Source organism: Melopsittacus undulatus, chromosome 5, assembly GCF_012275295.1.
Source record: "Melopsittacus undulatus isolate bMelUnd1 chromosome 5, bMelUnd1.mat.Z, whole genome shotgun sequence".
NCBI lineage: Eukaryota > Metazoa > Chordata > Aves > Psittaciformes > Psittaculidae > Melopsittacus > Melopsittacus undulatus.
The window spans coordinates 44151825-44219274 of NC_047531.1; the positions used below are offsets into that span (position 1 = coordinate 44151825).

The following is a 67450-nucleotide window of genomic DNA, read 5'->3' on the forward strand; positions in this document are numbered from 1 at the left end:
AACAGATTTAATCACCTCATTGTTTTCAAGGGTGTCCCAGTGATCTCACATTTCAGGAAAGCAGGATGAGTTTTCCCATATGGATTTAAATGCATCTCTTATGGGAAAAAACCACAATGCTAACAGGATTTGTCCAAAATTCCCCAGGATGCTCTCGTTTCAGCACAGGAAAGCCCTGTGGTATCAGTTCTAACCCAAAATCGAACAGAAAAGCGACACATTCACAGCTCTTGAGGAGCTGAAGGAACAAGAAACCAAACCCAGCAGCTGAGACAAATCAACAGCCCATGGTACTGGGAGCATAAGCCATACTTTTCTGACAGTTTCACAGGAGAGTGTGAGTCAAGGCAACTGCTGCCAGTCATCCTCTGGGAGAGCACGCCGCTCCCTGGGGCTTGGCCACATCACAGAGGTTGAATGGTATCTTCAGGAGGCATTTTAGACCAGTTCTGGTACTGCGACCTGCACAGAACAGGGCTCTGGTTTGTTGTCTCTCTGTGCTGGGGTTAGGATTTGTGTGTGCTGAGCTGTTTGGCTAACTCAGGTTAAAGTAACGGTGGGAACATTTTAGCCTGAGGAATTCAGGCCTGTAGGAGAATCTGAACTTGAATCCAGCAACTAAAACCAAGCCACTCAGTGGCTGCTTTGTTCATCCAGATGCTGACGCCTGCAGCAATAGCCCAGCTCGCACTGCCAAGCTGTCCACTAAGGTCGCTAGGGCCATGTTATCGCACCAGCCCAAAGTTGTCTCTCTGGGGTGAACGATCATAGAATCATAGAATAGTTTAGGTTGGAAGGGACCTTCAAAGCTCATCTGGTCCAACCCCCTGCAATGAGCAGGGACAACTTCAACTAGATCAGGTTGCCCAGAGCCATGTCCAGCCTGGCCTTGAATGTCTGCAGCGATGGCTCTGGATGGCCAGATGGAGCCCTGCTTCGTTTTTGGTACCAAGTTCAGAGTCATTGTGCATTAAGAGCAAGGGACGTGTATGGGGATGAGGAGGAGTGGGATGGAATGGGATGGGATGGGATGGGTGAAAGAAGCGAAGTCCAACCAACACTAACTTTGGTGATAGTTGAGCTGCTATTATTGATATAGGAAAAAGGGTAGGAAGCCATGGGGAATTTAAAGAAGAAAAGACTGAAGAACAGATTTCTTTGCAATGTGGGAAGGCTGGCAGTAAGTCATAGTAACAGTAACTATGAAAGACTTGGCTATTTCAGTTCTGCTGACTGCTTTATTACAAACAAGCTGTTAACACAGTCCATCTTAAGGCTGTAGAAATACTTCCAACGTATAAAACCCCATCTGAAGGCCAAGAAAGTCGCAATGAAATGGCTGAGACAAAAATTTCATGAGTTGGGGTTGTGTCTCAGGCTAAATTTGTTTGGGAACACTCAGCCAAAACTGGTTTAATCCCTTTCTAATGGCTAACGTCGTTCTTAGAAACCCATTGTTTATCTGACCTCCTCCTAACCCATTAGGAAAATTTCTGGCGATATTTCCCTTTCTCAGTTTCATGCTTTGAAGCATTGCACCCGGAGTTTGGCAGGAGGCAGCTTTCTGTTAGGAAGACACATTGCACCAGCTCTCAAACTGTGCTCAAACTTGGCCGCGTTACAAGCACTTGAGAACCCACTTTGCCTGCGCTTGATGGAGTTCTCGGTTTTTCAGCTCAGATTCCCCAGAGACGTCTGAAGGGAGCAGGTGGTGGTTACTGGCGGCTGCTGGAGGCTGGCAAGGTGAATGACAAGTGTGAAGCTGCGCTCCTCCGCACTCCCCTTGCCCCTTTCCAGCACTGGAGTGGTTCGGATGGGGGGGGGCATCCAAGTGAAGGCAAAACAGGCGAAAGGTAATGGGTGGGATGAAGTAAGGAGGTGAACTAAGGAGCAAAAATGCCTGAGACTGGGTGGGAGACCAGGGAACAAGAGCAGTGGGCTGCACACTGACTATTTTTGTTGTTCCAAGAGGTTTTGCTGCTCCAGAATGAAACATTGCTGAGTTTTGGATCCATCTAATGGTGCTAAGAGGAAAGCAGTCACCTTGCTGGGATTTGGATTAAAGGTTTCTAAAAGCTCAAGGAAATATTCATGTTACGGGACCAGAGCCTCCTGACCGGCTCCAGCATTGAAGAGGGAGAGAAGGAAGAGTGTTTCTTTGGCCACTGAAGGATTTCCACCACATTTCTGCAAAGGAATGAGTATGTGATGCTGAGAGAACAACAGTTTTCATGACAGGCACTAATCTGTGACCTTCATGTCTGGGGTCCCTACAACCCCAGCCAACCAGGAGTTGGGCACAGGTCCTGGACAGCTCTTTGTACAGTTTCTAGGCTTTTCCTATCAGGTACCACCACTTAGGAGGTGATTTGCTCTTACATTTCCATTTTCTCCATCGGAGACACCTCAGAGGGATGCTGTGAGTACAACAGACTGCCTGCTCTGAAGCCATGCAGCCACTAATGATCCCTGTAGGAAAGCCCAAGGAAAACACCCTTATGGGGAGGGTGTGAACAGCAGGTGGCAAAATAGGCTTGAAACCAAATACTATAATTAAAACAGAATTAGTAAATGATTATCATCAATCCTATGCACTGAATAAAGGGAGGGCCCTTCAGAGAGAAAAAAAAATAGCATGAGATCACAATTAAAAGTGACCTTATGGAACATAGAGACAAAAAGGCTCAATTAAAATTGTGCAGGAACCTTGTGCATTACCTTACTTCTGGATGCTTCATTTTGCAGTATTACTAAAGGTCTTCTTTCTTAAAGCTGCCCTTCTGTTTGTATTGCAGGTTCTCCAGTCAAGGAATGGCGATGTCAGCATACAATTGCTGTAACCTCACTTAGCTCATCTCTAACTGACTGTGCACAGTCAAAGAGGCGCACAGTGGGGCTGCAGGCAGCTAAAATCAGTATGGATGGATTTGGAGGGGCTTTTCCCTGCCTTGAAAATCACTCAAAGTATTGCTTTATTGAAAAGAAATGCAAATGAACATCTCTCACTCTTCAGAAGAAGGAGAATTACCCTTTTCTCTCTCTCAGACAATTTGGTGTCTGTTCTTTCTTTGCTTGCTTTGAAAACTGTTCTTTTGAAATTACTTAAGCTGCAGCACTTTCTCCAGCCCTCTGCAGGAATGGCAGTCCATTGGCACTCCATCGGCAGTCCCTTGGCAGTCCATGCTACTAGAAAAAAGTGGAGGAGCTGTCTAGTCTGCAGCCTGAAGGGGGTAGAGGAAAAGATCATTTACCCAGAGACCTTTGGAAAGGTTTAAACTGTGTGTGTGCATTTCTCAGGTTGCAACTTCGTCACCTTGTCAAGGCTGAGCCACAGGATGAAAAGCAGCTTCAGAGTTACTCTTCTGGTGGCCTTCCATTAAAAGCAAATCCACTTCCCAAATTCCAGTCAACCATCCTCTTACAGCCTGGAGGTGAGTGATTGGAGTCAGACAGCCTTTGGCTCTAGCCAAGATAAGCAAAATGGGAAGAACCCAGGTGGATATTTTTCAGCTGAAGTTCATAAAGGTGGAGCTCAGAATAAATTGAAATGGGCAGGGTAACATCCTTTTACCAGTGGGGTGGCCAGGAAATGTCCACTGACACTCTTGGGACTACATTTCCCACCTTTTCACTTCTCATCTGAGTGCATGGGTCATGAAAAACAGTGTGGGAGGAATCCCTTAATCACCTTCTAGCATTCAGGCATCTCCAGCTCCAGACTCAGTCCCCTGAGCACAGGATTGCTGCAGCTCTGCCTCCTAAGAGCTCACAGCAGAGGTGTTCAAAATGTGGTGGGTACTCAAAAGCCAACAGAATCCCAGACTGAGCAGCTGACATACTTTGGCTCTTGTTAGCTTTCCCAGGCTGTGCTTCCTAAGAGCTCACTCTGTTCCATCACTCAGGCCATTAACAAGTATGTTAAACTTTATCAGCCCCAGTATGGACACGTAAGAGATGTCACTAGTGACTAGCCACCAACAGGACTTTGTACCCCTGATCCCACTTCTTTGAGCTCCACAGTTTGAATAATTATCCACCCACTTTATGGTGCACCTTGCCAGTCTGTATCCCACTGATTTAGCTACCAGGATGCTGTGGGAGATGGTGCTAAAGGCTTTGCCAAAGTCAAGTTAATAAATCACATGCATGGCTTTCATGTTTTGTGAAGAACAACCAGCTGTCCTGGGCCCCTTTGCTCTCCATGGCAGCTCTCTCTGGGATCCTGCTAAGCAGAACCCTGAACAAGGTGAAATCTCCTCTTCTGAAGGCAAGAGCAGTAATGCTCTTTGTCCTGCTGACATCTTGCAGGATTTAATATTTCAGGTTTCATGGTTGGTGCTGGCAAATTTACCCTTGGCCACCATGTCCCAGACCGATTCTTCCTTTTTTGTGAACAGCAAACCCTGCAGAGTACCTCCCCTCGCTGTTTTGATTGCCTGTGTCAAGAAATTGTCTTCAGCACACTCCAGAAACCACCTGGATTGTTCCTGACCATACAGCTGTTCCAGTTAGAGTACACCTCTGAGTCAGTCCTAAGGCCTGTGACTGTATGAGATGACTCTACTGACTTCCTCTCCTTGATCAAGTAGCCTGCAGTGACTCACACAACATTGCCTATGTTACTTTGCCTCCTTCTCCTTGTACCCAGCTGGCTCACCACCTGTCCCCTGGTGAAGCTGTAGGCACTCCTCTGCATAAAGCACAAATGCTCCTTGCCCTTTCCAGCCTGTCTTTCCTGAAGAGACTGTGTCCATCTATGGCAACTCTTCACTCATGTGAACTATCCCACCATGTCTCTCTAATACAAATGAAATCACTATCCTGCTGTTGGGGGTTGAAGGGAAAGGCTGGTAATTCCCCCGGTTGTTTCCCACGCTGCATATGTTTGTTTTCAGGTAGCTGAGATGAACCCTTAGCCATGATGTTTTCACAAGGGACAGGAAGGATCATGCTGTAGAGACTCCGGTGAGCGGACCTGAGGGGAGCCCTGCAGAGATCATGAGCATTCAGGTGCCTCTTCGGGCAAGGGGTGTTTGGAGGCCCTGGCTGCATACCAGAGCTGGCTGCACAGGCTTCGCAGGTGCATCACTTTGCAGTCAGAGCTCTCCATCACTGCTGCAGCAATTGCTCCATTAGGAGCTTTTCTCTGATCACACTGAGATCACAGATCAAACTGTGATGGGTTTACTGCTTCTTTTTAGCTAGAACTAACTGTTATAAGAGTGAGCTTTATTGATCTCAGATGGCAGAGATGCCAGCAGCACACAGCTGTGCTGTTTTAGGAAATACTTTGGCTGTCTCCGTAACTGTGTTTGCATTACTGCTGCCCCAAAGGCTGGAAACATGAGGCTTCTTGCAATACGTGTGCTTTCTGCCTCGTAGCTGAGCTGTATACTACAAAATTCAAGGTCATTGTGCTGACTGACATTTGGAGTTGGATAAAGGTTGTTATTGCCAGAAACATAAAGGACCTTTAAAGTCTCAGGTCATCATTTTAGGCTAATTTCTGTGACAACTGCTTTCTGTAACAGAAAGCTTGACCTAACCTGAGCTTTCTCAGGTTCCAATGGAACAAATCCTCAGCCCTGCAAACAGAAATCTGGGTGATCTGTGCTTTGGAACTGCTTCTGCCACGACCCGTCTGTACAAACAAGGCAGCAACACAGATTTAAACAATCAAAATCACCCAGGAGAATGCAGCAAGACTGGGCTGCTTGTTGGGATCCCACCTCGGCTGTGGGAGAGGGTACCCAAGCACACAGACCTCACCCAGCCCTGCCCCACACAGGGCAACACTGCAGGAACTGCCACCGGCAGGGAGCAAGAGGCCTCTGAGCTCTGGCTTTGGAGGAGGAAGAGGGGCATGGCCCTCCCCAGAGGCTGAGCTGAGCAGAGGAGGAGCTGTGGGTTTGAGCCAAGTCCCACATTCAGAGTCCAGCAACTGCAGGGAGAGAGAACAGAGGAGAGGAGAGGAGAAGAGAGGAGAGGGCAGAAACAGTCTTGGGTCAAAGGAGGAAGACCGAGGAGCAGACAGGCTAAGAAATGGCATTATTCCTGTGGCTGGGGTCCCAGCTGTCATCCTGCTGGAGCAGCTTCTCTATCCTGGGAGTTTTTCTAACAGTCTTTACCTTACTTTTTGACTTCATGAAGCGCAGGAGGAAGTGGAGCCGTTACCCGCCGGGCCCAGTGTCACTGCCATTCATTGGGACCATGCTGTGCATTGACTTCCACAACCCCCACCACTCCTTCAAGCAGGTCAGTGCTGACCCCCATGATGAAGCACCCCTCACACAACCACGGGTCCGGGTGGGGTGGGGATGCCCTGGTGCAATCTACCTTTGCACAAAGCTGAAGAACAACGCCTTCTCCAAAGCCCAAGGCAAAGCACATCACTGCCTAAGGACTGACCTGGCTCACACAGATAAATAGGTAATCACACACCAACACCAGCCAGCGTCCATCTCCTCATCTCTGCATGAGCTCAGTGGAAGATGCTGTCATGCCCCCAGTGACAGACAGTGCTTGCTCTGCTGTAAAGCTGGCCACCAACTTAAAACATGGGCAGATGTGGGGGCAAGGGAATGGGGAGATGTACAAACAAGGGAAGACAATCTGTGGGCTGGGGATGTGGCTGCAGGAATGTCAGACATCCCTGTGAGTTACTTAAGCACACCTACAGGCATATGACAGTTTCAGTTGAAGGGATCGGCTTGCAGGATTTGCCCCAGCAGCGATGCCCAAACTCTCGGTAGTGTTCCTATTGAAAGCCAGGGCTTAGCTTTCCTCAAAGGAAAAGCAGAGCACAGCTTGCAGCTGATAAACCACAGGGGTTTTGTGCTTCAGTCTGCAAACTCTAAAGACGTTTCTTCTAGGAAGGCATCGTTCAACTGTCTGCCCAAAATCTGCCAAATAGAGAGACTAAATATAGCATTTGTATTATTTCGTTGCACATAGTCCAAAAGATTACTGCTTTCAAATCACATCACGTCAGGGTCATGCTCACCACAATCTCTTGACTACTAATCACTTTTAATGCTGTATTTCTAAGAGCCAATAAAGTGCTAATTCCCTTTCTAGCCCCACTGCAAATACGGTCTGAAGTACTTCAGCTCCTTGCACTGCTACAGTGCAGAAATACAGACATTCAGCTTTTTAAGTAAAAAAAAAAAAGAAATAAGACAGGAAAAGAAGAGAAAGCAACAGAGCACACTCTGTGGGGCATTGCTACTACTGCACTGTCTTCCAACAGCAGGCTCCCAAGTGCTTTGTTCAGTGTTGCTGACTAGCAGGGGAGCTTCGACCTGCCTTCCCAGGAGTCTATGACCAGTCAAAGGGCTTGTCTACCTGGAGGGGATTTAGCTCCATGGCAAGCTCCCACAGTGGGTATATGGCTGAGGCACGTACTGTGCAGCCATCCTGCTGTTGGCATTATGTCGCTTACAGATCACAACAGGTACAGGCTGTGTGCTGGTTACCACTCCCACTACGTGCACATGCTCCTTTTAGGAAGAAAGTTGACCTGAATTCCAGTGTGGAATTGCCTCTTCCAACCATGTTTCTGGGAGCCATGTTCTGGGTTGATCTTTTAGGAACAAATGCATATTAAAAAAAAGAATATGATACCTATCAGCTTATCATCAATATTTCCTTTCAGCAGAAGCAGACCAACTCAAAACTTGTCTTTCACATCAAAATAAATACAAGTATTAGGAAATAACTCCTTGCTGAGCATGCAGCCTTTGAAAATCCTCATAAAGGTCCTTGACCTTGTGTTGTCAGACAAAATCCAAAAGACTTGCTTCATGGTCAGGATAGGTGTATTCTAAAACTTGGTGCTCACAGAGCATTGATCCCTGCTTCAGCTGCTGTTTGGCACTGCTCTGAGCTGTTGCACTACAAAGACAAAGGTTAAAGATCAGCTGAAGGTCTCCTAATAAAAGCATATAAAAAATCACTAGAAAGTAAAGGCTCTAAGGAAGGAGATGGTGACACTTTTGATGTTACATTCAGCTCTTTTTCAGGGACGTACTTTTTTTATCTTGGCAGCTTCGCAAGACGTTTGGGAACATCTTCAGTCTCCAGAACTGCTGGACCAACGTGGTAGTACTAAACGGGTACAAAACAGTGAAGGAAGCCTTGGTCCACAGATCAGAGGACTTTGCTGACCGGCCATACTTGCCGATGTATGAACATGTGGGCTACGGAGATAAATCTGAAGGCAAGTCCCTTGGAAATGGACATCTCTGCTGGCACTAGCACAAGGAGGAGTGGGTAGATAGAAGGTTTCCTCAGTATGAAGCCACCTTCTCTTGTCCCTCTGGTCAACCTCCTTGTATGTCTGCCACGCTTTGGTGGTGACAAAATGAGATTTGATAAGAAGGGGCTCCCCTTAGTGGCTGTAGTACAGCTCCAGGTGCTAGCACACACCTCTGTAGCAGTGTTAGGACACTATCAGTACTACAACTTTCCTGCCACCATTGGAGCTGGTAGCTCCCAACAGGCAGTGGTTAGTGCCTATGCTCACACCATGTGTGCCATCATCACAAGAAAAGAAGGTAACTTTTTCCCAAGACAGAGCATTACTCAGCATTCATTCTTGGCTGCTGTGCAGTGTCATAAACTCACACAAGATAAGGGTGTAATGCCGAATGGTTTTGGGAAAATGATTCCTTTATCCTTAGTGGCACTTGCTCTCATTGAATGCCCTCTTCACCTTCACCAGCCATCCACAACGCACCTGGAGGTGCAGTAACCTGATTTAAAACTGCTGTATGAACAAGCTGTACAAGATCAGACCCTTTAATTTATCCACACAGACCTGTACCTCCAAACTCACATTCACTCTAGTGAACTTTGCTTCATGTGCAGGTCAGAACTCCTGACATTTCTTCCTCATCCATAATTCCAGGGATTATTGCAGCAAAATACGGGCATGTCTGGAAGGAGCTAAGGAGATTTGCACTCTCTACCTTGAGGAACTTTGGGATGGGAAAGAGATCCTTGGAGGAGCGAGTGACGGAGGAAGCTCGATTTCTGTGTGCTGCAGTTAATGCTGAAGAAGGTTTGTCACATCCGGAAGGATGGAGAAATCATAGAAAAAGGCAACACAGTGATGCAGAGAGAGAAGTAATACTACAGCCACTCTTGTTTGCAAGCAGTGATCTCATACAATCACAGAATAGTTAGGGTTGGAAAGGACCTTAAGATCATCTAGTTCCAACCCCCTGTCAAGGGTAGGGACACCTCCCACTAAACCATGTCACCCAAGGCTCAATCCAACCTAGATCAATCTCTTTCTAAGCACATGCAGTGTTTCTAGTCTATAAGCATTAGGGACCTGCTTTACCTGGAAGCCACTGCTAATTTACACAGTAGGGGTACTGTAACACTAGTCCATTTGAAACAGGAAACAAATAGGAAATAAATAGATATAAAGAGGTAAAATACATAATTGTTCCTAGAGCTATGTAAATATTACCTTTATGAAGTTCAGTGGAACATACTGATATTATCACATGCAATAGAAGTGCAGCAGAAAGTTTTCACAGCGCATCGCCTGTTACCTAAACACAAAGCAAAGGTAATCTGTCAAGTCACAGAACTATCCTGCAACTCAGCTTTTCGAGGAGTTTGCTCCTCTAAACAAGGATCAACCAAATAGTAGAAGGAGATAAGATTTTCACTTCCTAATATGATGCATTTGTACTTGCAGTGGCTTGGGGGCTTTTTCTCTAGATGGCTTGAAGAAGGCATTTGTGTATTCTGGTGGCTCACAGCTAAGGTCTATCAGCTTGGTGTTGCTTAGCTTCATTGCTCGGTCTCCATTTCCATTGTTAGGCCATCCTTTTGATTTACGTTTTCTTGTCAATAATGCTGTCTGCAACGTGATCTACACCACCATCTATGGAGAGCGTTTTGACTATGGTGATGAGACATTCAAGAAGCTGTTACATTTGTTTGAAAACTCCCTGAGAGAAGAAACTGGATTCCTGCCTCAGGTAAACCAAGACCACAGTATGTTCTGTAAGAAGCTGCCCTTTGTTGCTTGTGCTTTCATTATTATTCTTTCTGTATCCCATAATATCTTCTCTCTCTTTGCCTCTGACACCTCAGCTTCTTAACGTGGTGCCCATTTTGTTGCGTATCCCTGGAGTGCCACAGAACGTCTTTCGAAAGCAAAAAGCATTCATGGACTTCATAGACGTGCTCATAGATAAGCACATGAAGACCTGGAACCCTGATGACATTCGAGATTTCACTGATGCGTTTTTAAAGGAAATGGAGAAGGTAGGGTGATGCCAGCAGACCCTCAGGTTCTAGGGCAATTCTTCTGCCTATTTAAGCTCATTGATAGAAGCTGACTTTCCTCATAAAGCTGTATAAACCCTCTTACTATTTCCTATCTTTTAATTCTATGTTTTATCTTGAGAAGGTGTTCACTTCTTCATGCTGTAACCTGCTTTATTAACAGGCCATATTATCTGCTGATGCTTGTTCCCATTTTCTGCCTTCACATTTCCCTCAGAGTCTAGCAACTCCCTTTTTTTTTCAGCCCACAGCAATTTGAAGGCATTTAAAAGGCAATGATTGAGAATTTACTGGTACTTCCAAGTTTGCACCTGGGAACAGGTGAACATGAAAGGTTCTGGGTACGTCAGTGCTTTGACGATTGACTGACCCAAAACTGGTTACAAAACTGCAGCAACAGACTGGCTCTTTGCTCAGTCCACAGCCTGTTTTTAAAGCAAGTTATGACTTGGAAAGATAGCTTCTCCTCTGAGATGTGCATCTTTGAATTGCTTGCTAAGACCTAGCTCCCTACAGGTCAGATGAAGGGAAATCTGAACCTTACTGAAATTAAAAGGAGTCTTTCCTTTGATTCAATCAAGCATGAAGTCAGTATGACATCAAAGGTACTTGCATCAGCCCCTCTATCCACATGTTTCTACACATGCATTCACTTAATGTCAAGTGCCAGATGAGCAATAGTAGCAAATTCAGACTGCAAATTGCTCCCACCATCCAAGTCCTCAGTCTGGACTGCTGCTCTGCATAACAAACCCTGCAGTGCTGGGGGCACTGGGCACCTCCCATCCATGCACAGGCAGAGCAACGTGACCTACGTTAGTTACTCTGCACTGAGCAGTACTATTTGGGGGTGGACATACGCCTACCATGTTGCCTCTTGTCACAAGGTTCCCTGATCAGCCAATCTGATAAATCCTACTGGGTTAACTTGGGTCAGCCCCATAGCTCCTTTGCCAGAGATCTTTTATTGGAGTAACAGCTGAGTCTTAAATGCCTTATTAATTGCTACCCACATTACAACAGCATCAAAATATACAGAATAACTTAATAGAAGCTAGTCCCTAGGAAAGGAAAGTATAAAGAGGATTAGGAAAGACAAGCAGATGAACTCATGCAGAGAGCTTGTCATATCTCATATGCTAACAAATTTGAGCTCAATTAGCATTTGGATGACAGACCAGTTTTGCTGAAATTGGTGTTGCAGACTTAATAGGCAGCAATAATACCCTGATTTTTTTCTTTTTTTTTTTTTAATTGTAAGGAAATAGCAGGGCAGGAGCAGATAATCTGTAATGCACAGCTATAGAGAACCCCCTCAAGATACTGCTCATTCTGCTTTTGCCACATCAATGCAGCCTCCTCTCTACAGTGTGAGTTCTATGATCTGATGAAACCTCATTAACTGTGTTCCACCTTCTCTGGGGGAGGATCTCATGGCAAGTGGTGGGGGGGGCTGCTGTCTGTCTGAGTTGAGAGCACAAGGAATTCACTTCTGTCCTGAAGGCAAGCATAGCTTTCATCTCTCAGGATACAGGAGATGGCTGATGACCTTCAAATACAGGAGGTAACAAGGTTAGTGAAGTACATCAGCCACACAGAGACTATGGTCTGTATTGTGCTCTACCCCATCCCACCCCCCACCCCCCCAGTGAACTTCTTGGTCAGCAAAAATGGATCTAGTGTTTCTCAGTACTTCTCTGGAACAATGGTTTTCTCACCCAGCGAGTACCCCGGCTCCTATCACCCACTTGTTTGCCCTCCATAGGGTGAGGAGGCTGAAAAGAGTGGTTTCAACTATAACAACCTTCGTCTGGTGACCGCAGACTTGTTTTCAGCTGGTTCTGATACCACCGCCATCACTCTCCGGTGGGCACTACTGTACATGATTCTCCACCCGGAAATACAGAGTAAGTCAGAAGACAGGCAGAGGTATGGTGTCTTCCCTTCAAACCTCATGTTTCTGTGGGAGACTGAACATATGTCCATGGTTTGGGGCTCTTGCAACGAGGAACAGCTTTGGTGATAGTTGGTCTAGCAGAAACAAGGAGAAACACTTCCCAAATGTAGCTGTTCTGGCAGGGGGATGCCCTGATAAAAAGACTGGAGACAGAAGGGCAAGCTCACTCTAGCCTTCATTTTGAAGGCTACCTGGGGACCAGTGTCGAGTACCCTCCTTCCAGTATCTGGGATAGATGCTAATCTTGTTTAATATTCGACTGCCACATGCCCAGGTACCATTGCAGCTGCACAGAGAAGGGGTGAGGTAACACACCAAGTGACAAGACCTTTATTAAAGACACTGTGCACAAAGAATAGTTATACAAATGGCGCTGAGCAACTGAAAACAACTGCATTCCCCTCTAGCTTCTCTTGCTTTCTCTAATTGCATGTCCGGCTTTCAATCAGTGTCTACAATCTCATGCTGCCAGTCTTCCTACAGCTTGTACCAGCCTCTCCTGTTTATGTAAAGGCATTCTAATTCCACAGCTGCTTTGATTCCAGGTAAGGTCCAAGCAGAGATCGATAAAGTGATTGGCAAAGAGCAATCACCCACTATGAAGGACCAAGTGAACATGCACTACACCAATGCTGTGATCCATGAAACACAACGCATGGGGGACATCGCTCCTGTTGGACTACCTCACATGACGTACCGGGACACGGAGTTGCAAGGCTTCTTCATTCCCAAGGTGACTGTGACCAGATAGGCATTGCAGCATCATCTACCTGTGCAGACCAGGCATGAGGTGTGGGTGACCCCACACAACTCTGCAGCAGTGCACCTCCAGACCCAAGTAGAATCACTGGTGAGCACTGAAGTAGGGCATTTTGAAATGCTAAATCCAGGCAGATGGTCACATTTGTGCTCTAGGTTCAAGCTGGTTATGTGGGAACCCAACTGCAGTGGCAGCTCAGTGCAAAGGTTTGCTTTCCTCTTGATGAACTGTGACATTTACTGTCCATGTTGGAGGGAGAAAGTAACAGAGCCTAACAGGCTCACTGCAGGCACATGGCACCAGCTTACTGGCTTTCCTAAGACGTTAGTAGTTAAGACTCTAATCTCTGAAGCTATTCAAATTCCACTGGCATTCAGTCTGCTGCCACTGTGCCAGGCAGCTGCCCTGGCAGAAATACAATACAATACAATTTTTAGCCTTGCAATATCTCCTCTGGTTTAGAACACTGACACATGAAACAAGAAAGCTTTGCAATTTCCTATGGCACCTGAGAAAGGTGGGCTTTGAAGTCAGTCAGTCAGTCAGCTTTTTCTCTCTGGCTACACAAGTAGTCCAGGAGGATCTGACCAGCGGAGGCTGTTTCCACTGTGTAAATAAGTAAGTAAATAAATAAATAAAATTCACATTTGCATACAATGGCCTTTGTAAAGATACCAACTGCTGAAGTTCAGATGCTTCAGAGCATAGGGCAGGCATCACATCTCATTTGAAAAGTGCCCTGCCTTACCTCTGTTTAAATAAGATACTGAGGAGGAGCTTGGTGCTGTATTCTGAAGCACCAAATAATGGTTGCTATTCGATGGGAGAAACAGACTAAAGGGGGATCAGCACAGATCCATGGTGTCAAGATAATGCTGCTGTTCTCACATAACTTATTTCCTCTTGTGGGGGAGTGCAGGGGACAACAATCATCACCAACTTGTCTTCCGTGCTGAAGGATGAGGCAGTCTGGGAGAAGCCAAACGAGTTCTACCCTGAACACTTCCTGGATGCAAACAGGCAGTTTGTGAAGCCAGAGGCCTTCCTGCCTTTCTCAGCAGGTAAATCTGAGGGGAGGAGCCAGCTGGAAGCCAGAGACACAGCAGGAGGAGTTATCTGTTCCTCCTGCCACAGTTCCAGTGTGGTTTAATATCCTCTTTCACGGACACTTTTCTACTTCTCCCTCTCTTGCAGGTCGCCGTGCCTGCCTGGGGGAACAGCTGGCCAGGATGGAGCTCTTTATCTTCTTTACCACACTCCTGCAGAAATTCACCTTTGTGCTCCCCAAAGACCAGCCCAGGCCACGGGAGGATGGTCGCTTTGCCCTCACAAGCTCCCCACACCCATTCCTGGTACAAGCTATCCCAAGATAAATGTGCACCGCTCTCCTTTCACTCACACACCACCAATGCAAACTGTGTTAGGAAGGTTGCAGGTCTAGGGCAGGACCATGCCAGGTTCCACTCAAGACCTCTTTAATTCCAGACCTGGATTATGAATGGGACAGCCATAGCAAGTTATGAACTATGATCAAATCTGCAAGTACATATATGCCTCATTAGCCAGCTCTGCTGTACTCTGGGCTCTCATCAGTTGCAGAAGCAGTTCACTGAGTGCCCAGCTGCTGAAAGAATCATTAGTCCTGAATTTTATTGAAAAAACCAAGGGTATCCTGGGTAAAACACAACCCTGGGGGCTAGCCAATTCTAGGAACAAAAAACAACCTTGGAAACACCTCTAAGGTCCTCCTGGCCCGTGCTCCTCCTAGCTAGCCCTACTGCATACCCAGCCACACTGCCTCCCATGAGGTGCTGTCCCACAGCCTTTGCCTGGTGCCCAGGGGAGTCCAGTTGTAGATTTCAGAGCTACCTCTCCTTCTGCAGTATTCATGACAAATTGTTTTGCAAGGTGTTAAGATATGGCGATGATCAGCTCAGTAGCTGCTTTTTAACCACATGGCTGACATGACCATAGCATAAATGAGCATCTATGCGTAATCACTAGTAAAAGAAAATCTCTGAAACTGAGGGCACATTTCACACATCATATCTATATTTCTAATAGTAATTTTGGAAGCTATGAAAATCATTGATTTATGCAAATGCTTATTAATCTTACTATTAAAGAGTTACTTTGCAGGAACCGCACATTTATGCTTTTCATCTACAAGACAGTCTGAAAGAATAAGTCACCTAGAAAGTTGTCATTCTCACGCCTCCTCTTTGTGGTTGTCTCACAGTCCTGCTATACACCTGCCTTGGCTACTCACTTGACATTTCTCCTCTTACAGTCAGCACCCAAGCTGTTGCCTTCAAGATCCTTTCAGTGTTACTCTTCTGGTTGGCCTAATGACACTGCACTGAACACCTTCAGGTTTATGGCTACCAGCACACACATAAATGTTTTTAAAGAGAAAGTTTCATAGTTTTGGAATGGTTTGGGTTGGAAGGGACCTTAAAGGTCACCTAGTTCCAACCCCTGCCACGGGGGGGTCAGTGAACTACACTTCGAACAAAAAGGTTTCCAGCACTCATGTATCTGGACAAACAGTGTGGCTACACCAAGAGTAAGGACTGTCTTTCTAGCAGGCAAGAATGCACTGAAAGTGAACCTTCGTGTGCAAACGTCAGCTGGTGTGGCTTTTTGGAGGGCAAAAGGGGACAAAGAGGTCACTGTTGCACAACACAGATCTAGCGCTGATAACTGGGAAAGGGAAAGCAAATTCTTCAAGCCGAACACTGCCGTACAAGCCCCCCAGCTGGTGCTGGGCTGGGGCAGGTAGGACGGGTACTAGAAGGGGGCTGCTGTGAGAACAGGGTCCCTGCTGAGCAGCGCTCTGCTGCCTCCTGTCACCCTGCAGGTGACACCCACGGCCAGCGGCAGCCCTGCACAGTCTCCTCCTCCAGGGAGGCTGACCCGGGCGGCGAGGGCCCCTCCGCTCCGCTGCTCCGCCACCTCCCGACTCTCCTCCCAGGGCCAGCCGGGCGGCGCATACACAAACGCCCCAAGAGGCGGGGCACACCGCGGACCCGCCCACCCGGCCTGGTAATGCGCCGCGCAGCTAGCTGTGATTGGCGTTTTTTCTAACCAATGGGATGAGAGATACAGGGCCAAAAGGATTGAGTGGCAGAACAGCTGACCAATAGGAACTCGCCGTTCCGGTGCGCGATCCTATCGGCAACGGGGAGGGGGCGGGATGCGCCTCTCCGAGGGTCGCTGCGGAGGTGGTGGCTGCAACAAGATGGCGGTAGCGGGCAAAGGAGCGGCGGCTGCCTTGGTGAAGCCCATCTTCAGCCGGGACCTGGGCGAGGCGAAGCGGAGAGTGAGAGAACTGTACCGGGCCTGGTACCGAGAGGTGCCCAACACCGGTGAGGGGCGCATGCGCGGAGCGACAGCTCAAGGTCGTAACGGTGTTCTTAAAGGGCCCGTCGGGGGGTGCTGGTTATCCTCGTGGGGGACGGGTCCCGTCGGCGCTCTCTCCCCGCTGCGCGTGGGACAAGGGGACGCGATTGTTTGGGGCCTGACAGCGGCTGCTGGGCTGTGGGGTCCCCGCCGGCCCGCTTGCTTCTACTGCCGGAGGCCTGGGCAGGAAAGCCCCTTCTCATTCCTTACTTGTCATTCGTTTTTCCTAGCCAAGCAAAAGAGAAATTAAGCTGTAACGTTCCGGAACGGGTGTGTGTGGCATGATAACCTCCTTCCTTAAAATTGCATTGGGACTCGTACTATGGCTGTTGTTTATGTGCCTTAATCGTGTTAGGCTGGCAGACATTGCAAAAGTAAATGACTGTGTAGTGTTTTATATGGCCGAGTTGCATGCTGTCCGTGAAAAATAATGAAAAGTAATACAGATAGCCTGTGTGGGTGTTGTGTTTTTCGTAGTCCACCTATACCAGCTGGACATCACGGTGAAGCAGGGGCGTAACAAGGTGCGGGAGATGTTCATGAAGAATGCCCACGTAACAGACCCACGGGTGGTAGACATGCTGGTTATTAAGGTACAAACAAGTTATTCTCTTTTTGTTGAAGTAGCAGAGAATGCGAGAGTCCATAATTAATGTGGTGGAGGAGAGGGACAGCTTTATTTTAGCTTGTGCTAGAGAGGAGTTGCCTCTTGCAGTCCAAATTGGTTTATCTCTGTCAACAAACCTGTTGATAAGGGATCAAGCTGCTTTTTAGTGTGCAGAGGAGTAGGGTCTTAGCTCACCTAAGTCAAAGATGCAATTTGTTGTCAGTTTGTTGTGGGTTTTTTGGGGTGGCATATATTTTCTTGTTGGGTTCAGGTTTGGGATTTTTTTTTAAATAATGGCAAAGAAAGGGGAAAAAGATGCTGCCAGCTAGTTTGTAATGAAATTTCTACAGTACTTCCTTATGTTGGGATAGGGTTTTCTTCACTAGTGCAGAAAGATCCATTAGAGTTGCAGTACTTGGTGGGTTGGCTTTGAGTGGCAGAACACCCCACCTTTGTAACACATCTGGTCATGTCTCAGGCCTAAGAGGCCTGTCTGGTTCAGTGCAATAATCAGCATGCCAAGAGTAGAGCAAGAGTTCAAAACAGACCTCTGCAGTTCTAATGCATTAGAATGCTTTCAGTCGAGGACTGCTGTGCTCACCTGTTGCATTTCTTGCACTTAAGAGACAGACAGTCTGTCTTTACACAAGTAAAAAATTCTGGAAAGAAAACTCTAGATTATACTGTAGGTGACAATTCCAGGCAGTCCCATTTTGCCCCATGCTGCCTGCCATCCTCTGAAACCAGTACAATATTCCTAGACCAGAGTCATGAAGAAGTTATGTTTGATATCTCTGTGGTAGGGATACCAGTGCAAAGCACTCAGCAGCAATTTTGCTTGGTTTCACAGCTAACTTGCCACTACTAAAAAAATTAGAGGTGCATGAAATTTGGGAATGTGCTGTAGAATTTTATGGGGGTGCCAGTCATGAGAGAAACATGAGAAGTTCTAAGAAGGTTCCCTTGTCTATTCCACAGGGCTGGAAAGCTGCACTGTAGAGACAAGCAACTTGTTAGTACAAGACCTGAAGCTGTACAGCCACAAGGCAGGAACAATGTATATATTTGTGTCACAGCATAGGAGATACAGGCAGCCTTTAGGGGAGTACAGAACTGTTGATGTTCCTATCTCAAGGGTGTTTCTAAGTGCATTCAAATACATTTCATAGTGCTTCATAGTTAGATTTGGGCTCTAATTGAGAATTAGTCTAAAATTATTTTGTCTGTGTGCAGGGAAAAATGGAACTTCAAGAAACCATCCATGTATGGAAGCAAAGGACTCACATCATGAGGTATTTCCATGAGACGGAAACCCCACAACCTAAAGACTTTCTTTCCAAATTCTATGCAGGCCACAATCCCTGAGAGATCGACTCTTGTGTCCTCCTGCCTTGTATTATAAATAAAGTTCTATGCAGTAGAAAATAAAAAATCCATACAGAGAGATTGTATAGCATGTTAGGAGCCTAGAGACTAACTGAATCCAGTGTGTGTGCAATTCGTTATGATCTGTATGAAGAGCTGTGATTTCCTAGTTTTGCCATTGTATATTTCCAGTTGATGGAGTTTGTCCCATCACTTGCTCTGGAGTGTCTGCTGAGTCACCAGAACGCATCCTGGCTGTGGGGCTTTCTGTTTAGCCTGCAGCCCCGTGCATAAGCCTCAGCCCCATGGAAGAAAGAGTGGGTCTTCAGAAAAGCCAGTGTAGTTGCAGAAATATTCTCATGCTTGAGGCCTGTCCATTTTCATACAGTGTTTTGCAGTTTCATGCTATGACTTTGTTGACCTTGTGTTTTTTACTTGGACATTAGTCTCTATTTACTTCCTCACAGAGAATGGCATAAAATCCAATAGGCAAATACAACCTTTTGTGCAATAAAAAGATCAGCAGAGTCAATTTCCCTGCTGTAAAGTGAAATTACCTGGAAAAACAGGAATTTGCACTGTTGCCTGTAATAGGGAGGCTCTATTAGAACTTCTGAGGCTTTGCAGAAGGTGGTGTCCTGTCACCTTAATTGAATCAGGAATCACTAGCTCTGTTTTGAGAAGGGTAAGGGGAATTTGTTTTCTCACCAGTCAGAACAGGTTTTCAGGAGGTAACTCATGTGCTGGAGCTCCCCCATGCATGATCAGCATTGTGTCTTTGTAGTATGCTCAAACTTCTCTTCATCTATGGCCAAGTAATAGCACATTCTTCCCCATCTGAGGCCTGTAAAGCAGCATTCCTCAGGGATGTGTATATCAGGGCTTTGTGTGTGGTGCCTTTAAAGACAGGATTGACACAGGAAGGGCCAGGAGAGACAGTGGGATAAAATAGTGATAGGGAATTTGGCAGTACAATAAAAAGGAGCAGGGCCATGTTCAGTTCAGAAGAACAGATGAACTGGAGCAACCCTTCTCAGGCAGTTTTGCAGGATGAAGGGGGCAATTTGAACAGTGGTGACTCAAGAACCTGCCAGCTGCGTTCAGCTCTTAGGTTACAGTTCACTTAAATTGCAGCCTCCCTTTCTCTCAGTAGCTAGTTACAGAGCAAACATGGGAAACAGGGCCAAGTAAAAAAGGGAGCAACTGTGGCTGTTTGAACTGTACACCATGCTAATGTGTGCAACATTAGAAGAAACTTTTTAATACTATGTGAATACTGAAGGGAAAAGTGGGCAGTGAAGAGGCCAGACATAGCAATAGGAAACCATGAGAGAGGCACTGGGGTAATGCTACTTTGGGGAAAAATAATTTTTTCCTAACCTCTTAAGGTATTTGAGAAAACAGGTGGTCTGATGTGACTGATGTGACACATGCCCTAATTGTAGAAAAGACCTTTTAAAGTCTACTATGTAAGGATTTAATTAGAGTAGTAAATACGAAGAGTTGTTTATACCCTGTTAAGAAAATAAATGTAATAGGGCTCCTACAGAAGTAAGTAGTGAACTGCTGAGGAAATACTAGGAACTTGGGAGTCAGTGTTCAGAGATTCTCACTGTTCAGAGATTAAATGCTGTAAGACATCAGTGAGTTAAGTTTGCCACTCGTGATCTTAACATTTCACCAAACCTACTCAAAACTTTTAACTCTGTGATAATACTGTAGTTAATCATCAGTGAGGTGAAATTAATGATACAGTCTCCATCAGATAAGACCTGCTAGGCTGTAAACCAGCATTATTTGAACTGTAGTACAAGTGTCAATATGCACTCCATTCTTTTAATAGGGCTGCTCCTTCCCTTACAATATCTGTCACATACTGTAGATTAGTGCTGAGTTATGGAAAGTACTCTTAGGAAGAAATAAATATGCAGAGAGCATCTGTAGTGGAGCAGATGTAGAGGTAGAAAGGTTGAGACAGAAATGCTCAAGACCAAACACAAAAAAAAATCATATATCTTAATCTCTTGATCTTTAATTAAGTGTTTCCCATACTGCTAATGCAAGGAATCCCAAGCAGTCTCTGCTGAGGTGAGCATGTGTGTGTGTGAGAGAGTGCAGGGCCAATCAAACACTGCCTTCAACCCGCATCTACAGATCCTGTCATGCAGATGTGCAGGACACTCACTGGCAAAGGGGATCTAGAGCCCCCGTCCCATTTAGGAAGGACAAAACACAGGTGACAGATGTTGGAACCATTGCTTTGCCAATGGCTTTCTCCCTTCTGTTCTTCCATGACGCTTCTGCAAATATAATAAGAAGCCATTACTCTTCGGATATGTGGTACTGAGCTCTAATGAACCTCTCCCTCCCACTGAACCACATGAATGGGGTTTACATAGAAGGAGTTTCTAACAGGTCATTGCAGTCTTTACAACATTTTAATTCTTTGGTTTTAGCTGTGCTGTGCATGCTGGAAAATCTTTTATCAAATGGAATGCACCAAACCAGTTATAAAGCAACACTATTTACAACACCTTCTTTGAAACAACTTCTCCATTCTATAAAGAATTAAATATACCCAAACTAAGATCTTTACACAAGGGCAAGCCAAATGGAAGAACATAAAATGGTGGAAAGTGTAATGTGCTACAGATGAAAGTGAATCATTTCTGCTCTTTCTTTATCCATGAATCTGAATGGTCCCAGCTAATCCAGACAGTTTGTTCGGATGGATTCTGGAATGCTTTTAAATTGTTCAGTTCTGTATCAAAATTTCAGACAGTAAGTGATTCTCGTACTTTAAAATAGTAACTCTGTGATTTAGCAGAAGACTTTTAAATGGGCAAACATGTAGAATAGTATTATAGAATTGTTTTGGTTGTTAAAGATCCTTAAGATTGTTGAGCACAACCTTTAACCCAGGACTGCCAAGTCCACCACTAAGCTATGTCTTCCACCACATTTACATGTCTTCTAACTATCTCTAGGGATGGCAATTCAACCACTTCCCTGGGCACCCTGTTCCAATGCTTGACAAGCCTTCAGGGAAGAAAGATTTCCCAATATCCAATCCAAACCTCTCTTTGTGCAACTTCAGACCATTTCCTCTTGTCCTAATCCTTGTTAAGAGCCCTTGTCGAGACAATGTTTCAGGTACTTGTAAGAAAGGTCCCCCCTTATCTTCTCTTTTCTTCTTCAGGCTAAACCCCCCCGCAGTGCCTTCAGCAGTTCCTCATCAGACTTGTGCTCAAAGCCTTTCACCAGCTTCACTGCTCTTGTCTGGACATGTAGTAACACTGAAGTCCCTCTTTTCTGTCTGCAGTACACACTCACTACAGTTCATTCTGATTCAAACGACAAGAGCTAAACCACAATCAATTTATTCCAATCTCTAATGAATGTATGTTGTGATTTCACGTTCAGATATTAGTCTGGCCTACTCCGGTATAAAAGAACAGGAAAGCTAGTAGCCAGAGGCAACACTGTCCATCTGCTTAACTGCAAATGCATCTTTCAAGCTATAGCTGTCTGTATTTCCTGGTGTGAGAGGTTTCTCCTCCCTGTCCCACACCAAACAGGAAGCATAAATAATCAGATCGCTGGTGATGTTAACAATATACCCGTTAATCATCGTCGTCATCATCCTCTGGGACAAAGATATCATGTTCTTCAAGCAGGGCTGCGAAGTTCTTACTGATCTGAGTGCCAACATACAGGAAGGGGATCACGACGCTGAACACTCTGAGGAGACCGAAGGGCGTCTGCGAGGGGTCGATTGGAAAACATCGAGCTTTACCAGCAAGCTGTGCTGTGCCTGAGCCCACGTACTGTGGGGAGCACAGTCTGCCGCCCCTCTTACTGCTCTCTACCACACCCCCCGGCCGCCCCGGCCCCTCAGGGCCCTCCCAGTCACCCTCCCACTGGCGACCGCCTCCGCGCCCCGCCCCAGCCACCGCCCTCCTCAGCCCGTTCCCTGTCACTCACCCCCAGCGACCCACCCACAGCAGGTGCTCCCGCTCTGATTGGCCACCGTTGCCATCCGTCACGCCGCGATTGGCTGCCCCCCCACCCGCTCGCCCCTCACTCACCTTAACCGGCTTGGGCAAAATGGCGCCGCTGCGGGTAACGGTGGCGCTCCGGGAGGGCATAAGTGGCACTGCCGGTGTGAGGCGCGGCCAGGCCCGGCATACCCGTCCCGAGTGAGTCGAGGCCGCCGCCAGCAGCCGCCAGCCCGCCGTGGCCATTCTCCCTCTGGCTGGGCTCCCGTAACCACCCAGACAAGGCGTCACCCGAGGCTGAGGGGCCTCCTGTTCTCGCGAGGCTTAAGGGAAGGGGCGGGGTCGCAGCCGCGCATGCGTGAGGAGGGGCCTAGAGACACGTGGTAGCCAGCGCGGCTGAGGGGGCGCTACTGGCTGCCGGTGGCCTCGGGCGGGTGGAGTTGGTGCGATTGGTGTGGAGGGAGCCGGGCAGCCCTTTACGGGGGACGCAAAGGTTCGGCGGAGGAGAACCGGGCCAGGTGACCCTGCAAACAGGCAGGTCCTGCCGACGCTGGGCGTTCACACCTCCATTGGCAGCGCACAGGCTACAAATCAAAACGGTTTATTTGGCTTCACAGCATAAAAGACAAACGTCTTGAAATGCAAAATACAATTTCCGCATGTAAAACAAAGGCGCATGCAAAACCGCCTCTTAGAAAGATACATGTGTACATAAAATATAAGCACTTCTAAGAGGTGGGAGTGTTCCTGCAGGTTGCTCATAGTGTTGCCCGGTAACTGCTCGCTGCTGCAGAAAGGTGCCCCTCACACGGAGCTCCATGCGTTCCCTGTGAGTTTCAGCAGGGTATTGAGGCTTCTCTGCAAAGGCAGTTGAGATGGGTAAGATTGGGGGGATACCACCTCCAAACTATTAATTTGGTAGCTGTTGTAATGGAAAACATCCAGTCTTGGTCATGAATGTCCATGGGTGAAACCGTCTCATTACTCTTCCTACAGTAACCTGCTAGGACCTGGATTCGATGGAAAAATGTTGTTTTATATAAACGTAATGTTCAGAAATAAAACAGTAGTCTCAGAAAAATACAAGGATTCCACCAACTATATTAGCAGGATTGGGAGCCCTTCTTGGCATAGCTTACAAAGGCCATGGCAGAACTGCCCTCCTTTGAGACTTCAGTTTCTTTTAATTTCAAGCATTTCTGTTCCATTGCTTTGTGTTATTATGCTAAATAAAACTCTTAGAAAACAATCTGACTTCAGTAGCCATCCCGCTTTAGTGTTCAACTCCCCATTTGCAAGGAAACCTGTCCTATGCTGTCCAGATGTTTTCTAGTTTTAAAAATAATGGAAAGCAAAAGCAGGAGGTGAAACAGTCCAAACCTGAATGACCGGAGGAAAAACTGTGTGTGATAATCAGTCTTATTCTGCTGTCAGGGACAATGTGCAATGAAAATTCTCTGTTTTTCCCATAATGATCTGTGCCTGCAGGCTGACAGAGAGGATACCCCATTAACCAGATATATGTGCGATCTCAGGAAGCTGAAAGTCTGACCTTCTGCCCAGAGGCTGCTTCAAAGGCACTGCCAGCACAAGCGACTCTCAGCAGAGCTGGTTTGATAGCTCCATCTCAGAGGAGGTGGCAGAGCACACAGGTGTTTCCTGCCTAATGAAGTTGCAGTGATTATTAAAAACCCTGTACTCCTAAACAAATTTGAGCAGGACTCCAATTACAGCTCTTTTTAGTCACAAAAGGGCCATCCCTGCTACATGAGCAGGATGATGAGGAAGCCCTGACCAAGCTCATCCAAAGTCACGCAGCACTTTGGTGACCTAGCAAAGACTCAGGCATGGACAGCTCGGCTGAGGACAAATACTGACTGGGATTCAGCCATTTCCTTCTCAGTGCTGCAGAATGAACCACAGAATTACTCCAAATGCGATCAGACGGAAGGCAGAGAGCAGCGCCTCATTTGCAGGATTGAGGATTTAGCTGGGATATGTGCTAACGTAAAGGCAGGTAGCGTGCAAATTGTGCCATTTGAATGGGACAGATTAAAGCATTAAATATAAGCTCTTTAGTAGTGTTACTAGCACAATCCTGGCTTATTAGAACAAACTAAGCTTCTTAAAAGTGAAACCGCCCTTAAATGAATAATACAGTTTCGATTCCAGTTTTGACAGAACTGGCTTTGTTAATTTATTTTCCCTTTCAAGGTGCTCATGATTCTTGGGTCTCATGTAGGAACTGCCATCACATTTTGATTTATTTTGGAAGTTAAATTTTTACTGTCAAACTGCCTTATGTAAGTCTGAGGCATCAGGAATATTCTTCCCTCTGTATTACACGGAAGAGAAAAAATAACCACTGAAAAATGCTTGCTAAATCCAATGCTGGTCCCAAAATACCCACACGCAGAGTGAGAAGGAACCAAGCAGCACCATCCCTTGATGCTGCTGCCATGACATGGAGAAGGGCACAGGTTCCCAGCTGGAAATGCTGCACCCTTGAATGATTCAAGCAGCAGGTAAGGAGGCAGAGCTGTTTCCTAAGCCCAGCCAATTGGGCTGCTGAAAGCCTGGGCACTGGCCTATGGCCATCTGCTTCTAGTTTTTCTGAACTGTTTTCACTTAAAAAAGCAGAATAAAAAGAATCCTCCTGAACTCAAAGATACTTACTGTAAAGAAAAACAGGCACAAACTGGAGAGGACTGGATTGCATTGCTCACATATGAAGGTAAAACACCCGCTGCCCGGAATTGCATCTGAAAGATCTGATTTAAGATCTGATTTCCTCTAATATACCATCGAGCTATAATTAGGCAGGAGGCTGGAAGCTCATCATCCAAAACTATCAGAGGTATGTTTTCAAAGGCACCAAGAGCTAATGGAAGTCTTTTTGATTTCTGCATTGGCAATCTCTACTGGCTATTGCAGAGTATTAAGCTGAGCGCATATAACTCCAGAAAGGCAAATAGGTTCCTACCTGTCATGACCTGAAACTGCCTCTTGCTTTCCTAGCAAGGCTCCTTAATAAAACAGAGCAATAAAACCGGGTTTAACACTGGTAGATAAGAAGCACAAGATTGTTTGCATATTTTTTCTGTTCTGAGAAACAGCCCTTGCCAGGAAGATGATTTATAAACCCCATCTCCAGGGTGTTAGAGCCCCTGGACACAGCACCCACCTACTTGTACCATCTGCTTCATGGCCAAGGATTCTGACCTACTGAAGGGCAAGTCTGTTTCTGCAGCAAAGAGACAAGCATGCCTCCCTGCTGCACTCCTGACATGCTGGGAGGATGGGATGTGCTACGGGTATCAGCTGAGTGATGCTGACATGAAATCAGGGAAGCACTAGCAGGTCGGGCGCTGGCTTTGGTAGAAGGCAGTGATACAGCTTTAACACCAGAGAGGCAAGCCCAGACACTGCTGACACACAGTCAATGCTACCTGTAACTCACTCCCACACCCCCATTTGTGGGAGCAGCCCTCGCCTCCCCACTCCTCCAACTGCACAGCTCTGCCCGGAGCTGGGCAGAGCCACAGCAGTGCAAGAGGTCCTGCAAGAATGTGGCTGTGGGCACCATCTTGGGCATGCTGCCCAGTGAGCCGGCTGAGCCCTACATGGCTCTTAGCAGGAGCAGAGAAATTCATCCCTGCCCAGGCAAAGAGGCTTTAGCATGCCGGTTTTAGAACAAGGAAGGTTTGTGATTGAGATACTAACAGGATTGGCTACCGCTTAACAGAGTCCAGATCAGCCCTGGGAGCTTCTGGTCCTTGCTGTTCCTTTGGACCAGGCTTAGTGTCTCCATTTCAGCCTTTCTGCTGATCTTGGGCACCCAAAGAGACGGATGCAAGCCCATGAAATCCACATCCTGAAGGATTTAGCAGGGAGGAGAGTTAGTGTGTATGAAGGTAAAAAAAAGACCAGCATGACACAAGAGCCCAGTCCTCATTGCTGCAGCTGCTGGGCCAGCCACAGCGGCAGCATCTCACAGTGTCCTGTGGGGAGAGGCACAAGGCTGGAAGCACCCGTCAGGGCCAGTGCCCCTTTTGAGGCATTTCATAAGAGCCCAGCCTTATCTGCTATGAAAGAGCAAAGGCAGAAGTTTGGTGGAAGACCACAGACAATAAGAAATGCTGACCTGTGCAAACTCCCACGCTGAGAAATAAAACCAAAAAACAGTGTGAAGCAAAGGCAGGAGAGGAAGCACCCACAGCATCGACCACACCAGGGGAGCAAGTGACAAAGCCCATTGTGTGAGGTTCATTGCATATGTGCTGATATGGGCCCCCTCCACACCTCGTACCACCAGCAGAGGAGCATTCAAAGGCAGCTCTGCTGGTATTACACATTCTCCAGCCATATAAAGCTTCAGGGAAATGAAACATGAAGTCTGGGGAAGATTCATGTCCCTCCCACATGCCCCACGAAGCACACACACACTGCACACTCAGCCACCAACCAGGGCAGGGGACAAGCAGTGTCCCTCGTTTTGCTCTTCCCACTTGGGAGACAGCTCGCTGTGCACTGGCTGGCTGACGGCTCACACCCCGTGTCACTGGTCATGGGTGTCCCCTCTTCTGCCTCTCCTGCCATTCCCGCCTCAGCACTGCAATCTCCTGCCCGTACCAGCCGTGCAGCTTGGAGAAACAGGCTGTCTCCGGTGACACAGGGCTCTCGGTCATGCCTGGTGAGAGGCCGGGTGCCAGGGACCCCGCAGCACTGCTGGCAGCTGAGCGCCGGCGGGGAGGCAGGGGTGGGGGCTTTGCTTGCCCCCCATCACGGTCAGGGCAGGTGGCCCCCCCAGGGACAGCACCACCACTACCCCACGTGGAGTAACCATTCTCCAGGACGGCAGGCTTCTCCTGGAGAGGCAGCAAGGCAGGGTTGGAAAGGTGCCTCTTCCTGCTGGAGGAGGAGGACCTCCGCGGGGACTGGCGGCAAGCAGCCAAGCTCTTGCAGGCCTCCTCCAGCTGCTTCTCCAGCTCCCTTACCACCAGCCGCATGTAGTCGAAGCTGGCTCGTGATAGAGCTTTCACCCAGGCCTCCATGGCAGCCTGCCCATCAGCCACCAGCACATATGCCCTGGCACCAGCATCATCAAAGCGGATGGCAAAGGCAAACTCCTCGGCAGCCTCGCACAGCTCCACGGTGCAGCCCTCCAGCACCACCAGCCCCACAGGCTCCCGGCTTTCCCGCTCCTCGAAGTAGAAAAGGAGGTTGCCCTTAAGGACAAACCAGCGGCGCTGGTAGGAGGTGGCATGGTGGTGATGGGCATGGTGGTGATGCCGCTCCACGCGCTTGCGGAGGAAGCCGGCATGGTCAGTGGGTGAGTCGCAGGTAGCGTAGTGGGCCACACTCCGCTCATTCAGCTTCATTGCCCTGTCTGGAAGAGAAAGACAGGGGGAAGAAATTGGTTCAGGGTGAGGAGCATCTTAGCTGACCTGCCAGAAAAGGCATGATCCTGCCCTGGGCCTGTCACTGGGGAAAGCAGCCACAATGCGAGCAGCCCATGCTACAGGACAGTGTGTACCGCAGCAAGTATCCTTGGAAATGGCAGGCTAGCTCCTCGCTGCTGCAGAGGCAAGGGAAGTCATCACTAGAGCCCCACCACTAAGACACCTGCCTTCTCCAGGAAGGACCACAGTGCTGCTTTGTTTCCTGTTCCACAAGTGACCTACTTTACAGTTTTTTTATGGGGCGCATCAAAGAAGTTGGTCTCTGGGCCTGCAACACATTAATTTCACTCTAATAGGGTAGGATAAGAAGGGCATTTTCAGACCCAAGGGGTCTGGGACCTCTATTTGAGCACCTGCTTCCTGCTCCCCATCTCCATGCAGGGCCACCCATCCCCACCAGCAGCACCCCCAGCCCCAGGAGGTTCACTGTCAGTGAGGTGCATGGTGCCGTACCTGCTGTGTGGGTCAGACCACAACCCCTTGCTGTCTTCCCTGGGCAGGCTGCTCCCTTGCTGAGGACTTCCAAAGCTTCATCATGCCAAGCCCCGTCCCTGGCTGGAGGAAAGGTGAGAGAAAGGGAGTCACAAACCAGAACAGCTTTGGAGCGGAAAAGCAAAGAGCTGCATCACTCCCGCCGCAGAAAGCTGAGACCCTTGTGTCCAGGGACGGACAGTCCAAGGGGGGTACTCTGAAAACCAGGGTGGCAAATTCTAGGGGTACAATCACTGTCTTCAACGCCAGTGCTCCTGGGGGGTTATTTTTTGGCTCGTGGGGGGTTGGTTTGGTTTTTGTAGGAGCACAGGCTGTGCTGTGTGAAGACCCCTAAGCAGGCAACTCGGCCTGGTGCTGCCGAAGGACACAGCGAGTGCAGCCTTGGTGATTCTACAGCTGTAAATGGATGGCCAACGGCTAAAACTCCGCACAGAACTATGCAGAAAGCAAATCACAGCCGCCACTCCCCGGCCAGATACTGGTGAGGGAACCTCCCCACTGCTGAGGACCCTCCAGGGTCTCTCCCGGAGCCCTTCTCCCCCATGAGGGCTCGTGGGGCACGGCTGGGGCCAGCCCCCCGTTGGAAAGTGAACAGAATCCATTCTCTGCGGGTGCTTCTCCCTCAGCGCCGCACCCTGCGCCATCTCCAGCCCTGTCCCACGGCAGCGCTGCCCTGGGGAGGCTGCGGGAATCCCGCGTCTGTGTGTGCGGTGCTGGGCTCTGTCTCTTTGTGTGCCTGTGTGTTTGCCTCCTACCTACGGCACGCCACGGCCCCGGCCTAGCCCCGCCGCCCGCTCCCGCCCCACCGCCTCCCTCCGGCCCTCTCCCGGCGCCCCGCCCCGGCGGCGGGATCGGGGGCCCCGTCCCGGCTCACCTCGGGCCGCTCCTGCTGGGCGGTGCTGCCGGCGGTGCGCGGTGGTGCGCGGCAGCCGGGGCCAGCCGCGGCGGGTCGGGGGAGAGCCGTGCCGGCAGCACCGCCCCGCCGGCCGCAGCGGCACCTCCCGCACCTCCTCGCTCCTCTGGGCACCCCTGCGGTCCCACTCGGGGGCCAACCCCCTTCCCCCTACTCCCAGTGTAACTATCGGGGTGCGGCGGTGACACGGTTCCAGCGGTGGCGGCAACGGCAGTGGGGTGCGGTACCGACCGGGCGCAATGCTGACAGGGTGCCCCAGCGCCCCGGGAGATAACTCCGGGCTGAGGCGCCGGGGGGGCACAGCGGGGCCGGGCCGGCAGGGAGGGAGGTGCGATCGGCCGGTCAGGTGACACGGGAGGCATCATGTGAGCGGGGCCGGGCCGGGGTGGGCGGAGGTAGTGTGTGTCCTGGCGGCAGCCATGGGGCCGGCGGTGCTGAGCGGGCTGCCCTTGGCCCTGGGCTTGGCCCTGGTGCTGCCCTCGGCGGCCCTGGAGAACGGTCTGGCGCTCACCCCCCCCATGGGCTGGCTGGCCTGGGAGCGGTTCCGCTGCAACGTGGACTGCCGGGCCGACCCTCGCAACTGCATCAGGTCAGCGGGGCCGCGGGGGAGCCCGGCGCTCGGCCACCCCCTCCCTGCACGGAGCGCTTGTCCTCTGTGTCCTCTGCCCCGGGAACCTGTTCGGGTCTGCCCGGGGGGGGTGCACGGGGCTGTGCCGGGGAAGGAAAGAAGAGGGGGCCCGGGTCGGCTGTCGGGCCCGGGGCAGCTGTGGCACTGCGGTGGGATCTAGGGAAGCACCGTGTGCGGGAGGTGGGGAGCTCGGTGCTGGGGGTTCCCGGTGCGGAAGGACATGGCTGGTCTTTGCGGGGTATTGGGGATGTGCTTCCCCTCAGTGAGATCAGTGAACGGGGCATGGACAAGGTTTACATGGGAGGCCTGGAGACCCTGCCGTATGGCCCAGGCCAGTCTTGCAGCTGCCGACCCTCCAGAACCCCCTGACAGACTGACGTCCTGCTATCTCAAGTGGTGGGGCACGAAATGGTGGGTTGTGGGATCTCAGCCTGCCGTATCCCCATCCCCTCGACCTGCAGCGAGACGCTGTTCTTCGAGATGGCTGATCGCCTGGCCGAGGATGGCTGGAGGGATCTGGGATACAAGTACATCAACATTGACGACTGCTGGTCTGCCAAGAAGCGGGATGCGGCAGGACGGCTGGTGCCCGACCCCGAGAGGTTTCCCAGGGGGATTAAAGCTCTGGCTGATTACGTGAGTGCGTACTGGGGGTAGTGGGCATCCCTGCATCCCCTTGCTGCTGTGGCAGGAGCTGGGAGTGGATGGAGGACTCTGGGAGACACATGGGATCCCCCTCGTGCCCTCCTTGCAGCTCTCCTCTCCCTGCAGGTTCATGGCCGGGGCCTAAAGCTGGGCATTTACGGTGACCTGGGCACACTCACCTGCGGGGGCTACCCGGGCACCACGCTGGACCGCGTGAAGCAGGATGCCCAGACCTTTGCAGAGTGGGGTGTGGACATGCTGAAGCTGGATGGGTGCTACTCATCAGGAGAGGAGCAGGCAGAGGGTAAAAGCTCCCTGGCACTCCTCCCCTTGCTGCTCTGGTCAGGGCAGCTGGCTCTCCACAGCAACGCTGGAACAGCCGGTTCTTCCCTCATGTCTCCTGTTGCAGCTCATGGGCAAAGAGGAGGGAGTTGGGATGCCCTGGAGCTGGTGTGAGGCAGGAGGCCAGGCGGGCTGGGACACAAGCTGCTGCCAGCTCTTCCCTTCACCGGTTCTCATCTTCTCTCCTTAAGGCTACCCAGAAATGGCGAGGGCCTTGAACGCCACGGGCCACCCCATTGTCTACTCCTGCAGTTGGCCAGCATATCAGGGGGGGCTCCCCCCCAAGGTGAGGGTTGTCCCATCCAGTGGCTGTTCCCCATGTCTCCTCTGCCCTCAGGGAAGCTTTTGTTGGAGCTGCAGGAGCCGGGCACTAAACCCTGCTTATCGCTGTTGCTGGTAGGATTGCAGCAGGTCCATGGAGAGGACATGGCCTCCATGCTAGGCATCTGGGACACTTGGGGCTCCCTGCCTGCTGAGTGATGGGAGTCTGGGGAAAGAAGGCCCCGGGGCATGCCCTCTCCACCCCACTCAGCTGGTTGATCCTGACAGTCTTCTGATATGGGTCCTGTCTTCTTTAAATGCATGAAAGAGGATGTTCTTCTTAGTAATGTTTCTTGAGAACTTAGTGTGTGTGTTTATTTCCTTTTCTATCTTCTGAGTGAATCCTAAGCTGCCCTCATTCTTGCAGCTGGTCATATTTCCACATGGCCTTTGTGGTTGTTTTGCCAGACATATTATAATGGGATGTGCCCAGTCCTATTGGGGTATGACTCTGTTCTCCTTCACTGCATGATGTTGACCTTCTCCAGATCCCTCTGCCTTTCACACCCTTCCTGGAAGCTGCAGCTCTCAACAAGCGTGGCTGCCCCTTCTCCCCCATCTTGCAGACTGGGTCCTTTCTCCCTCCTGCCTGATGCTGTGTTCCTCTCCAGGTGAACTACACCATCCTGGCAGAGGTCTGTAACCTGTGGCGTAATTATGACGACATCCAGGACTCCTGGGACAGTGTGCTTTCCATCCTGGACTGGTTCTTCGCAAATCAGGATGTCCTGCAGCCAGCAGCTGGCCCTGGCCACTGGAATGACCCAGACATGGTGCGGCTGGGTGATGGGTGCTGTGGACTGGGGACCTCCAGTGATCCCCTTGTAGGGGCAGGGTAAAAGAGAAGTGCCAGGGGCAGGAGCCCTATCACTGCAGAGAGGGAAAGCTCGTGTTGCCCTTGGGGGTAGTGGTGAAGAGAAGGGTGTTAATGAGTGCATTTGAATGTGCACTGAACGCTCAGCCTCTAGCAGGAGTGAGCTCTCCCATCAGCGTAGGCTTCTAGAGAGGAAGCAAGAGTGTGTGAGAGGTTTCTGATGCGTGCTTACTCCCAGCAGGCTGCAGCATCGCTGACAGTGGCAAGCAGACAAGTTTGTAACCCTTTTCTGCCTCTCCCCTCCAGCTCGTCATTGGAAACTTTGGCCTTAGCTACGAGCAGTCACGCTCCCAAATGGCCTTGTGGACAGTGATGGCAGCTCCGCTCCTCATGTCCACGGATCTCCGCACTATCTCCCCGAGCGCCAGGGAGATCCTGCAGAACCGCCTGATGATCCAGATCAACCAGGACCCCCTAGGAATCCAGGGGCGCAGGATTGTCAAGGTTAGGAGGAAGGTGGATGTGTTTGGGAGGGCCGACAGGAGCAGCACAGGGTGTCGCAATAAGGAGGGAGAGGGAAGTGATGCAGAGAAACATGAACAGGATTGCTGTGGGAGCTGGGGATCTGCTGGTGTAGCAATCCTGTAGGACAAGGTCTGTGGGCCAGTGCTGATCCCAGAAGTTCTGCCTCACCTGCTCATTCCCACCCTTAGGAGAAGTCCCTCATCGAGGTGTTCCTGCGCCCACTGTCCCAGGGTGCCAGTGCCCTTGTCTTCTTCAGCCGGAGGGCAGACATACCTTACGTCTACACCACCAGCCTGGCCAAGCTCCATTTCCCTGAGGATGCTGTGTACGAGGTGAGCCCCATACCCCACAGCACCTGGATCCCTCTCTTGCCAGCTCCCTCCTTTGCCACCATGTGTGTTTTTTGGAAGGGCTCCCACTCCCTGTCTTCAGCATGAAGGGGCAGCCACACATTGGGTTGCCCTCCTGTTGCCCACTGGTGTGTCCTGTCCATGTCAGTGCCCACGGCTGGCTGTCAGGATGAAAGGTGTGTGGAAATCCTGGCAGCCACCATCTTTCTCTTCCAGGTACAAGATGTATACAGCGGGGAGATCATCAGAGGCTTGAAGACAGGGGACAACTTCTCGGTCACTGTTAACCCCTCGGGGGTGGTGATGTGGTACCTTTACCCTGTGGCACAGCCCTGGCGCATTGTCAGACAGCAAGCCCCCCGCGAGGGTTTCCGCCCGGTCCTCCTGTGACGGGGCTCAGCGGATGGGGGTGTGGGTCTGTGCCACAGTGGGCTGTGAGATCCTGCCTGGGGCATGTGGCTCTTCCCAGCACAAGTGCCTTTCGGTGGTGTGCCCAGCAGTGCTGGGAATGACCGTTGCTCTGGTACCAGCTTGATGATGTCTGCTCAGTCTGTGTCAAGCAGGAATTCTTGTTGCCACTTCCTAATGGTGTGTGGAGCATAGTTCCTCAGTGATGGCAAAGCCTTCTGCGGTCCTCCTGTGGAAGATTCCATACAAGCAGAGCCCAGCCACTGGTTTAGTTCATCAGCTCTGACACCTGAGCGTTTCTCTGCTTCAGGCTGGGTACCACTGACTGTTGTGAGGCTGTTTGAACTAAACCTGTAGGAAGGGTTTGGATGCTTTTGTATCTTCTAGGGTAGTGATTCCCCTCCCTCCATGCGTGATAGATGGCAATAGCTTCAAGGATCAGACCCTAGCCACCTTCTTTTCTTTGCTATAATCAGCTTGGCTTAGAATAAGGGGCTGTCAATAGGACTGCACCCTTCCTGTGTACCCATCCCAGGACCAGGAGCTCCTGGAGACATGATGGTCCTGTGCAGAGTCTTTGCAAGTCTGATCTGGGCTTCAGCAGCCTGGAGGCTGGCGCTACTGCAGCCTAGCATGCATGCTAGCATTGTATTAAAGCTCCTCTGGAATCAGTGTACTGCAGAGCAAAAACCTCTACTGACCATGCACAACCTCAGCAGCCTTGCAGTGGTACAGCCCCAGGAGCTGCAGGGTGTTGTGCACAAGCGGTGTAGGGAAGATGCTGACGCTCAGCTGACGGTGTCTCCTGAGCTGGGAGATAGCTACATGTGCTCCAAAATGAAGCTGCATCCTGTTCTTGATCTGGCAGGAAATTCCTGCTAAAAGGGGGCTCAGGGCCTCCTGCAGCAGGCTGGACACTCAGGGTTTCTCAGGGAAAGGCTCCTCCCAAGGGCAGCTACATCCACAGCTCAATTCTGAGAAGGAGCCTACAGTAATAAATTGCAAGTGAACAGTGGGACAGACTCAAAAGCCCTCAACTGCTTCACCTTTGTACAGCGCACGTCCTATGGAGGAGTTTGAGGTGAGACATGGCCTACCCCGACTGTCCTGGATTTTATGACTGCAGCATTCATGAAGACTTCTGCTTAAGATTGCAGCCCAAGGAGACAGACACAAGATGAAACCTCAGACTGGGGAAACACCACATTTTAGATCAGTAAAACCAAGTTTCCCCTTTCTGTTCAGATGCTGGAGGGCTCCTGGTCATCCCCCAACTCTGGTTCCTGCAGGACCAAATGGCTGGTTCTGGCCAATTCCAGAAATGTTCTCTGAGTGTAGCAGCAAAATATGGAACGTGATGCTTGCAGTGCCAACAAGAAAGGATGAGCACACTTCATGTCTACGTACAGGAGTTGGCTTGGTTCTTGGGGAGTGATTGAGACAAATTAATTGAAATAAAGGGGAAGCGGGCCCCAGGCTCTCTCATTTCATGTGCGTTTATGTTGCTGGCTATAGCTGCTTGGTTAATGTAGGGTCATTACCTCAAAACAGGAACACCTGTGCTCTGAAACAGAGCTGGTTTCCTGTCAGAAACAGGACAGATGTATAGTAGGAAATGATGTTCCAATAGTTACATCATGTTCAGCAGGGCAACAGCTTTGCTTGGTACAAAGGGAAACAGATTTCACAGTCCAGTTACCTGCCATTTCCCTTTACCATGTATTTATTTTTGCCTCACTGGAAAAAAACTGGCTAGCGAGGAGTTCCTGTTGAGAGACTTTCCCTCTGGCACTGAATGCACATAGGAAAGGTGCTACAAATACAGGTGCAACGAATCACAGGGTGGTGGCCCAGCCCCCAGGACATGAATACAGGCCAGCTCTTCAGATCTGTGTGAGAGCAAAGGCACAAACCAGCTTTCCACCCTCCCCAGGCAGCAACAGGATAAGCCCCACCTTTTTCTCCCCCAGTTAATTGGTTCCAGATCCAGCTTAGCCACACACCAGGGAGAGAGAAGGCAAGAATGAAGGTCAACACAACACACACAACAGTGACCAGGCAGCTAAAGGTATCAATACGCCTGTACTAAAGTGCAATGCAAAAGGTTACAAACATTCATGATTGATTTTTTTCTTCTTTTTAAGTAGAGAGTTATTAGAGTATCTCTAACTCAGACCTAAAAGGTATTTATAGATAAGGAAATTTCCTTCCCCCTAAGCAGGGCTGCTTTAGGATTTTCCACTTGCAAGTCACACGAGCCTGATTTACAGGAGAGCCCTGGCACGCAAGGAAGTAAGAAGGAAAATACTCCTTCCCCTTCACTGTGAAGGTAAGAAGGCTGTAGGAAGAAGCATGATCACTCCCTATGTAAAGGATCACAAGTGTCTCCACCAGGCTAAGTGGACTCTCTTCAGAGCAGGTTTAATGGCACTATGTCCTAGGGAAGGAGAGGTTGAGGTTGAGCAGCCAGTCCCTGCAAGAGAGCTGAACATCAGTAACACCCACACCAGGCAGCAGTTCCACCCGAGAGAGGGCACTGCACCCGCCAAGCATCCCAGCTCCAGTACCACAGCACTTGGATGCAGTGGCTGAAGGAAAAGACAAGGCCCACTTCCCTCTGCGGAGCCAGCAGACAGCACGAGCTTGCTCAGCACAGGGACCCATCTCCTGACAAGGCTAGTCCCAGGTCATCTTCCTAATGTAACAGATTTGTTACATTTGTTACATTTGTACATAATGTAACAGAGGCAAGCAGCCTCCTGTACAGCAGTTGTCTCCTCCATTACGTGCACAGGATCACTGCACAGACACGGGACCTGCTTCTAGGAGAGGGGAAGGAAGACTGATCCATACCTCCAGTCTGTCAGCTCACTGCCCTGCAGCATGCCTTTGTTTGCTTTTCTGTTCAGTGTCCACAAGGACAGGCTGAGTGGGGCTCACCCCCTTTCTTGCATAGCCAAATGCTTCAGTGTCTCTCTGGATGCACTTCCCGAGTTTGTCACCCCAGATCTGTTAGTCCAGGACATGAAACATGCTTCCAGCACAATACAGAATGTCCAGAGTCCCATCTCATGCTGAACTGTGCCAGAATTTCAGGAAACCTAACACCTTTCTGGGGCACTGAAGGGTCTTTGCAAGGAGCCTCATGGCTCTCTAGACCCTTTGTCTCGGATGGTGCTTCAGAAGTAGAGTTTGGCATTCCAAATAGTTTTACTCCAAGATCCCAGAACCTTCATATTTTGGTCCTAGATTAGTGGTGTGGTACAGTGGTGGTTTAATATGAAGTCCATCTCTCTCCTCAAGCCAATGGCAAAGCAAAAGGTCAGTGTTTCGATTCCATGAGATAAAGCAAATAAGAAGGAAAGTGCTGTTGTTCCACCTTGCATTGCCACTGAGCGTTTAAGGGCAGGTGCTCAGTTGCCCATCATGACATATACTGTATACACAAAGAGACCTAGAGATATGCTAACCCAGGGGGTAGGGACAGCCAAGTTATCTTCAGGGAGAGAGTTGCAATTAGTTGCAATTTCCTTCTGCTAGTTGTTCTTCTTATCCTCAGGAGGTGTATAAGGAGGTGGCTGATCCTGGAAGGAGATACAGTGGAGTCAACAACCCTACTTGTTTCATGACAAGCTCTTCCCAGGCATTCTCAGGCTTGGCTTACAAGAAATGACTACTCTCCAGTGAGCTACAGAGTGAGCCAGGAGCTGTGTTTTAAGCTGTCATTTCATCACACCATTCCTCTCTAGTATCGGTACACCCCAGGGTATATGCTGCCTCCCACAATATTTCTAGTGAAGGTCCCCTCAAACCCAGGCAACAAATGGGCTATTGCAAATAGACCATGTTTAACATTGCATTTAATTTGTCTTAATCACCACACTCCCAGGACTCTGTTGATGTTCATAGCTCTGAAAAAGCAGAGAGCAAACCCCTGGGCTGAGGGCCAGCTTTGCTGCTCCATCCGTCTCCAGCCCACCACAGAGCCATGCGAGGCAGTGAAGGGCACAGGCAGATCAGCTGTCACATACCACTGTGTAAACTACAGCCTACCTACCACCTGCCACTGACTGAACAGGGAGAGACATCCCTGTCTCCATCAGAAGAAAATGAGAGAAACCCACATGCTCTCCTCCTTAAGCGACCTGTTGCTCTTAACTCTTCCCACTTTCAGGCCCATCAGAAGCAGAGTACTCTGTGTGTTCTGTGCCCATGCAAATTCGTTATGCCTTTAAGAGCAACACGAACACCAAATGGCTATTACTGGACAAGTCTTAAGGTGCTTCTTCTTTCCTGATTGAGGATTTAACATGAGACAAACAGCCACACCTTCCCCCCCAGGAAAACACATACTTTCTGTGCACATTCAGTATGAAGGCACAGTGGGCTTTGCTAGGAAAACAAACCACTGTCTGCTAGCAAAGAAGAGGAAGAGGCATAGGCAGACCACAGGCACAGTACTTACCACAGGCATGTATACATTGTGTGGGTTGGCAGAGTTGTAGTATGCACTGGAAGTGGCTTCCATGGCCCTACTGTCCCCTAGAAAGGAAAGAAAAACCCATCTTACATGCCTTAGGCAGTGGCCCAAGTCCCAGAGCCTTCTCCCACAGCCACAGCTCTTTCAAGGAGGCAGCAAAGGTCCAAAGACGCAAGAGCAACTGCAGCAAGCTGGGTTAGAATTCAGAGCCTTGGGAAAGCTGCAAGCTGACAAGAGCTGACCACAAGCAGTGCAGTGAAGAGCTGAACGGTTCCCTCCCTCCCTCTGCTACCTCAAATAATTGATCAAGACAACTCTGAGTCCCTGAACCAACAGCTTCTGCACCCCATGCTGTGCCCACAACACCACTCACAGCTTGAGCCCTAAGCACCCTTCTGCATCCAGACCCTGGCAGCCCCCAAGTCTCACTTACCTGGCATCCCTGGGCCCAGCGAGGCTGCAGGAGCTGAGGGTCCTGCAGGAGACGGCCCAGAGTAGGGGGGTAGAGGAGGTGGCACAAACATGGAGCTCATGTTGGGAAGTGGTGGGTAAATACCTGAAAAAGATGAAACTGTATTGATGCTTTGAACTGTGGCAATGGGACAGGGTGGAATAATGCTCACAGGCTCAGCAGCACACTGGTTCTGGACAAGAGCAGAGGTAAAGGGAAGCTCTGGAGGCTTGGCAGGGGTGCAGACAGCAGGGGTTTGACATGCCAGCAGGCAACATTTCTCTGCAAAGCAGCAGCACCATTTACAAACAACATTTTCACTTCCCATCCAGCTGCAAATAGAGAGACAGTAACCCCCACCATACCACTGTGATTTCTTTACACCTAACACCAAACACACCCTGCCCGTCATCATCACACAACTTCCAAACCTGGAGTCTGGGCATATGGATATCCCATGGGCTGTGGAGCAGGTCCATAAGCATTCATCGGAGGTGGTGCATAAGGATATGGTCCGTTTGGTGGTGGAGGAGCTGCATAGCCCCCGGGAGCAGGTGGGGTGGGTGCATATCCTCCAGGAAAAGGTGTATAGCCATAGCTGGGGTTCTGGAGAGGAACGCCGCTGGAAGCTAAGGAGCATGTGTTTAGTAAGACAGACATCCTTTTGTTACAACTAAGCATATAGAATAAAAGGAAAACAGTCCTCTTCATGCAGCATTGCTTCCCTTCATCTAAATTCACTACACAGTCCTGGAGTGGTGCTGTGCTTAAAAAGCATCAGTCTCCTCACTGCAAGTTCACAGGGTACTAAAGGAAGCCCACTACAAAAATACTAGCTATCAGGTACTAGTCCCATCACAGAGCTCCCACTGCTGGAGGGAAGACGTCTCTAAAGCAAGTAGGGTGCTTTTTGCTTCTTTTTCAAACTTTCTTATCAGGGGAAAAAAAAATGTACATCTTTAAATGTACATTTTAAAAGAAATATTTCCTACCAGAAATAAAGTACATTCTTCCCCCATTCAAAAGTTTTAAGTAGAAGTTATTCTTTAAGATGTATTTTTTCCCCTCTCCCCCATACAGAACTGAGTGAATCCATTTTTCACCATCACATATTTCAATTTTTTGCAAGAGGAACAAGGTTCTGTAGAAAAAGGTGGTCTGCCTCAGGAGCACAAACCCGAGAATATTCTGACTGCAAAAGGCACTAAGATAAAATAAAGAAAAAGGACTGCAAGTTGTGGCTGCTCCATCCCTGGAAGTATGGGGCTGGATGGGGCTTTGAGAAACCTGGCCTAGTGGAAGGTATCCCTGCCTGTGGCAGCAGGGTTGGAATCGCATGATCTTTAAGGTCCCTTCCAACCCAAACCACTCTATGATACTATTCTACAAAGGGAAAACAAAAACTCCCCTGGGAAGATTAAAAAAAACACCAAAAAATGTGGAAGTGGGCACAGGGTACCCTTCTACCCACGAAGCTCAAAAATAGCACTGCTCTTTAACCAGCGCAGCCATGGGGGAACTGCAACTTTGAAGATCCCTTACCACTAGAGGCAGCTTTGAGCATCAGCTGTCCAAACTCAATGGCTCCTCCACTATTGAAAGTCAGTTTAAAAGTCCCCTGCCCTTCCCAGCCACCTAGGGGAGAGAGAATTAGAAAATTAGAATTGAAACAACCTCCTCAGTAGCAGCCAAGACAGCAAACCAGCTAAAACTCCAATTAGTTTGGAAAGAGACATGGCATTGCTAGCAGATGACCCAAAAATAGCACCTCAAGAAGATCAGGAATTTATTTCTTTACCCTTTAGAAGACAATCCCCACTACAGTTACACAGAAGCAGCCTACTGCAGATACTAGGCTGTCTTGTTCTTTCCTGAAAGGTTTAATAGAACCTAATAATGAACACAGTGTAACGAAAAAAAAAACACTAATTCACTGAATATTTTAATCGAAAGCCCTCAGATGAATTTTTACTGCTGACCTCAGTGGACTACAGATCAGGATCTGCAGCTCAAGCTAGGATTTAAATCAAATGCAATACCTGAAATCCATTTGACATGTGGAAACTCAAACAGATTAGAAACACTTTGGTAAATACCAATTTTTTTCAAAAAGAAATCAAGTAGGAGATGAAATTACAAGATAATTGAGTGCTTTGTTTTACAGAGGGTTTTTGGTGTTTCTTTTTGGGGGTGTTCTGGGTTTTTGATGATTTTAAGAAAAAAAATTTACTTAAAGAAAACTTTTCATAGAATAAGATTTATCTTCTTTGCCAAACAATTAAGGTAATAATGAAGTATAGAAATGCAAAAAACAACCCACCATGGATAAAGTCAGCCCCTTAGTCATCTCTTTAAAACCTGTCTTAGTATGATTTCAGCCCAAGAAAGTGGGCTGATCCACAGTCCAGAGGACAAAGTCACTTTAAAACATTGTTAGAGACAGAAAGCAAATGTATAAGCTCTCCAGATGCCATCAAAATGCACATAAACTAATGCCAGGGGTGAAGAGTGAAGAAATTTGAACCAGAGTCCTTGCTTTCAATCTCTGATTATCTTCTGCAATTCCCCATGTTTGCTCATGACCAAACCACGGTTTTGTCATTAAACTGAGAACAAAGCTAAATCACTGATATACAGCAGCATCCTACCTGCAGCAAACATCCCCAAGGTGGTAAGTGGCTACTGACCTCCAGAAAACAGAAGTGTTGTTAATCCTGTCTATCAACACCAATGACTGTTGACTTGGTCACTTACCTATCTCTTCTAGGTCAAAGACAGGAGAAAACAAGCACATGTAGAAACTGAGTAAACACAATATACACAGCAAGACACAAGTACAGGATTAAACAAAAGTCATCCTGTGAAAGTCAGCTACCAGCTTTGGGGGCAGGAAGTCACACAGAAGCAGTGCCTTAAAGGTCAAAAGACACAAGTTACCTCAGTGAGGACATCTCAGCTGTATTGCCACAGCTACTCTGTGCACATAAACTGGGTATGTAATGCTCAACAGAAAAGGACTTTCAACACTCGGGAAGAGGCTGGTCTACAGAGCACAGGCACATACCTCCAGCCTCAGCCTGAATCTGTCCTTTGATGTAATTGGCAGAGAAAACAGGCTGCTCAATTGAGCATTCTTTCATCAAATAAAATGGCATCATGAAAGACAGCATAGGATCCTTTCCCTTCGACACAAAGATCATCTGCAAGACAGAAGGGGAACACCTCTGAATTATGTGAATTAGGTATAAAGGGTGGTCATGGAGTTCTAGTTGTAGCAGCATCCTAAAAGAATAACTGAACTCCTGCTATCAGTATGCACCTGTTATTTCACAGCTTTAATAGTGCAGGATCCCAAACAGATCGGCACACGGCTCACTCACCTGAAGTGTGTTATGTTGCAAAATCACAAACCACTTAAAACACAAGTGCACATTTAGAGAATTTTATTGTGCTGCTGTCCAGGGTTCAGCTCCAACAGTTAATTTTTTTTCCTAGTCGCTGGTGCAGTGCCTGTGTTTTGCCTTTAGTCTGCGAACAACGCTGATAACACACTGATGTTTTAGTTGCTGCTAAGTAATGCTTATCCCAGCCAACGACTTTTCAGTCTCATGCTTTGCCAGTGAGGAGAGGAACAAGAAGCCAGAAGGGAGCAGAGACAGGACACCTGACCCAAACTAGCCAAAGGGTATTCTATACCACAGCATGTCATGCCCAGTATATAAACTGGGTGGAGTCATCTAGAAGGACAGATCACTGCTCACGTCAGGCTGGGTATCAGTCAGCAGGTGATGAGCAATTGTACTGTGCAGCACTTGTGTTTTTTGACCTTTCATTTCTTCTCTTGTTGTTTCCTATTGTTATTGTTGGTATTCTTTTTATTATCACTATATCTTACTTTATTTTATTTATTGACCGTTCTCATCTCAACCTGTGGGGTTTACATTCTTTCAATCCTCCTCCCCATCCTGCCCTGGAGATGGGGGAAGGAGAGCTGCGTGGTGCTGGGTTACTGCCTGGGTCTAAACCACAACAGCTGCTTTTTAATGGTAAGCTGATAGTATTGACGGACACATTATATGAAATACATCCAGGACTGCACATGACTTTGTAGGGAACTGGGATTGTGACACAAGCACGAACTACTCCATTTCCAGCTTCCCTTCTCCTACCTAGTACTCTAAGTGGCTCCTCCCATAGCAAAAGTCACTTCTTCTATCACCAGCTAGGCTTCTGGTCTAAGTCTACAAGATCCTTTGAGAAAGAAGAAGCCCTGCTAGCATCAGACTTACCCTGTAAGGGGTGAGATAAAGCATCCCCTTCTTGGTGCCTCTGAAGGCTTCAGGCTTGCCTGTCACATCACTGAAGGAGAGCTCCACATCTTTACAATGTTTGAGAACACTAGAGAAGGAAATGAAACAAATTGGAGAGACAAACTCAGCAACAGCTCTGACCCACACACCCATCAGGCAGGGAGGGGGATAGCACACCAGAAACAATGAGTATCATCCCAAAAGAGTCAGTTCTGATGTGGGCCCTGACATTTCTCCTTTGAACACAGATGGGCAATTTATGCAAAAGGGAAGAATTCACCCTCTCACCTGTCACAACAATCCTCTCACCTCCTCCACAGAGGGAAGATTTAAATGGCAGTTTCTCTTTCTGTCTCCCAAACCATAGAATCATAGAATAGTTAGGACTGGAAAGGACCTTAAGATCATCCAGTTCCAACCCCCCTGCCATGGGCGGGGACACCTCACACTAAACCATGTCACTCAAGGCTTTCTACAGCCTGGCCTTGGAACACTGCCAGGGATGGAGCATTCACAGATTCACTGGGCAACCCATTAAAGTGCATCATCACCCTAACAGTAAAGAATTTCTTCCTTATATCCAATCTAAACCTCCCCTCTTTAAGTTTCAACCCATTACCCCTTGTCCTATCACTACAGCCCCTAATGAATAGTCCCTCCCCAGCATCCCTGTAGGCTCCCTTCAGATACTGGAAGGCTGCTAAGAGGTCTCCACGCAGCCTTCTCCACACTGAACAGCCCCAACTTTCTCAACCTGTCTTCATATGGGAGGTGCTCCAGTCCCCTGATCATCCTCGTGGCCCTCCTCTGGACTTGTTCCAACAGTTCCATGTCCTTTTTATGTTGAGGACACCAGAACTGCACACAATGCTCCAAGAGAGGTCTCACAAGAGCAAAGTAGAGGGGCAGGATCACCTCCTTTGACCTGCTGGTCACGCTCCTTTTGATGCAGCCCAGGATACAGTTGGCTTTCTGGGCTGTAAGCGCACACTGCAGCCAGCTCATGTTCATTTTCTCATCGACCAACACCCCCAAGTCCTTCTCCGCAGGGCTGCTCTGAATCTCTTCTCTGCCCAACCTGTAGCTGTGCCTGGGATTGCTCCGACCCAGGTGTAGGACCTTGCATTTGGCATGGTTAAACTTCATGAGTTTGGCATCAGCCCACCTCACAAGTGTGTCAAGGTCCCTCTGGATGGCATTCCTTCCCTCCAGAGTATCAACAGAACCACACAGCTTGGTGTCATCGGCAAACTTACTGAGGGTGCACTCAATCTCACTGTCCATGTCACTGACAAAGATGTTGAACAAGACCAGTCCCAACACCAATCCCTGAGGGACACCACTCGTTACTGGTCTACATCAGGCCAAGGAATTCCTCTCCCTGCATGAAAAGACCCTCAACCCAAAGACCGGGGCACAGAAAGGGTGGAGGTGCCTGAAACCACCCCCTTGATGTCCAGTTATCATCTCAGAGCAAGCCTCTCTCTCCAAGTCTATGCTCAAATCCAGCACTGTCCACCACACAGGAAAACAGCACTGCTGCAAGAACACACCCACTGTGCAAACTGAGGAAGTTGCTTCAATGATACACTCACTGATGACCCTGCTCCACATGATTTAAGTAAGCTTTTGTAAGAAACAGTACCATGTTATGGAACAAAATGAGGAGCCAGTAATGTCAGCAACAAGGTTATTGTTGTTGGATACCTATGGGAATGTAAGAGAAGTTTGCTTATGACACAAAGCCAGATGAGAACTGTGATCACCGCAGGGTCCAGGGTATGGAGGTACATGGAAAATTAAATCTATTTTAAGGAAAAATGAGTCAATTGGGGAGAGCGTGTCCATGAATGTGCAGGGCAGATCTGAGACATACCACCTAGTAAGAAAATTTGCAGAATAAACAAAAAGGCTTTGGAGGTGACAAACCTACAGCGTTAACAGTGTGTTACAGTGACAGAAGGATCAGAGGTGTTTGTTGTTTCAAGAACTGGGAAAATAAACCACAAGCCCTTAATCCAACACAAGCCTGAAGAGGCTGGGTCTAAAGAAATCCTGACATATTCTGATCAGCACACTTTAGAAGTCAGATCAAGTCAGGAAACTTCAAAATTACTGGGGGAAGGGAGGAATCAGCAGGGCTAGCACATGGGAAAACCACCCAAAGCCCTGCAGTTCGGAGTTGTGTGCTCTTTAGGGAAAAGCATAATAGTATAGATGTATCACAAAAAATGCAGCCAGCCAAGGAGGAAGACATTAAAACCCCTTAGCTTTAATGAGAGAAAAACCTAGCCTGACCAAGAAATTCTACTGGGAAATTACTTCATAGTTAAGCAAGATGCAGCTTCCCAAGCTGGCTGGGAGGGACAGACTGCAGAGAACTCTTTTTTGTTTTTGCATTTCCAAGATGCAAAGGGGAAACATTTCTTCTAAGCTAAATAGCTCCTCAACAGCCTGGCTCTTACCAGAACATTTCCTCAACCACGTCCTGTAGCAGCATTTCACATCAGTTTGCCTCATTGGGAAGAATTTCTACGTAGTCACTGTAACATTTACTCCTTCCCAGCTACGCACACACACAAATTACACACAGCAGCAAGCACCATTGGGCATAATGAAGCTGCTGAACTGGTTTGGATGGGCTGCCTGCGTACCCATCTGGGGCTGTCACAGGAGAGCTGCGCACTCCATGGAGCCATGCTGCACCCACCTATGACTAAGTAGCACCTTGAAGAATGGCTTGAGGTCAAGGGATAAAAAGATCTCCTTTAAGCCAGCAAGAGCTCTACATGCCAGAGAAGTACTGACTCGAGTACCAGCAGTCAGTTGTGAGCTCAACATTATCTAAAGCATATTTTTGGAGCCGTAACTGGGTTTCTCTAGCCAAGGCCAGGACACCAGGAGCACCTGAACACAACCAAACCAAAGCCCAATCCCATCAAGCTGGTCTGTCAATCCCCACTCAGGGGGAGGGCAGGCACTGAGCAGCTGCCTGTGCTTTCATGAGGAGAAGACCCGCTCTGCTCAGGTCTCAGCTTGGACAACAAGTTCTCCTTCGAGTTTATGTGATTCAGACTCCTACCTTCAGTGGCCTCTGCTTCTCTGACATCACTAGCTGGTTGCATGCCATAAAAAACCCCAAACAATTCTTTGTGTTTTGCAAGTGATGGCAGCTCGCTCTTCAACCTGCGTGCTTGCTGGAGTGGCACTAAGGACCGATGAACTCCAACAGTGAAGACAGAGCTGCTCTGATGACTCCAGCAGGCCTGCTTCCCGCTGCCTGCCCCAGCACATTCCCACTTTAAGAAGCTCAACATGACCCAGCAGCCCAGAAAACCAACCATATCCTGGGCTGCATCAAAAGGAGTGTGGCCAGCAGGTCCAGGAAGGGGATTTTCCCCCTCTACACCCTGGTCCAGAGAGGACCCCACCTGCAGTTCTGCATCAGCTCTGGGGCCCACAACACAAGAGGGACATGGAGCTGCTGGGCAGAGTCCAGAGAAGGGTGATGAAGATACTCAGAGGTCTGGAACAGCTCTGCTATGAAGACAGGCTGACAGAGCTGGGCTTGTTCAGCCTGGAAAAGGCTCCATAAGGGAAGACCTCAGAGCAGCTTCCAGTGCCTAAAGGGGCTACAAGAAACCCGGAGAGGGTTTTTTATAAGGGTCTGCAGGGACAGGCCAAGGGCGCGATGGCTTTAAACTGACAGAGGGGGAATTCAGATTACGTATCTGAAAGAGATTCTTCCCTGTGAGGGTGCTGAGGCCCTGGCACAGGTTGCCCAGAGAAGCTGTGGCTGCCCCATCCCTGGCAGTGTTCAAGGCTAGGCTGGGAAGGGCTTGGAGCAACCTGGTCTGGTGGAAGGTGTCCCTGCCCATGGCGGGGGGTTGGAACTGGATGAGCTTTAAGTCCCTTCCAACCCCAACCATTCCATAGTATGGTGATTCCACGATAATAACGCAGCCCCCAGTCGAGCCGGGAGGGGACAGGAGTCGCCGCAGCGGGGACCTGCTGCCTCCCTGCACCGCGCTCCGCCAGCCCCCGGCTGAGCCCCGCTGCGAGGACAGCGGATGAGGACCCCCCGCGCCCCGACCCACAGCCAGGCCCGGTTCCCCACAGCCCCCTTCCCCCCGGTACCTCTCGGCATTGGGGATGACGACACCACCCTGCTGCGAGTGATGCCTATTCAGCGCCATCTTGTCCCCTGCTGACCCCACCTCTGACCTGTGACGTTAACCCTCCTCTCTCCCCCCATAGGGCCCCGCTGTCCTCGACACCCCGCCCCCGGTCACGCGTCCTGTCAGGCGGACGTGAGGCGGTTGCTAGGTGACGTCAGGTTTAATGGCGACCGGCGCGGAGGACGCTACATGGGGCGCCACCCCCCGGCCCGGCCCGGGCCGCACCGCACCGCTTGGGGCCTTGCGTCTGCTCCGTGACGGGCCGCGGGCCAGCGCCAGTCCCGGTCTGCGCAGGCTCTGCGGGTGCCGCTGGAAAGGACCGCAGCCCAGCTCCCGGTTGGGCCCGGGAAGGTTTTTCCCCCAGGCTCCCGGTGCGATGTCTGGCTGAAGAGCGGTTTTTGCTGCCCTCTGTTCAAGTAACCCTCTCAGCGCTGCTTCCTGCTTTCCAAGCCGGCTGCTGCGGTGGGAGAGGAGTTGGCAGCGTGCCTCGGGCAGCCGTTCTTCAGACGCCTGCTCACCGACTGTACTGAGCTGTAACTAACTTGTCCTTGCGACTAACCACAAATACGAGTGCCTGCACAAGTGCTACTTGCTCTTCTGGCCCTCTGCTCACTGCATAGCCACACCTGCTGTGATGTTCATTACCATCTTAGCCTGGTGGAATTTATCCAGCCTTTGGGATTTACCATAGTTTGTCTGGTGAGTGGCTTTGGTGGCGAAGAATTGTCTCTGAGCACACTGAGGAGGGATCTCCAGCGTAAAATTTAGCCTCTACCCTCCTATGGTATTGTTCAAGTGATACTGGAGGGGAACATCTGGCCTGCTGTGGTTATCCTGGTGTGCAGCTGTTGGCACACAAGAGCTGAGATTCATTCAGGCTTTTCCTACCTGATCCATCCACAGAGGCTTTTTCCCAAAGGTGTCTGCAGTTGTTGCACAACATGTGAAATTCTTTATGTTTGCCCTTTGTAGACCTTCAGACAGATGAGCAGATGGCAGTGAGGAATAGCTGAGCCTGTTTTTCTCAGCTCGCTTTTATGGATCCTTTAGAATTAGTCCATGATCTGGCAGGAAATTATAGAGCAGAGCTTAAAAACCACCTGATTACAAACAAAAAAAATTACTAAATCTATAGAACAAACACATGACGTTGTCCTTGCAATCCAGTAAAGCAAAGAAAAATCCCTTCTGTTATGTGGAGTCTGCTTTGCTTTCATTAAGCAGGGCAGTCTTTGCCATAACCCTCATCTGGGGCCGAGAGTTGCAGGAATGACCATACCACAGCCCAGGGTGATGCAGACCAGTGGTAAGAGAGCTCCTCTAGACGATGGAGCATTGCTTCATGCTTCAGTGCAGTGAAGAAGAGGAGCCCTGAGGGAGTCTTTCCTACTGCTCTGGGTTTAAAACATTATGTAGAGGCTGGGCAGGAGCAGCCAGAGCAGAGAAGGCCAAGTAAATGCTTCTGGTAGCCAGTGATGCTGAGAACTCCTCCATGGCTGGTGGAGACAAGCTGGGAGGAGGCTCTGACCCCACGCTGAGCTGTGGATGGCCTGTATAGGTGGCAGGATGGGGAGCAGTGTATGGTTTCTGTAGGGTCCATGGTACTGGTGATGGGGCTTTTGTTCTCTGCAGGTTGAGCAGGACAGGTGCAGGTGGAAGCTGTATGTGGAGCTGTGAACATGGATGGTGAAAGGACCACAAAGGGCTGGTATGGCCCTTGCATACCAGCAGTGCTGAGAATGTCTGGTTTGTGTAGACAGGTGGGAACACAGGAGTGAGGAGACCTTTGCTTTGCAGGGAAAGCACGAGAGAAAGCCACAGGATGGACATACGTTCTCAGATGGTTTTGCTGAGGCTTGGAGGACTCTCTCCCAGCCCTGGCCCCTCTACAGCTCTATCAATCAACCTCAGGCTTGGCTTCAGTCCTCCTTTGCTGTTTCCTTGCTGGGACCTCTTCCTCACTCCCTCCTGTGACAGCCTTTCCAACCTTATCCCAAACCCACTGCACTCCCTTTCCTTGAAGCACTGCCATCCCATGCTATGGCATTCTGCACTTGCATTTGAAGTGCAACTGGAAATTCTCCTGGAGGTGACAACCCTGGCCAGCCATGTGATGTGCTAGGTGACAGGCAGAGACTGCCAAACTAGTGACATTCTCTTCTCTTCCCATCTGCCCGACCAGCCCTGACACTTTCCACCTGGCTCAGGGGACAGCCAGAAAAGAGTTGATGCCAGCTAGACACAAGCATATAGCTTCAGTAAAGTTGTGCTCTTTTTGCTCCTGGGTCTTTACCTTCCCTCCAGGAGAAGGTAAAATGAGAGTTTTTCGAAAGGACACATTGATGAGGAGGTGTGAGAGATTGGGAGATGAAGGGAGAGAAAGCAGTCCGGAGAAGAGGAAGGTTCAAGTGCTCAGAGAGCTGAAGGAGAGACAGAAAGGGTCAAGAGCAGAGAAAGTGAGATAGGGAAAGACAGTAAGGAAGCAAGCTATGGAGGGCTAAAAGGGAATAACAACAAAAGCACAGGAGAAGGGGCCATGGAAGCTGGGAGGGCAGTAAGAGGGTGGAGGAGCAGCACAAGCTGAGACTGCTGGAGTAGCAAACGCAGACATTTCAGCGAGGGAAGAGGAGGTATCTCTTTCGTTCCCACCATCAGTAGAGACCCAGTGCTTCTCAATCCATGGCTCTTTGCACTCCTTCAGGATCCTGAAGGCCATGTGCTGAGCAGGGCTGCCCCTGGGAAGCTCTCAACAGAGACCCCCTATGGCACTGTCTTCCCCGTGCTCCCACAGCACAGGGGCGGTGTTGTCGGGGGAAGGTTCATCCAGGACCGGCTCAATACTGGTGGAGAGAGACTGCTGCAATGGGAGATGAGGTGGAGTGACTGCAGGACAGCTTGGTCTCATCTGTACAGGATAAGAAGCCTGACACAAGCATGGCTTTGGATCTTAGCACTGAGCAGGGCAAATGCACCCTCTGCAGCAGAAACATGTTCTTTTTCTATGGGTTTTGCTTTTTTCTTTTTTTTTTTTTTTTTTTTTTCAAGTACAGCTATTTTCCTCAAGCACTTTGATGCTTCTCAAATAGATGCTACAGCCCAAGAACTAATTCTGTCTCCTCCCACTGGTCACTTCCTCTGAACCACAAAATGTGTCAGTCTGTCACTTCTCTCATCCACTTCCAAGCTGCCATTTCCCCTTGGGAAGCCACAGCAAGAAGTGGGCTTAAAATGCTGGGCTACCATGCCCTCATTGCAACCAGCTGCCTTCCCACCCACCGAGGAGCCAAGAGAAATCTCTGCTGCCCTCACTTGAAGACACTGCAAGCACTGGCTCCACCATCTCTCCTGGAGTCTCTCCTTACTGTGTCTCCAAGTGATTAAAACAGGACGACAGCATGACCCACACCTCCCACCTTCAAACCTCTCCTGCTCCTAGAAATCCTTCCCCTCATCCCTATTCCCCCCAGACAAGACAGAGAGCTGAGACACAGAAACAAGAGAAAGGAACATGACGGACAGTCTGCTATGCAAAAAACTAACTGAGAATGAGGACACTCTGGGAAGGACAGGGGAGACCTCACCTTTGGTCATTTTCTGGCACATAGGTAGGTGCACACACACACACACTTGCATCGTCTCACACACATGGAGGATACACCACGTGTTTCAAGATGGGGCCATGGTAGACTCAAGGGTAGCAGGGGTGGGTTGTCATATCCAGAGACACTGGGTGACAGTGGGGAGGGCTGTGTATGTCATTCACAGGTTACTTTCATGGTTTTCCTCTGTCTCCACAGTCATGGGGGGCAGCCCTCCATTGTCATTCAGCCGCTTGGCCCTATAGGTCTCATAGTGGATGTTGTGGGTCACTTCTTTCAGGTCCTGAAGGTGGGTCCTGCAGGGGGCAAGGGGAAGGTAGGGTTAGATATGGAGGAAGATATGATAAGCAAGATCAGCTCAGTCAGTCTTAATCTTCTGATGATCATTTTATTCCCCAAGATAAATGGAAGATTTCTTCAGGCAGTCTGGCTAGTGAGCATACCCCTTTCTGCATGGATGGCATGGGTGCCATCATACAGAGCTGGAACATCAGCATTCAAGAACACATACACAGGATGCAGGATATAGGCTGAAATCCCTGGCTGTGCTTGCCAGTGTCCTGCCCCTCACATCTGTGCCAGTGGGACAGCCATTGGCCATCCTGGTCTGTCAGAGCAGACATGGTCTTATCTCATCTGAAGCAGTGGTGAGAGAAGGAAGCACAAGACAAAGAAGCACCAGGAGGGTGCAGCAGGTCCACTGCAGACGTTACCTGCAGAAGACTGCTGTGAACATCACCTTTAACCTCCACAGAAAGCCTGTGGGCTGGGATTTCTGTGTGCTTTGTGGCAATCGCTTGGTTAGGATGTTTTCACTGTAAGACTTAGGGAAAGCATGTCTGCTGCAGAAGGTATCACAGAACAAAAAGAGGGCAGTGGAGCGATGTCCAAGCATTGTCTCAATACCACCATAGCAACAGGTAGAATGAGCTACAGGGCTTCTTCTTCTAAGTGTGTTTCCTTTATTTTCTTAGTTTTGGTGTTGTTTTTAAACCTTCTTGTATTTATAGGGAACTGAGGTGACCCTGAGTCTGCAGCTCTTCTACAGAATTTAGGGCAGGTATCACTTGTTCTGAGACAGCTTCATGAAACAGAGTAGAAATAAGACAGGACAATGAAAGATAAATGAAATACAGAACTTTCCATTTCCAGGTCATTTCCAGCACATCCCTCAGCCTGGTAGGACACATGACCTAGGATGTGGTAGTGGCCTCTTTTTCACTGACTCCACCCCAAACCCATTGTGAGCAACAAGTAGAAGCAGTTTCAACCTAATATCCTTAATGGGATATAAGGGGGGTGATAGTACCATGCTTTTCTCCAGGCATCCAGCTTATACATGAAAACTAGTACCTACTTCACATAGTGGTCATGTCACTAAGAGATGCACTAGAACATCCAGCTCTTAACTCAGTCTAACCCGACCCCACATAAGTCTTCACTGCCTGAAGTATACATTTTCCTTTCCATAGGGGCTATTTCATTCTAAGAGGGTCTCAGGAAGACTCCCTGCTCATCAACAGCAAACTGGTGCATGACCATGGCCTTACCTGATGACGAAATCTCGAAGTAGGGCAAATTCACAGTGATTCAGGTTTTCCACTGAAAAGGTAGTAAGCAAATGTTAGCTTTGACTTTTTCCAACAACTGCTTTGTGGTTACATGGAAGAGCATGGGAAAGTCATTGCTATGGGGCAGGTTCTGGGTGTGCAGAGCCTGCATACTTAAGAAGGGACAGACAGCTGTCTGAAAGGCACAGTCAGGCATTGAGGAGACATGCTAAGAGATGCTGAGCAGTCATGTGTGCAATTGTATTTGAAAACCAAGGCAGCCTCAGGACCTCAGCCTCACACATGGTGCTGTTCAGAGTGGCTCCAGCTTCTACCAGTTGGCAGCAGTGGTACCACATTGACCATGGCAGTTCCCTCCCAGCAGTGCTATTTGAGAATTCTTCTCTTGCTTGGTTTCAAAAAGTTTATTGCAAAAGGGATGGGAAGGTGGCCATGGGACATGTTGTCTGGACCCTGGTTTATTAATGGGGCCTGCAGAGAAACTTTCAGCTCCCAGAAACAAGGGATTCTTTTACCTTCAATGATTCCCCAAGGTGTTTTCCTGCCCAGGACTCTTTTGCCATTCACTTGGTATTCCTTGTCGCTGCCCACTACTGCAAAGGGCATGCTTTCCTGCTGGGGAGAGACATGTGCAGAGATCTATTGAACCCATTCCAGAGAGCAGCACAGTCACTTCTCCCCATTCACTTTCCTCCTCTCAGCTCACCAAACATAAGGCCTTTTCCAAGAGGAGAGATTCTCCAGGACAACACTTCACTGGCAGTCCTCTTTACCCTTGCACTCCCCAAGCTTAGTGGGTAGTTTGCAGCAGTGCAAAGGCTCTGGTGGGGTGGGGGGAAGAGCTTTTCTGTTCCCATCTCCAGCATTTCTGAAGAGGGGGATAACCAAATAAGAAGTACCTTGGCTGGTACTTCTTACAAGGGTCTGTCAGCCCAGCATTATTCATATAGATAATTTGCCCTGTTTCTTACGCAGGCTGTAGTTCTCCACCAGGAGAAGGAGATAACTCAAAATAATCCTCCCCAGCAAGACACATGAACATTCAACAAGTTTGATGTCTGAAATGGTTGTACTGAGGAAGACCAGAAATGGGGTGGGGGTGCAGCTTTCCTAGGAAGCAGGACAGTAGGTGAGGCTATTGGTGACTGAGACTCTTAAACACAGGGAGAAACCATCCATTTCCAGAAAACAGGTGCTGGAGACGCTGCTATCCATGAGGGTGTGCAGATGTTCATAGATTTGCTCTGCTTTATAGGTATTGCAGGGCCTGGGAAGTGACTGCAGTTACAAAAGCAATGGAGATCAAAAAGCAGTTTATTTCTTATGTGTGATGCAGAAGTGCAGAACGAAATGTGGTTGGTGCTCTCATCAAAACCAGTAACTGTTTGGAGAAGAAGAAAAACCCATCTAGTCTTCTCCAGAATGTGTAATATATTGCCAAATGGGAAATGATTAATAAGATGGAGAAGGTGGGAATTTCTGCTGGGGCTGTGACAGTTGGGGCAGTTAAAAGGGCAAGTTTCAGGCAGCAGTACAAGAGTTTCTTGAGGACTGCCGTGGAGGACAGTCTGTTTTCATTAAGAGCCTAGCTACAAAAATGATGGGTGGGATAATTGAATGCAATAGCATCACAAGGCCAAGAGGTGTTGTCAGCACAAAAGCAGCCTCGGTTATTATATGGGAAGATGTAAGTTTGAGGCACAAAGAGCAGCATTTAGGGAATAACAGCAAGAATTTCTGCTACGACTTCAGAGCTCATGAACAAGTAGTGTCTGAGGGAGTAGAAGGACCCCATGTGGTAGTCAGATACAGAATGATCATGAGCCACCAGTGTGATGCAATTGTTTAAAATGCACATGTGGTGCATGGGCTTAGTAGTTCAGATCTCAGGAGAGATGGGGGAGCATCGGGTACCAGCACCAGTGCTACAAAATCAAATCAAACCGGAGCAGTCACAGGAAAAAGTGACTAGGAACATGGACTACTGAGGAATGAAAGGCTCATCCAAAGGAGCTTGTCTCCTTTAGCTGACCAGAAGGTCCCTACATCTGTTGCATCTTTCATTTATGAACCAAGAAGCACTTAAAAACCTCTAGTGACACAGGTCCATTTTACACTTGTTAAATATGACCAGCTCTCATCCCCCCCTTCCCCTCCCATGATGAAATGCTTCCTACCCTGATTTTGTCGTTCTCTGTTTTATCCTCCAAGTCCTCATCGAATTCTTTCTGGGGGTAAAACTCGATCCCATTTACTTCTAGTTCTTTGCGTACCTGGGCAGAGAGACATCTTGGAGCAAAAACCAACACAACCCTGAGGGAAAGGCAGGTGGGGTGGCTGGGCAAACACATCTGGGATATCCTTCAGCAGGCAGGGGCTGGCGGGATTGTGCCTAGGACTGTGCAGCAAAGTGAGGACACACAGAGGCAATGATGAGTCTTTCTTCCCAAACCCCAGTTACTTGTCTGGCTCTGTCATTCCCATGACACTAGATGTCACAGGGATACACATGTTTCTTCCCATCTAACAGATGCCTTTCTTGCCACAAACAGCTGCATCCTCAGGACTTACCCAGCAACCCAGCACTAGACCCTGTGCATGCCCCAGGGACTGTGCTGCATTCCCAGGAAGAAGTATAGTGTGCATTTCTCCCACCTCCAAGCCAGGGCAGGGAAGGATCTCATTCAGAAGAGGAGATACTCACTCTTTGTTTGAATTCAGTCTTTTCCTCCAAGGTCATGGTGTCAGCCTTGGCAATAACTGGGATGATGTTCACTACTTTGCTGAGATGTTTCATAAACTCCAGGTCCAAAGGCCGCAAGCTGCAGCCCAAGGGGGAACAACATGGAAAGGGTCACTTTACCCTCCTCCCCTTTCATCCTACTGACTCTCCCAGCATCAGGGCATCAGTTAATCCCCCTTGTTCATACCCTACTTGCCACCACAATGCTCTCATCTCCTTCTTCCCATCCATCTTGCCCTCTCCCAAAAACCAGTGGTATTTCTCCTGCCCTTGTTATTCTAGACACTTCCAAGCCCCACAGCACTTGAAATTAAGCTAAACCGTGGCCAGCCCTGCAGGCAGGACCCCTGGGCCTGAGATGGAGCAGTGCAGGGTATATATCTGGTACAGAGCACCGGGGACTTGAGGAAGGATGAGGGACTGTGTACATACGAGTGGCCTGTGGGGGAGATGAAGTAGAGGCAGCAGTGCACCCGCGTGTCTGGAATTCGTTTCTTCCTTGCAATATTCACCTCCTCTTTCAGAAATTTTTCATATTGCTCGTTGATGTATTTCTCAATAGGCTCCCAGCTGTTAAGGTGGGAGAGAGAGATGAATAGACAGGTACAAATCTCCACATGTTCCTGACTACAGTGTTCCCAGCTCTGACAACAGCAAAACACACTCAAGCATAAAAAATACCCACCACAAGCATCTCACCGTTAGCTGAGATGTTTAAGAGTTTCTGTAACTGGGCACAGAAATAGGCACTTGCTATATAATGTGTGCATACCCCGAGCATGCACACAGACCCAAGGTGTTCACAGTTCCATGTCCCCGCTACTGGCTCCCTAAGTGCAATAGGAGTCCCAGATGTTTTCCAGGCCATGAGAGTTGCTCCATATACCACCTTAACTCCAGCTCTTTCTGCGACACAGGGCCTTGACCATGTAAAACTCACCAGTTCTCGTTGTTGATCTGGTCCCCAAATCCTGGTGTGTCGATCACTGTCAGCTTCATTTTGACACCACCTTCTTCAATGACTGGGGAAGACATTGCAAACAATCAATAGCCTCCCAGGGCACTGCTCTACCATGAAACATGTTTCTGTACCCTACCAGGGAACAAGAGCTCTCTGCCCTCATCCCTGCCTAGCAAGCATGACCAGGCCAGGCTGGATCGTGCCTCAACAGTGGTGACCCCCACTTGCATTTCTGACTCCATATTTTGCTAACCTCTGCACCAAAGCCACCTTATACCACTCTGCCACAGGAAAATTGATTTGTGCTCAGTTTGTGGCCCAGAGCTAGTACCTGTCTAACACAACTTGTCCTCCCCATCCTGAATCTGAGATGATACACATTACTCTGCACCACTGTAGAAGCTGTGCTGATGCTTTGCCATGAGGAGATGTATCCTACCAAATTTGGGATGGGACCCGCTAATGCAGTTTGTATTGACTATTAAGTGTCCGCAGGTGGGAATGACTTACAGCAGGGCTTAATCCATACATGTAGACTAATGTCTTGGCAGAAGAAATATCTGTAACTCTTTTTCTAACCCTCACTTTTGGCTGTGGCATCAGTGGCATCACTGTTTAAGAAAAGCCGTGGCTGGATCTGAGGCCATCTAAAACTGAGACTTGTCCTTTAGCATCCCATGGAGAAAGGACTGCCTAACACCAAAGAACTGTTTGCATAAACTACTGGGGTCTTCTGCAAGACTGTGCTGAAGCGTAAGTATTGCTTTACCCCAGCAGCCTGGCTCTTACCATGCCCAATGGCTTTGATCTCCACCGTCTTGGGGATCTTCTCCTCCCGGTTCCATCCTGAAGATTTGCGGCTCACCTGGGATTTGAAGAGGGTGTTCACCAGTGTTGATTTTCCCAGTCCACTCTGACCTGAGGATTGCAAAGAGGAAGCCTATGACATGTGCCACAGCCTGGCGATGACAGCAGGCCCAGGGGATGGAGCCAGCCTGGCAGGGGAAGGGACTGCAGGGGTCTCCTTGCCTTGTACAGGCTCTCCTTTCCCCTGCAACAATCCCTCTCTGCAGGGCTCGCCCTCGCACCTGGCCCCATAGGACAGTCCCTGGCCATGGTTCCCAAGTACCTCAGCTGGTACCTGCCTACCTACAACCATGATGTTGAAGTCGAAACCTGTCTTCATCGTTTTCTTACGCATCTGCTCAATGATGGTGTCAATACCGATGTAGCCCAGCAAGTTAGCGTTAATACCCATGGGTTTCATTGGTACGACTGGTTTTTGTCGTGGCTCTGGGACCAGCTCAGACATGGCTGCTTCGTTTTTGTTCTCCACTGGTCCTACATAGGGAGAAAGGTTGAAAAATCATCATTAAGCTGTAATAAGGACCCCCTTGCTGACCTGCCACAGGGACTGAGGGCAACTTTGAGCATCCATTTCCAGGGTACTTGATGACTGGATGGCAAAATTTTAGCAGTAAGAAGCTCCTCTTCAGGGAGGAACATCTACTTGAGTTTCCAGCACACCCTTCAATGTGTCGCACCAGATGAAGAGGTAGAGAAGTGGGGTTCATTGAGCACGCAGTGTACTGAATCCTACCTCCAAACAGCATGAGCAGACGCAATGAATCTGGCTGGGTTCCTATTGGGGTGCCCAAAGTTCTGTGTGTGCCTCCTCAGTTTTGTCTCCCAATTCTCACCAGGATCACCAGTGTTTTGCCCCTCCAAGTTTAGCATGAAATTTGCAGTGGAACAGAATTCCGAAAACTATCATGTGTCAAGTCCTGTTATTGAAACAGAGTTTGGGATTTACCATGGGGACCTCAAAGCTTGGCCCTTGCTGGGGCAGCTGCATTGCTGCCTGTGCTGTGAAGGCTGAGTTCCTCAGAGAAAGGCAGTGATGGAAGTGCAAAGCATGGTCACAATCTCTGCACTTACCTCCCACCCATAGGTCAACGGGTTTTATCATGCTCAAGAAACTAATCATTATGACCAATAAACTAATTATCTGTGTCTTTCCCTCCTCACTTCTTCCATGTAAAACAAACAGGCAAAGAGAAAGCTCCTGCAGGCTTTATGGGCTCCCTGACTCTTTCAGGTGATGGCACACACAGCTTGAGGTGGGCCTCATCCATTTATCTCCATCTCTTGTCTCATTAGTGAGCAGCTCCCACCTGCTGGGAGGAAGCTGGAGGTTGGGAGAGGACAGGACATGGGAGAAAAGCTGTAATTGATGGGGAAGGGAGGCATGAGGGATAAATCTAGAAACGAAGATGAAGGGGATGGGAATCAAATACCTTTCATACACAGACCAGCTGCAAACTAAAGCCTCTCCCACTCTAATTACTTGACTCCCTCATGCTTTGTCTCATTAGATGGTTATTTTCCCGGGACAGGGACAGCATCTGTTTTTGCTGGCTAAGCACTCCACTTGTTTTGGATGCCACTTCAGTTCAAGTATCTCACACTAAATTATCCCTTTCCATCATTCGGTGGAGTTTTTCGCTTCACTCAGCGGAACCCATTGGCTGCAGAGCAGGACGTGAGAAGCCAGGCAAGTGACTGCCATTCAGTGGGTGATGGATGCTGCTTGGAGAGGAAGGTGATTCAGAGGTCACCAGGCTGGGGACACTGACAGCACCAGTTCAGGGTCCCTGTGACAGCTCAGCCAGGCCAGGCAGAGACCGGGGCTGGGGAGAGGTCAGTGATGTTGTTTGAGGACAGGGTTAGGCTGCATGGGTGGCTGGTGACCCTGCCCAGCATCCCCACATCAAAGCCCCTGTATAGACACAAGGGCTGCTCTACACAGTGAAGATTTTACATTGTATGTAATCTTTAATATCCCATGATCATGTGCTGAGGGCAGACCTTGTGGAAAGGCCACCACTGGCAGGGAGAAGGGTGTCTCCACCCAGCTCCTTTGACACCAATTGAGAAGTTTTTTATGTTAGAGTGGGAGAAGGGATGTTCCCTCTCTGGGAGAGGGTGGTGGTACTTCCACCCATGCACGGCACTGTGGATAATGTCTGAAGGTTATTCTACCTTCACCTTGCTGGCAGGGGAGAGGTCTGCTGGAGATGGTCCCTCACTCTGAGCTATCACCATCCTCTCCTGAAGCAGCGAGTAGTACCCTGGGGGGACTGGAGCACAAGATGGACTGTTGGCTTGAACCAGGTTGGCAACTCAGAGCACCTCATGCTGCCAGGCAGCTGCCTGGGGATCAGCCTGCCCAGCCAAGCGCTTCCCAGCTGCAAAGCTACTCTTGCACCCATCACAGCTCATCTGTGCCTTCCCTGCTGACAGAACATCCCCTGGGGCTCCTGTTGTCTTTTTCCAGTTTTCTCAAAGCTGCTGTCAGGCAGGAGAGCCCTGCACAGTGTGGAGGGCCAAGGCAACCAGCTGTCTTGCACTCTGCCCTTTACCCCTCCTCACCCACGTACAGAACCTGTGCCATAGTCATGTAGCTGTGCCATTCCCCTCATCCTGCTGCAGCATCCTCCAGTGCACAGCTCACAGAGACCTGCTCTGGTCCCACCTACCCCAAAGACAGGGAAAAGAGACAATGAGAGAGGGAATGATGGGGGGAGATGGGGCAGGGGATTGTGGCCCCAGTAAGGCACTTGGCTACTGCAGTAATGGGGGCAAATAAGCACCAGAGGTGGACAGGGAACAGGACAAGGTGAGAAGAAAGCCCAGCTGAGCAGCTGCATGGGATGAGTGCACTACCTGGCTGCAACCCCTTTGCTGCCTGGGCAGTAGCTTATCTTCAGGGAATCTATTGCCCTCTCTTTTATGACTCCAGCTCCTTGTTCTTCCACAGGGAGGAGGAAGCAGGGAAGTTGCTGGCAGCCAACCTCAAGGCTCACCTAAGAGGTTCATAGCTCATACCTCAATCTCACTGAAGGATGCTTTGCCCAGAGCCAGGAGATGTTCCCAACTCTGCTGTGGGCATTCAATATGCGGCCGTCCATTTGCAGGCTTTACTGCTGGAGCCAGGAGCTTGCAGCAGCTAAAGCAGATATTTCAGAATCAGGTTCCTGGCCACCTATGTAAAGCCCTGACACCAAGAGAAAAGATCTGCAGAAGACTCAAACATTTCCTGGATTTTCCATCAGTGATGTTGCCCTGGGCATTTGATTTTGGGCATTTAGGGTCTCGGTGTAGGCACCGTCCCTTTCTCCTCTCTTCCCACACAGCCTCAGGCAGGAAAGCCCCATTTTGCAGAGGTGCCCAAGGGCTCAGCTTTCCACACACAGTTTTCTACCTCTTGACTCCCACAGAGGAATCCAAGGAGCAAACTGTGGAGCAGCTTGCTGGGGAGGTCAGGGTCTGCAAAAACGGAGGCAGAGCTATGAGAGCCACCTTGAGACATGAAATGTACCTACTTGGTCTCTCGGGAATGGCTCCGCTTCACATGCAGTAATGCTAATGCTGCTAGGAAACCTCGTTAGTGCCCTGAATGGCTGGTCAAGGGGTAGTATTGTGCATGCTAGGCACATCCTGGCCCCTCCAGCTGTCTGCTGTAATGAATACATGATAGGGTACTACAGCCAGTACAGCTGATAATGAATAGAGGGTTAGCCAAGGTTAACCACTTGCATCCGCTGCTTGCATTGCAACCCTTTTCCTTGCCATTTTGTTCCATGCGCTAAGCCAAGTTCATTTAAGAGGGTCGTTGCTGTCTGGTTCCTGGTGGGAGCTGGCTTGGGCTGGGCTGACAGGGTACAATCTCTGGCTCATAGGAGATGATCCACTTGGCTCCAGAGCAGGGAGAGGTGCAGCATCTGGGGCCAGGGAGGGCAGAGCCAGAAGGGCAATGGGTGTCTGGAGAGGTCCCCATGGTCCCAGCTGGCTCCTGCTTCTAACACCTTTCGATTCACCCCAGAACCACTCCCTGAAGGGCTGGTGTACATGGGCAGCTGCAGACACTACTCTTGAAACACAGGCTTCACATCTGCCTACCTTGTGTTCACAGCAGCTAACTGGGGACAGAGGTGGCCTTGTGGGTCTCTTAGGGGCTCAGGTAGTGGGGACTAACATCTACTCTGTCCCCATAGCCCAGATACAGTCGCATCCCCTCCCCCTGCCTTCCCATTCTTTGTCTGAGTGGTTAAGAGGGAGGGAGGGCTGCAAACAGTTGCTCACCACAGCCCAGCTTCCAGCAAGGAAAGGCTATTTAACCCCCACATAGCACATGGACAATCTCCTGGCAGCTCCCATGTGGCATGAGGCTGTCCTGCTCTGGCTGGAGGCAGAAATCAACACATGGGTCTCACCCCAGCCCCTTCCACTTGTGTGGCTCTGGACCCACAGTTCCACTGCCTGTGGACATGGAACAGGGAAGAAGGATGGGGTTGGAGCTTGAAGGTGGCTGACAGGGGTAACACCAGGTTCCTGGGAAGAAAAGCCAGTAGCTCCTTCAATAACCCATCCTCCCTGGGGCTTGCAGGCATTGTTTCTGATCTGCAGAGGTGCTGGGCTGAGCATCCCTCTACTGAAAAATCCCCTTTACCCCTCAGTTTCTGTGATGACCTGGGCATTTCTCCCAGCTGTGCAGGGCAAAAGCTAAGCTGTGCCGAATGCACTGCATGGCCTCAGGGTGCAGAACAGAGCCATTCTTCTTACCAGATCTTTTTGCCTGGCCTGAGGACCACTGGATGTTTCCAGTGAGGCTGGGAAACTCATCCCAGTCCTTCGGCTGCTGCAGCCTTCCCAGCAGCAACCTTCCTTCCCCTCAGTGCTCTGCAGAGGGCTCGGGCAGGAGCCTGGCTCTGCCGGGGCCGCAGTGAAATCTAGGGCAGTGTGTGCTGAAGCTTCTCTGGATGTGAAGGGGCTGGAGGTGAAGGGGCCGGGCACGTCCCCAGCCCAGCCGCTGCAGGGTTAGATGCTCACCTCAGCCCCAGCTGTACCCAGACTGCCACTCCCCGGCCGTGCATCTCCTACCCCATACCCTGCCTCAGCCCTGGGTGCACGGCTGTATCACAGGGCGAGAGGATGCTGAGCACTCCTGGACCACCGCAGCTGCCTGTGTCCTTGCCCGCCTCCCCACCCGTGCGGGGCCTCCCTGCCCGCCACTAGCTCCTGCACAGATGCCCAAGGAGCAGCACATGATGTCCCTATTGCCCCTGCAGCCACTGCCTGTCACTAGCAAGGGACAAGCCAGCCGACGAGCAGCTTGTGGGCTTCCCCCAGCCCTGGACCAGCTCGGATTATCTCTTTCTTTCAAAGCAGCCCCTGGCGCCAGCTACTCCCGATCAGATCCGCAAACAGCCCATCTCCTTCTCCTTCATGCCAGACTGCTGCCACCAAAAGGAAAAAAGAAGACAGACAAAGCCAGGACCGATTTCCCCTGCTGCCCTTCGGGGTTATTCCTCCTCCGTGGCCAGAGCTGGGCAGTATGGAAGCACAGCGGAGGGTGCCTGCACGAAAAGCCCCTCCGACATCGCCCAGCCCTGCCAAGCCCAGAGCATCCTACCTTTGAACATGAAGCTTCCTTTGTCTCCGAATCCTCGCCCAAGGGGGTGGGTTTCCCCTTACTTCCCTAGCCTGACGCTGGCACAGCACGGTGGGCTGCGAGGCGCGGCTTTTACCTCCCTCTTTCTTCCCTGTATCCTCTTCTCCCCCCCTCTCCTTCCCCTCCTTCTCCAGTGGCTATTTCAGCGGAGAGGGGATGCTGGTGCTGCTCCTGCTGCCATCGTCATGTGACCTGAATATTAAACATCGCCGCAAAATCTCCCCCCGCGCACCCTACCCGGCTCCATCCCGGGCCCCGGCTCCATCCCCGGCACCGCCGGGGGGCAAACAACCACGGGGATGGGGACAGCATCGCCGATGGTCCCCCTCCGTGCCCTCAGGGGCCCCCCTTGCACACCCACATCACACAGGCCTTTTCTTACCCCTTTCCCTCCCAGTTCCCCAGCGTTTCCAGCATCTCTGCTTGTTTAGGGAGGAGGATCTTTAACCCTTCGCAGCTTGGCTCTGGCAAGGCGCTCAAGGGAGCTCTTCTCCCCTAGGTATTTATTGCAAGGCCTCCTTTCTGCTTTCCCGGAGGAGGAAAATTAGGAATGTTTTGGCTCATCAGAAGTGCCTTACCCTTCAGATCTGCTTGTGGAGGCGTGAGAAACCTTCTCTCCTCAGGAGCTGCGACTCCTGGCAGTCAGCCCCTGGTGCAAGAGGCAGAGCAAGTGCTGTCCCCTCTGTGTGTGTGTGTGTACACGTGTGCATGCGTGTGTATGTGCGTGTGTGTCCATGTGTGTGGTGAGCAGGAAGAGGTGCTGCCCATGGGTCATGCTGAGGTACGCAGGTCACATCCCCTGTGCACTCACAGGTATACACACATGGCTGGCAGTGCCCAGTGGATGTGCTTGCATCTGCAGAGTGGGCACATCCTGGAGGGGGATGTCCCTTCCTCTCTCTGTGTTTCCTTCTCCTGCATTCTACAAGAAATCTGGAGAGGGACATTTTACAAGGGCAAGTAGTGACAGAACAAGGGGGAATGGATATAAAATAGTCAGAGGAGAGATTTAGATTAGATAGTGGGGAAAAAGAAACCTGGAACTGTCCAAGGAAGCTGTGGCTGCCACACTCCTGGCAGTGTTCAAGGCCAGATTAGATGGGACTTGAAGCAACCTGGTCTAGTGGAAGGTGTCCCTGCCCGTGGCAAGGGGTTGGAACTGGATGAGCTTTAATGTTCCTTGCAACCCAAACAGTTCTTTGATTCTGTTTGCGAGCCCTGGCTGCACTGCGCCCCTGCCATGCTGTGCTGGGGCCAAGGCAAAAAGGAAACTGCCCCCTCTGTGGGTTACAGGACCATTCAGGAATCACTGTCAGGCATTTCCCAGAGTAGGCTGAGTGGTCCACATCCTGGCTGCCTAAGACAGACAGATGACAGACAAACATCCCAGCACCCCCAGCATCTCCTGACATGGTGCCCATGGCTGTCCGTTTCCTTGCTGAATGCCAGGTTCACCTCCACACAGGCTCACCTCCTATCTGCTTTTGCCCACCCACATGCCCAGTGTAGGGAAAGGAGAAATGGCCTCCAAGGAAGGAATTGCTCCCCATCCTCCCCATGTCACCACACTGCTCCCACAGGGCCCTGCCCCATGCCAAGCCCCATGGCACTACCAAGACACCCCTTTGTGCCTCCCTCCCCCCTTGCCCAGCCCATCCCAGCAGCAGAGACCCACCGGAGCATGGCAGGGAGCACAGAACCCCCATCTTCACCACTGGGGAGGCTTCGGCCCCGCCACGTTGCTGGGACCCCTCGGCCACAGTGGGCCGGGGCCGAGGGGGGACGGGGGTGATGGGTGCTGGGCCCCGCAGCCTCTCCCACGGGAGCCCCCCGGCACCCGCACTGGCCTGGCGCAGGGTGACCGAGAGACAGCTCCGCTTCGTGGGGGCACCAAGGGGGCTGTCCCGCCGCAGCGACAGGGTCGGGATGCGGCTGGGGCCGCCTGGGACGTGCAGGTGGCCGCGGTGATGGGCGACGTCCTCCTCCATGGCTGCAAGAATGAGGGCAGGGTCCCGGCGCTCCCCCCTGTCGGGGCCGCGGCGTCCCGGGGCGCAGCTCCCCGGCAGGGCTGCCCAGCGGCCAGCCCGCCTCCGGGCGGGACAATAGCGAGCCTGTGCCCTGTGCCCACGCCTGCCGCTGCGGCCGCTCCTGCCCCTGCCCTGGCGCCTTCCTGGCTCCCTGCCGTGGGCAGCCCCGCATCATGGGCAAGCCCCACGGCACAGCCTCTGCCCTGCTCTGCTGGTGGGAGGTGATGGGGCAGTGCAGACCCACCGGGTCAGGCCGGTGCGGGATGCTCCCAAGGACAACCGGGGTGACTGGAAAAAAAAAGTGAAAATCTGAATTTTTGAAATGTTTTCCCATCCTCTCTCTTTTTTGTGTTTTTGTTTGTTTGTTTTTTTCCCCTTCAAATAGCAGATTTCAGTTAAAGGATTTTTGTCCGTCTGAGAAAGTTCAGTGTTCACTTCTCAGGTGTTCATCAAGGTTAACACTTCTTTCCTTTATTCTGATTTTCTTCTGCTTCTTCATTATTCTGATTGTTTCTTAATTTTGCCAGCTTCTGGGTCGAGTAAGCAGCTTGTCACTGTGCACCTTCCTCACCATGAAAGCACTGACAAAGGAAGGAAGAAGAAAAGTGTTTTGGTGGAACAGGATGAGAATATGTGTGGTTTGTTGGGCAAATGGGAGCAAAGAGAAGGAGAGCTGGGCACACGTAGCACCCAAAGCAGGGCACCCACAGTAGCATGTGAGACCATGCACCCAGCAGTGGCCTTTGGGTGGCCAGGGCTGAGGACTGGAGGGCTAACAACAAGCTGTGAGGAGTGCTGGGGATAAGGACAAACTAACTTCTCTGCTTCTTTAAAGGCAAAGAGACAGAGAAGGTGGGAAAGACCAGCCTGATCCTGTGTAGTATGCCCAGCACTGTGTATCTTGCCTGACACTTTACACAGTTTAAGTCAGTATCTGTGACTATTTCCTTCTCCCCTGAGGTCTCTCTGACTGCACAGGTCCCACAGGGGAGACAAAGCCTCAGTTTTCAGGCAGTGTTTGCATTTGGCTGAATTATTCCCAGATAGCCTCTTGGCAGAGCCGGCACAGAAACCACATGGATGAGGACCTACCCTGATGTAAAGGAAACCTCACTGCACGCTGGTCCTTGCTACCTGCTCGGAGCTGCAGGGAAGCAGCTCCCAGGGGGAGCAACAGGAAAATCAAGCATCGGCCACACATTTTGTCACACAATTTTATTTCACTGGGGAGGGCTTTGACACCACTGGCAATAAAGTCCTTCATACACATGGAAAATACCTGGCTTAATACTGGCTACATCAAGACTAACAGAGGAGATGAACCACTAGCTTCTCTCTAGTCCAGCCCTGACCTGTTTGTTGTCTTCTTATTGCTTGGTTTCTATACCAAGTCACGAGCAGAGCAGAGGTGAGAACAGGCAGGGCAGCACGCAGCAGAGGGCGCAGAGGAGGGCACAGGGGAGCCCCATCACACCACGGATGCCGGCCGGGTGAGGGCAGCAGTAGCAGACCCAGCCCTTCGGATTTACTGAGCTGGTGGCTTTCCCTCTTCCCACTGAGCGGGTGAGCGCAGGTTTGGCGAAGGTGCGATGGCAGAGCAGCCTGCACTGGTGCAGGCCCCAGAGACCAGACTCCACTTCCCACAGGGACGGTGTAAACTGTCCCTGGCGGCTCCAAGCCCCTCGGGTCCAGTACAGAGCATTTTATTGCTACACCATGTCCCAGCTGCGGTGCACCCCCCAGCTACAAGGGAGTGGAGGTGAGGGAGAAGGTTTCCAAGCTGGTGCTTGGAGATATGGCTGTGTTGTGCCAGAGGGCAGGGGATGTGAGCCGTACAGATCATGCAGCCCAACCCCACGGCATTTCCCTTTCACAACCCAAGTCACCAAGGCACAAAAGTACGTGGGATTTACCTGTTTCAGGCTGCACCTGCACTTTGAGCAATTGCTTGCTAGGGCAAGCATTACTTTGGGCACAGGAGTAATTACACTCACTGCATCTCCCTGCAGAGATAGACTCCCCAGTTAGGGTACTCACATCTCTGGTTTTTGGCTGAATGTAAGGACTGAGTGGGGGATGAAATGTTCCAGAAAGACTCAGGATATTTGCAGGATGTTCTGACCCATTCATTCCTCAGCCAGAAACCACAGAGCTAGAAATTAACTTTCATCCCCAGAGAATTACCCACGGATCATCACTCACTCACCCCAGCCCAGGACACCCTCCTGCTTTCTTTGGGAACAGAGGAGAAAGCTTCCATTGACAGATTCACAGGAGAGATGGGGTGACATGAGCCCATCTAGGACATGTGACAGATTTGGGCAGCTGGCTTGAGGGACTCCTGCTGCACAAAGCAGCCATTGGGGACTACAGTACAGAGACAGCACACTGGGGATGTAGGTTGCTCTGGTACTGGCAGGTCCATGAGACGGCATGGGATGCACACTCATTCAGAGGTGGTGGCACTGTCTGACATCCCCTGGGACATCAGAAGTGGAGCACACAGTGCACTCACTGATGCACCCACTGCATCCAAAGGGTGGGTGTTGGGGTGGGAGGAGGGGCAATGAGTGGCTTTTGAGACAACCTGCTGCCACAGGTTTGGAGCTCTCCCAAAACTGCCTGAACACACTGGGCATTGCACTGGGCTGGCAGGGAGGGAGAAGGTGTGATTAGCAAGGGACCTTTCATTTGAGTCATTCACCAGTCTTGGCCATGGGAAGGAGCAGAAGTCCTTGGCTGGGTGGAGTGCTGTGAGCATGTGGGAAGCCCCAAGCCTACAGTGCCACAGAAACCTCGCCTAAGAAGCAAAGGGGCAGAAAGGTGAGTGGTGAGTACAAAACCCAGACCAGCAAAGAGCAAAGCTGCTATCAGCCCAGCTTGCACGGGGCTGGACTGTCATCCGTGCTGAGGCTTGCAGACTGCTGTCCACGCAGGAGAGGCTCTTCTGGACTGGGTGGGCAGCATGTCAGACCTCGGGCACCCCAAAGGCCAGGTTGTCCCGAATCATCAGTGTCTTCCGAAGGTCTCGTTCCATGATTGGCCTCTGAGTTCTCCACTTATGGGCTTCCTGGAGTCCTGGCTCAAAGTAGTAAATGCAAGCTCCAAAGCCCATCAGGATGAGAATAGAGATCACCAGATACACTGGCACAAACCAATCCAAGAAGTGGGGCATGGCTGCCAGAGAAAAGTCAAGAAAACCCATGCAGTGGGAGCACCCAAGAAACACACCAAGCTTCACAATGAGACACCTGCCCCATCAGCAGGGCCCAGCCTTCCTGCACCCTTCCTCACTGCCCCACTGCACCCCAGTTTGTGC

At 50.0% G+C, this 67450-nt stretch overlaps 7 protein-coding genes across 10 annotated transcripts; 3 read left to right on the top strand and 4 right to left on the bottom strand.

Moving 5' to 3' along the window:
* Positions 1–6042: 6042 nt before the first annotated feature.
* LOC101869501 (cytochrome P450 2D6) lies at positions 6043–15003 on the top strand. The gene is made up of 9 exons (XM_005150512.3): positions 6043–6255; positions 8047–8218; positions 8909–9061; positions 9838–9998; positions 10114–10287; positions 12074–12215; positions 12811–12998; positions 13945–14086; positions 14220–15003. Exons 1-9 carry the CDS (start codon positions 6043–6045, stop codon positions 14396–14398), a joined length of 1524 nt encoding a protein of 507 aa, XP_005150569.3. The 3' UTR covers positions 14399–15003.
* Positions 15004–16214: 1211 nt separating this feature from the next.
* Positions 16215–18478, top strand: NDUFA6 (NADH:ubiquinone oxidoreductase subunit A6). 2 transcript variants are annotated; one of them, XM_031050022.1, is made up of 4 exons: positions 16215–16393; positions 16905–17020; positions 18013–18080; positions 18268–18398. In XM_031050022.1, the coding sequence occupies exons 1-3, from the start codon at positions 16222–16224 to the stop codon at positions 18031–18033; spliced, it is 309 nt and encodes a 102-aa protein (XP_030905882.1). In that variant the 5' UTR covers positions 16215–16221; the 3' UTR covers positions 18034–18080; positions 18268–18398. The 2 variants fall into 2 exon arrangements, with proteins under 2 accessions (XP_030905882.1, XP_005150360.2); XM_005150303.2 differs by lacking the exon at positions 18013–18080 and having other exon boundaries at positions 18268–18478.
* A 1930-nt stretch (positions 18479–20408) lies between these two features.
* Positions 20409–22720, bottom strand: SMDT1 (single-pass membrane protein with aspartate rich tail 1). The gene is made up of 3 exons (XM_005150304.2): positions 22488–22720; positions 22020–22160; positions 20409–20699 (listed from the first exon to the last, which is right to left on the bottom strand). The coding sequence occupies exons 1-2, from the start codon at positions 22641–22643 to the stop codon at positions 22023–22025; spliced, it is 294 nt and encodes a 97-aa protein (XP_005150361.1). The 5' UTR covers positions 22644–22720; the 3' UTR covers positions 20409–20699; positions 22020–22022.
* Positions 22721–22968: 248 nt separating this feature from the next.
* Positions 22969–29612, bottom strand: PHETA2 (PH domain containing endocytic trafficking adaptor 2). The gene is made up of 3 exons (XM_034063263.1): positions 29226–29612; positions 28313–28414; positions 22969–27786 (listed from the first exon to the last, which is right to left on the bottom strand). The coding sequence occupies exon 3, from the start codon at positions 27776–27778 to the stop codon at positions 26963–26965; it is 816 nt and encodes a 271-aa protein (XP_033919154.1). The 5' UTR covers positions 27779–27786; positions 28313–28414; positions 29226–29612; the 3' UTR covers positions 22969–26962.
* Positions 29613–29634: 22 nt separating this feature from the next.
* On the top strand, positions 29635–34784 carry NAGA (alpha-N-acetylgalactosaminidase). The gene is made up of 8 exons (XM_005150457.3): positions 29635–29853; positions 30354–30528; positions 30664–30841; positions 31071–31165; positions 31812–31973; positions 32321–32518; positions 32728–32871; positions 33106–34784. The coding sequence occupies exons 1-8, from the start codon at positions 29684–29686 to the stop codon at positions 33277–33279; spliced, it is 1296 nt and encodes a 431-aa protein (XP_005150514.3). The 5' UTR covers positions 29635–29683; the 3' UTR covers positions 33280–34784.
* A 576-nt stretch (positions 34785–35360) lies between these two features.
* On the bottom strand, positions 35361–46756 carry WBP2NL (WBP2 N-terminal like). The gene is made up of 8 exons (XM_013129383.3): positions 46676–46756; positions 42518–42626; positions 41293–41428; positions 39771–39863; positions 38660–38857; positions 38211–38333; positions 37763–37839; positions 35361–36881 (listed from the first exon to the last, which is right to left on the bottom strand). The coding sequence occupies exons 1-8, from the start codon at positions 46732–46734 to the stop codon at positions 36834–36836; spliced, it is 843 nt and encodes a 280-aa protein (XP_012984837.1). The 5' UTR covers positions 46735–46756; the 3' UTR covers positions 35361–36833.
* A 3008-nt stretch (positions 46757–49764) lies between these two features.
* Positions 49765–63896, bottom strand: SEPTIN3 (septin 3). Of its 3 annotated transcripts, none has more exons than XM_031049998.2 (10): positions 63780–63896; positions 56740–56931; positions 56380–56508; positions 55570–55651; positions 55062–55199; positions 54591–54708; positions 54064–54159; positions 52402–52498; positions 51866–51917; positions 49765–50611 (listed from the first exon to the last, which is right to left on the bottom strand). In XM_031049998.2, exons 1-10 carry the CDS (start codon positions 63808–63810, stop codon positions 50476–50478), a joined length of 1071 nt encoding a protein of 356 aa, XP_030905858.1. In that variant the 5' UTR covers positions 63811–63896; the 3' UTR covers positions 49765–50475. The 3 variants fall into 3 exon arrangements, with proteins under 3 accessions (XP_030905858.1, XP_012984811.1, XP_005150363.1); XM_013129357.3 differs by lacking the exon at positions 63780–63896 and adding an exon at positions 62066–62278; XM_005150306.4 differs by lacking the exon at positions 63780–63896 and adding an exon at positions 62066–62278 and having other exon boundaries at positions 52402–52501.
* Positions 63897–67450: the final 3554 nt, after the last annotated feature.

Bases quoted from the DNA above. Each gene is read 5' to 3' on its own strand.
- PHETA2 (XM_034063263.1), bottom strand. From the start codon at position 27,778: ATGAAGCTGAATGAGCGGAGTGTGGCCCACTACGCTACCTGCGACTCA.
- NAGA (XM_005150457.3), top strand. From the start codon at position 29,684: ATGGGGCCGGCGGTGCTGAGCGGGCTGCCCTTGGCCCTGGGCTTGGCC. The intron at 30,842-31,070 runs GTAAAAGCTCCC...TCTCTCCTTAAG, and splicing joins AGGAGAGGAGCAGGCAGAGG to GCTACCCAGAAATGGCGAGG. The intron at 32,519-32,727 runs GTTAGGAGGAAG...TCCCACCCTTAG, and splicing joins AGGGGCGCAGGATTGTCAAG to GAGAAGTCCCTCATCGAGGT.
- WBP2NL (XM_013129383.3), bottom strand. From the start codon at position 46,734: ATGGCGCTGAATAGGCATCACTCGCAGCAGGGTGGTGTCGTCATCCCC. The intron at 41,429-42,517 runs GTAAGTCTGATG...TCTGTCTTGCAG, and splicing joins TTTATCTCACCCCTTACAGG to ATGATCTTTGTGTCGAAGGG. The intron at 36,882-37,762 runs GTAAGTACTGTG...ATCTCCTTCCAG, and splicing joins ACAATGTATACATGCCTGTG to GATCAGCCACCTCCTTATAC.
- LOC101869501 (XM_005150512.3), top strand. From the start codon at position 6,043: ATGGCATTATTCCTGTGGCTGGGGTCCCAGCTGTCATCCTGCTGGAGC. The intron at 9,999-10,113 runs GTAAACCAAGAC...CTGACACCTCAG, and splicing joins AAACTGGATTCCTGCCTCAG to CTTCTTAACGTGGTGCCCAT. The intron at 12,999-13,944 runs GTGACTGTGACC...GGGGGAGTGCAG, and splicing joins AAGGCTTCTTCATTCCCAAG to GGGACAACAATCATCACCAA.
- SEPTIN3 (XM_031049998.2), bottom strand. From the start codon at position 63,810: ATGGGGGTTCTGTGCTCCCTGCCATGCTCCG. The intron at 52,499-54,063 runs GTAGGAAGCATT...TCTCCCCAGCAG, and splicing joins CAGAGAACGACAAAATCAGG to GAAAGCATGCCCTTTGCAGT. The intron at 51,918-52,401 runs GTAAAAGAATCC...CTACCTTTTCAG, and splicing joins ACCTTGGGGAATCATTGAAG to TGGAAAACCTGAATCACTGT.
- SMDT1 (XM_005150304.2), bottom strand. From the start codon at position 22,643: ATGGCCACGGCGGGCTGGCGGCTGCTGGCGGCGGCCTCGACTCACTCG. The intron at 22,161-22,487 runs GTGAGTGAGGGG...GACCCCTCGCAG, and splicing joins TTTTGCCCAAGCCGGTTAAG to ACGCCCTTCGGTCTCCTCAG.
- NDUFA6 (XM_005150303.2), top strand. From the start codon at position 16,222: ATGCGCCTCTCCGAGGGTCGCTGCGGAGGTGGTGGCTGCAACAAGATG. The intron at 16,394-16,904 runs GTGAGGGGCGCA...TGTTTTTCGTAG, and splicing joins CCGAGAGGTGCCCAACACCG to TCCACCTATACCAGCTGGAC. The intron at 17,021-18,267 runs GTACAAACAAGT...GTCTGTGTGCAG, and splicing joins TAGACATGCTGGTTATTAAG to GGAAAAATGGAACTTCAAGA.